Below are 72,089 nucleotides of genomic sequence, written 5' to 3'. Positions count from 1 at the left end.
AGGCGGATTAATGATCGTTGTTCTGGTACACCGGTTATTCCGAGTGTGCTTTTTTAGGTGGTTTCGCACGCTCGATGGGACAAATGCCGGGCTGGTTTAATATCTTTGCAAGACACACAAAAAGTTGAAATACGTTAACACACGGAACACGAAATACACACGATTGGCAGGAGAATATATGAGTACACGCGCCTGCTCTCCCCGCAGGTTAAACAACGGCTGGCTGCAGCAAGTGTATCCGGACATTAAGTTAAAATAAATTGGCAATTTATGAAATAGTGGACCCCACTGTCAGCTAACCAGTGACAATGAGACGACCGCGAGAAAGAATAAAAGAAATAAAGAAAGAAAGAAGAAGAAGACGGCTCAAGTCAATACGAGATCTACTAACGAACAATATGTTATGACAACACTAAGCGAACTGAACTATTTCATGACAGCATGGAAAAACGTGACATAAAGGCACTAAGAGGAGGCCGCATGCAACTTTTTGTGTGGGAGAAAATGTCGAATGTGGTAATTTTTGACTACGTGCTCAGTAAGTTTGATACGGTATCCTGTAAACTGCACCCAGTTAAACTTGGGCACAGAAAACTCCGTCACTTGCCCGGCAGGCTCAAGAGCAGAGGGCTCTACATGGTGTACTGATGGAGAGAAAGAACTATAGTGCCAAATTTTTTACAATCGGAAGTGATCATAATCGATTTTATATCGCATGAAATAACATTTTGAATTTGCTTACGACCGTATCTTCGGTAACAACAACGGAGACACAAAAACCGAATTACAAACACAGAGCATACTTTAAAATACATATAAAATAATATGTGTTCCATACCCATGGTTCAGCATATGGCACATGTAAGGCAGATAATATGGGTTGTCATACCAACTGAAAGGCCAGGGTTATGCACGTATACGTGAGCTGTACAGCAGAACTATCACTTCTGGCGCTACATGGGCGCGTCCTTTATATTTGACTTAAAAACATGAGAACAGTTTTCTTTATGATTACAATTCTAGATCTACATCTATACTGCGCAGCCCACTGGAGGGTATGATAGAGGGTACTTCCCACTGCACCAGTTATGAGGACTTCCTCCCGATCCATTCTCGTTTGGAACGCAGGGGGAATGATTGTTTAAGCGCCTCTGCGACCCCTGTAGTAAGTCTAATTTTGTCGCCACGATGACTACTAGAACGATACGATGGGGACTTGTAGTATATTTCTGGATTTATCATTTAAATCTAGTTCTACAAATTTTGTAAGTATGCTTCTTTGGGATGGTTTTACGCCTATCGCCGGCCGGGGTGGCCGTGCGGTTCTAGGGGCTACAGTCTGGAACCGCGCGACCTCTACGGTCGCAGATTCGAATCCTGCCTCGGGCATGGATGTGTGTGATGTCCTTCGGTTAGTTAAGTTTAAGTAGTTCTAAGTTCTAGGGGACTGATGACCTCAGCAGTTAAGTCCCATAGTGCTCAGAGTCATTTGAACCTTTCTTTTTTTCTTACGTCTGTCTTCAAGCATCTGCTAGATTAGTTTCTTCAGCATCTCTGTGACTGTCTGCTACAGTCGAACAAACATGTGACCATTCGTGATGACGTTCTCTGTCTAAGATAAATATCACCTAGCTGGTATGGTTCCCACACACTTCAGATATTATAAGCTGTGGATCCATATTTCAAGAAAGTAATTTTAAGTTGTGACTCACAAGTGATCTGTAAGCATCACCTTTGTAGACTTATTGCATTTCCCTACTATTCTACCAATAAACCAAAGAATGACATCTGCTTTACTATGTGATCGTTTCACTTCGTATTCCTACAAACTGTAAAACTTAGGTACTTTTTGGAATTGGTCGATACCAGTTGCAACTTTTTGATACAATAGTCATAGGATACTACGTTTTTTGTTTTGTGAAGTGCACAATTTACATATCTGTGCATTTAAAACGAGACGCCAATCTTTGCACCATCGCTAGATTCGAATGAATACTTTTGCAACTTCTCTCAGATGGTATTTCTTTATATATAAAGACATTATCTGCAAAAAATCGAAGATCTTTATTAACGTTGTGTGCAAGGTCATTAACATACCAAATTAACAACTAGGAATCCAACACACTTCACTGGTACACTCCTGAGATTAATTCCACACCTGTCGATGATAACACGGTGCATCTTCCCTATGAAGACATCCTTAACCTAACCACAAATTTCGCTCGACACCCCACACAACCGTACTTTCATAGTAATCTCAGGTGTAACATTGTGCTAAATACTTTTCGGAAATCAAAAAATATCCATGGCTTTGAGCACGTTATGTGAGAAAAGTGCGAGATGGGTTTCATATGATAGACGTGTTCGAATCAGTGCTGTTTGATATGGAGGTCTTCATTCTGTTCGAGACACCTCAACACGTTTGAGCTCAGAATATGTGCTAAGAATCTATAAAAAAAAAGCATGGCAGGGAAAGCTGATGGTAGTTCTGTGAACAGTTCTGCTACCGTTTTTTTAAATAGCTGTGGCCTGTGCTTTCTTCCAACCATACAGTTGTTTTGCTCGATATATCTACGGCACGTTACACTTAAGAGGGGCTAGCACAACTGCTAATACTGTACCGAATCTGACAGTGATTCCACCAGCCCTGGAGCGTTGTTCAATTTTAGCGATTCCAGCTCTTTCTCAACACAACTGACACTAATATCCACACCATTCATCTAAGCAATGTTACTAGAATTAAATATGAGCAATGATCCTCGATAATTCCGCATATTATTGTCATTATTGCCATGTGAAAGATTTATGAGCACTGTAATATTGTGTATTAAGTAAGATGTATTGTAAAAAGACAGACTGTGCATTACAGTATAACTTACGAAGAAACAAGCGAAAAATATTAAGACAGTGCAAAACGATTTTCATGTTAGAACAGAGTACACTGAGGTGACAAAAATCGTGGGATAGCGATATGGCCGGCCACTGTGGCCGAGCGGTTCTAGGCGCTTCAGTCCGGAGCCGCGCTGCTGCTACGGTCGCAAGTTCGAATCCTGCATCGGGCATGGATGTATGTCATGTCCTTAGGTTAGTTGGGTTTAAGTAGTTCTAAGTTCTAGGGGGCTGATGACCTCAGATGTGGAGTCCCATAGTGCTCAGAGCCTTTTTGAACCATTTTTGACAGCGATATGCATATATACAGACGACGGTAGTATCGCATATACGTGGTATGAAAGGACAGTGCACACGCGCAACTGTCATTTGCACTTAGGTGATTCATATGATAAGGTCTCCTACTTGATTATCGTCGCAAGATGGGAACTAACAGACATTGAACGCAGAATGGTAGTCAGTATTCTGCGATCCATAGTGTCGAGAGTCTGTCGAGAATACTCAGGTATTATCTCTCACCACGGACAACACAGTGGCCAACGACCTTCACTTAACGACCAAGAGCAGCGGTGTTTGCGTAGAGTCGTCAGTGCTAACAGACAAGCAACACTTGTGAAATAACCACAGAAATCAATCTGGGACGTACGACGAACGTATTCTTTAGGACAATGCGGCCAAAGTTGGCGTTAACGGAGTATGGCAGCAGACTACCGGCGCAACTGCTTTTGCTGACAGCACGACATCGCTTGCTGCGACTCTCGTGGGCTCGTGAACATATCGGTAAGACCCTACAATTAGAAAATGGTGCTCTTGTCAGTTAAGGCCCGATTTTATTTAGTAAGATCTGAGATCGGGTTAGAGTGTGGCGCAGACACAATGAAGTATGGACCCAAGTTGCCAACAAGGCGTTGTGCAAGCTGGTGGTGGTTCCATAATGGTACGGGCTGTGTTTACGTGGAGTTGAGTGGATCCTCTAGTGCAACCGAACGCATCATTGACTGGAATTGGATATGTTCGCCTTCATATTCCCAAAAAGCTATGGAATATTTATGAATTACAAAGCGCCATATTCCTGGCCACAGTTGTTCGCGATTGGTTTGAAGAACATTCTGGATAATTCGAGCGAATAGTTCGGCTATCCTGATCGCCCAACTTGAATCCCATCGAACATTTACGGGACATAGCCGGCCAGGGTGGCCTAGCGGTTAAAGGCGCTACAGTCTGGAACCGCGCGACCGCTACGGTCGCAGGTTCGAATCCTGCCTCGGGCATGGATGTGTGTGATGTCCTTAGGTTAGTTAGGTTTAAGTAGTTCTGAGTTCTAGGGGACTGATAACCTTAGAAGTTAAGTCCCATAGTGCTCAGAGCCAGTTTTTTACGGGACATAATCAAAAGATCACTTTATGGACTAAATCCTGCACCGGAAACACTTTCGAAGCTATAAAGGCAGCATGGATCAATATTTCTGGAGGGAGGTTCCAGCGACTTGATGAGGCTATGCGACGTCGATATGCTGCGCTACGCCGGGATAAAAGAGGTCCGATCTGATATTAAGAGGCATCCCCATGGCTCCTGTCACCTCAGTATATGCATAATAAAAGAAGGAAAATCTGGAATTTAACGTCAAAATACCTATAGCCACTGCAATATGCATACGTAAGAGAAAATGATCTCTCCACTGGCAAAATATTCCGGAATAGCCCCCATTCGGATCTCCGGGAGGGGACTGCCAAGGGGGAGGTTACCATGAGAAAAAGATTGAATAATCTACGAAAGGATAACGTTCTACGAGTCGGGGCGTGGAATGTCAGAAGCTTGAACGTGGTAGGGAAACTAGAAAATCTGAAAAGGGAAATGCAAAGGCTCAATCTAGATATAGTAGGGGTCAGTGAAGTGAAGTGGAAGGAAGACAAGGATTTCTGGTCAGATGAGTATCGGGTAATATCAACAGCAGCAGAAAATGGTATAACAGGTGTAGGATTCGTTATGAATAGGAAGGTAGGGCAGAGGGTGTGTTACTGTGAACAGTTCAGTGACCGGGTTGTTCTGATCAGAATCGACAGCAGACCAACACCGACAACGATAGTTCAGGTATACATGCCGACGTCGCAAGCTGAAGATGAACAGATAGAGAAAGTGTGTGAGGATATTGAAAGGGTAATGCAGTATGTAAAGGGGGACGAAAATCTACCGAGCGAGGTGGCGCAGTGGTTAGCACACTGGACTCGCCTTCGGGAGGACGACGGTTCGATCCCGTCTCTAGCCATCCTGATTTAGATTTTCCGTGATTTCTCTAAATCGTTTCAGGCAGATGCCGGGATGGTTCCTTTGAAAGGGCACGGCCGATTTCCTTCCCCATCCTTCCCTAACCCGAGCTTGCGCTCCGTCTCTAATGACCTCGTTGTCGAAGGGACGTTAAATAACACTAACCTAACCTAACCCTAACGAAAATCTAATAGTCATGGGCGACTGGAATACAGTTGTAGGGGAAGGAGTAGAAGAAAATGTTACAGGAGAATATGGGCTTGGGACAAGGAATGAAAGCGGAGAAAGACTAATTGAGTTCTGTAACAAGTTTCAACTAGTAATAGCGAATACCCTGTTCAAGAATCACAAGAGGAGGAGGTATACTTGGAGAAGGCCGGGAGATACGGGAAGATTTCAATTAGATTACATCATGCTCAGACAAAGATTCCGAAATCAGATACTGAATTGTAAGGCGTACCCAGGAGCAGATATAGACTCAGATCACAATATAGTAGTGATGAAGAGTAGGCTGAAGTTCAAGACATTAGTCAAGAAGAATCAATACGCAAAGAAGTGGGATACGGAAGTACTAAGGAATGACGAGATACGTTTGAAGTTCTCTAACGCTGTAGATACAGCAATAAGGAATAGCGCAGTAGGCAGTACAGTTGAAGAGGAATGGACATCTCCAAAAAGGGGCATCAAAGAAGTTGGGAAGGAAAACATAGGTACAAAGAAGGTAGCTGCGAAGAAACCATGGGTAACAGAAGAAATACTTCAGTTGATTGATGAAAGGAGGAAGTACAAACATGCTCCGGGAAAATCAGGAATACAGAAATACAAGTCGCTGAGTAATGAAACAAATAGGAAGTGCAGGGAAGCTAAGACGAAATGGCTACAGGAAAAATGTGAAGACATCGAAAAAGATATGATTGTCGGAAGGACAGACTCGGCATACAGGAAAGTCAAAACAACCTTTGGTGACATTAAAAGCAACGGTGGTAACATTAAGAGAGCAACGGGAATTCCACTGTTAAATGCAGAGGAGAGAGCAGATAGGTGGAAAGAATACATTGAAAGCCTCTATGAGGGTGAAGATTTGTCTGATGTGATAGAAGAAGAAACAGGATTTGATTTAGAAGAGATAGGGGATCCAGTATTAGAATCGGAATTTAAAAGAGCTCTGGAGGACTTACGGTCAAATAAGGCAGAAGGGATAGATAACATTCCATCAGAATTTCTAAAATCATTGGGGTAAGTGGCAACAAAACGATTATTCACGTTGGTGTGTAGAATATATGAGTCTAGCGACATTCCATCTGACTTTCGGAAAAGCATCATTCAAGACGGCAAGAGCTGACAAGTGCGAGAATTATCGCACAATCAGCTTAACAACTCATGCATCGAATTGAGAATGCGCTAGGTGACGAACAGTTTGGCTTTAGGAAAAGTAAAGGGACGAGAGAGGCAATTCTGACGTTACGGCTAACAATGGAAGCAAGGCTAAAGAAAAATCAAGACTCTTTCATAGGATTTGTCGACCTGGAAAAAGCGTTCGACAATATAAAATGGTGCAAGCTGTTCGAGATTCTGAAAAAAGTATGGGTAAGCTATAGGGAGAGACGGGTCATATACAATATGTACAACAACCAAGAGGGAATAATAAGAGTGGACGATCAAGAACGAAGTGCTCGTATTAAGAAGGGTGTAAGACAAGGCTGTAGCTTTTCGCCCTTACTCTTCAATCTGTACATCGAGGAAGCAATGATAGAAATAAAAGAAAGGTTCAGGAGTGGAATTAAAATACAAGGTGAAAGGATATCAATGATACGATTCGCTGATGACTTTGCTATCCTGAGTGAAAGTGAAGAAGAATTAAATGATCTGCTGAACGGAATGAACAGTCTAATGAGTACACAGTATGGTTTGAGAGTAAATCGGAGAATGACGAAGGTAATGAGAAGTAGTAGAAATGAGAACAGCGAGAAACATAACATCAGGATTGATGGTCACGAAGTCAATGAAGTTAAGGAATTCTGCTACCTTGGCAGTAAAATAACCAATGACGGACGGAGCAAGGAGGACATCAAAAGCAGACTCGCTATGGCAAAAAAGGCATTTCTGGCCAAGAGAAGTCTACTAATATCAAATACCGGCCCTAATTTGAGGAAGAAATTTCTGAGGATGTATGTCTGGAGTACAGCATTGTATGGTAGTGAAACATGGACTGTGGGAAAACCGGAACAGAAGAGAATCGAAGCATTTGAGATGTGGTGCTGTAGACGAATGTTGAAAATTAGGTGGACTGATAAGGTAAGGAATGAGGAGGTTCTACGCAGAATCGGAGAGGAAAGGAATATGTGGAAAACACTGATAAGGAGAAGGGACAGGATGATAGGACATCTGCTAAGACATGAGGAAATGACTTCCATGGTACTAGAGGGAGCTGTAGAGGGCAAAAACTGTAGAGGAAGACAGAGATTGGAATACGTCAAGCAAATAATTGAGGACGTAGGTTGCAAGTGCTACTCTGAGATGAAGAGGTTAGCACAGGAAAGGAATTCGTGGCGGGCCGTCAGTAGACTGACGAAAAAAAAAAAGGAAGCTAGAATGAGGCAGCTGGTACCCCACTTTTCAGTCAGTGTCTTTTAAATAAAAGCATATTCGCGTTTCTGTGCCCCGTTAAGAGCACTTTCTCGCTGATTACCTTCTTTTCCCTACTACAGCAGGCCTAATCACACACATGGAAAGAAATTTATGGAACAGTAAAATTTTGATAGTTTTCTTATGTGAAATTGAAATGACGCAAAACTAATTTTACCCCTCACTCCGGATTTTATGTGCCCAAAATTTTTGTATGTGCTTCAGTACCACAACATGGGGTTCTCAGATAAAAACGGAGACCCTTTACAGCGTATTTCCCCGTGCTACGTCACTTTATAAACTACGTCTTCACATGATACCGAATTTTAGGGACGTGTTTTACGTGTACAAGTAGGGAAATTTTGAACCTCTGTATCTAGGAAGCGGATAAAGATATCAAGAAAATTTTCGATCTTGAGATCGGGATCAGAGGAATATATCGTAAAAAAAGGAATTCGTGGTGGACCGCATCAAACCAGTCAGTAGACTGATGACAAAAAAAAAAAAAAAGAGAGAATATGGTTGAACGTTATGTCGATTATGCTCCTCTTCTGGCAGCTGGATGTTTTGTTTATGTTGCTGGTTATTTGCAAGGCGGTGTGAACGCTTCTCAGACAGACCGGCACCACAACTCTCTTGGGGGCACAGAGAGCGTTTCCAGTGGACGAGGATTTCGTGGTGCAGGTAGCACGTGACCTAGTGAGCAGGTAGTTTTCAGGAACGCTGGGCGTATATTTCACACATTTTTATATGTGAGCAGATTTCATTGGTCGCAGTTTGCATATATTTGTTTGAGATGCAGTATTTGTGTTGCAGCGAAGCAGCATGGCAGAGGAGGTATGTAAGGATAACATTACACGTCACCTGACCATTAGCAGGTGCAAATGCGGCAATTCTGAGCGTCAGATAGACCAGGAATTCAATCTGATAGTGTCATGTCTTAGCTAGGGACACGTCTTACTTACGGGAATTCCATATAGTGCTGTATTACTTCCCGCGGAACCCTATCTGCTTTAACCGACTGGTCCCTGGGATACACACTACTGGACTAAGTGTCGGCCATGTGTTCATTTTTCTGTGTATCCCTTTTTCCCACGCCCTGTTAGAGAGTGTAAAGTTAGAGAAATAGTCTGAATGTGCTTCGAAGAATCTTCTGCCAGGTACTTAAGTGTGAGTTGAGGATTAGTCCTCTGGATGTAGATTGTGAAAGCTGTTCCATATGTTCGGTAATCCGTTAGGTGCATATTTTTATCCCACATTAAGGAAATTTACAGGTTCACATTCGACGACAAGGTAATTAGAGACGAAAGGCAAGAACCGAACGAGGTGGCGCAGTGTTAATACACTGAAGTATTCCGGAGGATGGCAATTCAAATCTCCAAAGAGGTTAAAATTTTTTGTTAATCCCGTAAAACGCTTAGGTTAAAATGGTTCCTGCAAAAGGGCACAGCTCTTTTCCTTTCCTACAGTTCTCCTATCCGAATTTGCGCTCCGTTTCTAAGGACCTTGTCGTCTATGAGATGTAGGAACCTAATAATGGTTTTTTTTCTTATTTAGAAAGGATAAGGTTAGAATCTGCTGTATCCTCTTCCAACAAACCATTCCATCATTGGCCTTAAATGATTCAGAGAAACCAGGAATCTCGTAGTGATTGAATGGGGACATTCCTCCTGAATACGTGTCCAACAGACAGAGACACTGCATAGCATAAAGCCCCGGCTGCAGCTGGGTTTTCGACCTACCATCACTGTGTCATGTGGTAAAACATTGACGGAGACCCTATCAGTGCTAATGTTGTCTATTGTTTTGTATCTTGAAGATTCCGTAATGTATGAACGTTATCGTAGAACGTTGGTCAGAAATATGCACGTTTTGATTTCGCAGTTGCCTAATATGTCTTCCATTATCTCACTTAGAATTTTGGACGATTAAAAACATCGCTTTTAGCAATATTTTGAGCTGTGACATCGCTGATACCATCCTACAGAACATGAATGCTGGCCAACATTAATCAGTCACTAACAACACATTAAAATGAACTGAAAATGGCATACACGCAAAAATCATCATTGCAGGTTAAATAATTCCAGTATCAGTCCATGCGAGACACATTGTCATTTCCGTAATACCGTAAGACTGGCTCTCCAGCTAAACAGCGACTACTCGAAATAGTTGTGCGTAATATCGAAGTTTCTTACAAAACTAAAAAACTTAACTCCTCCCGAATAGGCTATGAAGGCCCAACGGTACCGACCGGCCGCCGCGACGTCCTCAGCCCACAGGCGTCACTGGATGCGGATATGGAGGGGCATGTGGTCACCACACCGCTCTCCCGGCCATATGTCAGTTTCCGAGACCGGAGCCGCCACTTCTCAATCAAGTAGCTCCTCAGTTTGCCTCGCAAGGGCTGAGTGCACCCCGCTTGCAAACAGGGCTCGGTAGACCGGATGGTCACCCATCCAAGTGCTAGCCCAGTCCGACAGCGCTTAACTTTAGTGATCTGACAGGAACCGGTGTTACCACTGCGGCAAGGCCGTTGGCATCTTACAAAACTAGTTAAAGTATTGAATAAGGTGTCTATAATCACGTTAGGTCTCACTTATCTGTTACGCTATCTGTGCTCATACGTGAAACAAAAACATTATCAACCTCTGTCTCCATTTCTGCTGCCCGCCTCTAGAACATGTTACATTGTTTTCTATGCATAATTAAGTACTCTTGCATGCAAGAAAAATAGCTTAAACACTGTCTTCTGCCAATTTCGTAATAATACATGCATTTCACTTTTTAAACAATCAAGCAGATGCTTACTTTCGCTTCGTTTTCATTCCATTTCTCTCAGTCTAATTTTTTTTCTTTTCTCTCTTTATTTTACGCTTTTGTACTTCCCTTTCTCTCCTCTCGTGTCCATCGCTGCCGCTGGTTACAATATAAATGTAACTGCCTGAAAATTATCTTCATTAATCTTTTTCTCACAAACAAAAACGAATTGTGGAGTTTTGATCCAGTATTTACTGTTTCTGACATAACTAATGCTAATTATTAAAAGATTTAAGAGAGAGCTCTATGGACTCATTTCTGCCACGATAAATCAAATTACGAAATCCAAACGAGATATAGACAGAAATTCTTGAATGTCACCAAAAATACTAAGCACGAAGAAATCGTAAGATAAGAACGTCGCCGTCACCCTAGCCAAATTGGAGACTCGCAGCCGGAGAGAGAGAGGATGGAGTTTACGGTGACCGTTCTGGACAAATCTTGGTAAACCCAAGTGTACGAGTATCCGAAACATTTTCGTCCAAAATACTTGGAACTAGTCACGTAAGTGTCACAGTTTTCGTTTGACTCTAATTATGCAAATACATCGATAGTGATAACAAGCTAACGAAATCAGGAAAAATTCGTGGAACATTACACTGTACCCAAAAGATGGAACTAAGATGATATATACGATTTATACTATGCATTTCGGTATCTCTTCCTGGTTACTACATAGCTGCAGAAACAGAGAGAAGAAAACAATTTGGAACTGTGGAATAAGATTTCCAGAAAAAGTGAGGATCTACATCTACATCGATACTCTGCAAATCACATTTAAGTGCCTGGCAGAGGGTTCATCGAACCACCTTCACAATTCTCTATTATTCCAATCCCGTATAGCGCGCGAAAAGAATGAACACCTATATCTTTCCGTACGAGCTCTGATTTCCCTTATTTTATTGTGGTGATCGTTCCTCCATATGCAGGTCGGTGTCAACAAAATATTTTCGCATTCGGAGGAGAAAGTTGGTGATTGGAATTTCGTGACAAGATTCTGTTGCAACGAAAAACACCTTTGTTTTAATGATGTTCAGCCCAAATCCTGTATCATTTCTGTGAAACTCTTTCCCGTATTTCGCGATAATACAAAACGTGATGCCTTTCTTTGAATTTTTTCGATATACTCCGTCAGTCCTATTTGGTAAGGATCCCACACCGCGCAGTATTCTGAAAGAGGACGGACAAGCGTAGGGTAGGCAGTCTCCTTAGTAGGTCTGATACATTTTCTAAGTGTCTTGCCAATAAAATGCAGTCTTTGGTTAGCCTTCCCCACAACATTTTCTGTGTGTTCCTTCCAATTTAATTTGTTCGTAATTGTAATACCTAGGTACTTAGTTGCATTTATGGCTTTTAGATTAGACTGATTTATCATGTAACCAAAGTTTGAGTTCCTTTTAGCATTCATATGGATGACCTCATTCTTTTCGTTATTTAGGGTCAACTGCCACTTTTGGCACCATTCAGATATTTTATCTAAGTCGTGTTGCAGTTTGTTTTGATCTTCTGACGACTTTATTAGTCGATAAGCGACAGCGTCATCTGCAAACAACCGAAGATGGATGCTCAGATTGTCTCCCAAATCGTTTATATGGATAAGGAACAGCGAAGAGCCTATAACACTACCTTGGCGAACGCCAGATATCACTTCTGTTTTACTCGATGAATTTCTGTCAATTACTACGAACGTGTGACCTCTCTGACAGGAAATCAGAAATCCAGTCACATAACTGAGACGATATTCCGTAAGCACTCAATTTCACTACAAGGGTATTTTTGGAAATGAGATCGGGAGAGGAAAGGATTGCTGTTGACAACAAAGAGCAGTAATATATCTCACAAATATTAACGTTACTTGGCTCCCAGAGACAAATTTCCGCTATACGTCACGTTAGCACACACGCGAAAACAAAGAAAGCAGAGAAAAGAACACTGCCTATAAGCCGGCCATAAACTAGTCTCAAGGCGAAAAAGCGACTGAGAAAGACAGTTAAATGGTAAACATATGTACCAAGAAAATAAGCACTACTGTTACCCTAGAGTCTGTCTCCTTCTAGGCTAATGTGCGCTTCCGTTACAACAGTGTCCACTGCGAGTAATGAGCTTAAATGGCAGACGCCTCATGTAAACCGTTCCATGAAGACAGTTCACGGCGTGGGCTGCGTCTGCTCGGATTTCACATTCTGAGAAACCCTACAGCTTATTCTACATCAGTACCAACTTCTCGTAGAATGGTAGGTGATACGGTGTTCTAATTTTGAAACAATTTCGTAACTAAATAATAACGTTAACTTTGTGTGTTGTTTAAATTCCTCAACATATCTACGAATTATTCCTTACACTACTGCCAGCCTTTATTTACATTTTTCTGCAGACATTTTGTACTTGTCATATATGCCTGTCCTGTTTCTCCTTGCCGGTCTACAAAACTTCACAGATTTATTTGTGTGTCTGTAGACATTGCCCTACGACGGCTGCCGCAATTTCTGCCCATGTAACGTTCACACTGTCATCACACAAATAATATTTACGAGTGTCCGATCCGTTACAACCAACGGGAGTGTTCTGTGATAATACACTCAGCCACTGGGTAATTATAATGTGCTGCAAAGGCAAATCGAAATTCACGTCAGGTCCAAAACTTCCTGAGATAAACACTGAACTCCAGAAAGTTCTTCTCGTTTCCGCTCAGCCCTAGTGTTCCACAAACATGAAACTCATTTTTGTACATTGAGGAGGAAACGACAGTATAATTTGCTTTTCTCCCGTTCAACATCTACAATGTCCTGGTAAATGTTGAAATTCAAACAGACCCACTGCGCGTGCAAAATGAATTTATAGTAGTTGCGAAATAGCTGCGAATGAGTGCACTCCTACGAACTGATTAACACGTTCTCGCTGGCACTGAAAATTGTGTTTCTCGTTGTGGGACGGCGCAACAATTCATGTTTTCCTGCATCTGCCGGCATTGATTTCCTGATTATCGCCGTTGGATGGTGATTGTATTCAAAGCCCAAAGGCTAAAATTTTAGTATATTGGCCTTTTATCTTGAAAGTCCATTCTTTTAAAACAACGAGAGATTACACGAAATAATTTTATTTTAAAATATAGATGTGGTGTCTGTTCTTTCGGACAACGATCCCTTCAGTGCAGATACACACCAAGCATGAACTCGTGCAGGAATCGGCGAGATGCCGCGAGTGATGAGGCTAATGAGCAGCGGCACTACATCAGCAGTGTGTTGTATAAGTTGACAGTATGAGCCTGGGGGGAAGCGTGCCAGGGTAGTCCGTGTGGTTGTGGTGACCACTGTGTGTCCGACACAAATTTTCAACTTGTCTCATTAATACATATCAACGCCCTTTGTCAGCTAATGTCATTAATTCCTCTCTGTCTTACCGAAAATTAATCACAAATTACGTAGTATTTCATTTCTTCAGAAAGTTCTCTCGTTGAGTGCCCACACATGATTGTATTCACAGCTGCTCGTTGCGCATGGCTGATACGTAATAGGTCATACGTTAGTGTATTGCTGGTACCGTAATTCTTAGAGTCGAGCGTGAACCACTGTAACACACGTCGCTCGATGGGAGATTCTAATGTGAGCCACCGATGGTACACGCCAGCGTGAACGTATTACGGGAACGGTCATGATGTTCCCCCTACAACGCTTCTGCAATAATGTGGTAGCTCTTGCGAAGCTGCAGTCTGCTTTAAAAATGACTGTTCTTTCTCCATCTCCTCCAACGAACAGACGACTCATCCATGGATTGGTGAACTATGAGGGGCGTTCAATAAGTAATGCGACATGGTTTTCTCAGCCAATATCAATTGAAAAAGAGCAAAATTTTTTGTCGGACATCAAGGAATATTCCCGCTTCATCTTCTATCTTTTCACGATGTACCGATTGGTGGCGGCGCTACACGTATCCTTAAGAATAGCGTCTGCAACGGAGGTGCGTTCCGAAGAAAGCGATGTCATTGTTTTGGCGGAAAACCAGAACATCGCAGATATTTATAGGCGTTTGCTTTTTACGGAGACGTGGCAGAGACAAAAGCACGGAAGTAGTGCTGTGAGGGCGGCTCGTGAGGGGTGCTTGGGTAGCTCAGTCAGTACACCACTTGCCCGCGATAGGCAAAGATCCCATGTTCGAATCCCTGTCCGCCGCACAGTTGTAATCTGCCAGGAAGTTTCAAATCAACGCACACTACACTGCAGAGTGAAAATTTATTTTGGAGATACAGTGTTATCAAACACTGCCGTGGAGTGAAGGAAGTAAAGTAAATTCGCATTATTGGCCGGAAGTCCCTCGAGAGGGGTGTTCTCTACAGCTTGTTTCCAAGTTCTTTCAACAGAACGCCAATTCAACGACCCTGCGCGCCCTGAATCTACCCCAGTACTGCTAGAGGGGAAAGGAGACCCACAGTTTAACGTGGAATCCGAACCATATGTTATTCCTTGTATACTCTCTTATCATTGAGAGGTGAAGGCTAGTGTAAAAACAGGATGAAAAATTTTCGGGTCCGACCGGGATTGGATCATGTGTCCTCTCGATTTCCAGTCACTCGCGTTGTCACCAGACCACCACGACCGATACGGAATAAAGGAAAGAGTGCATGAACACAGAAAACAGACAACTGGAAAATGATATGGATGTACGAAAAATTATAAATAAAGAACTATAAGTATTCAACTGTGGTACTAAACATGCAAGCGAATCGTTCACGTGTTTCATCAGTAGTGAACGAAGAGCTGTTAAACAGAACAGGTGCGGTCTAGTCTATGATAGGGAACTGATTATAAACTGTGTGCGTGGATTTTTATTTCCTCTGTATGCTCCGAGTTATCGAATTTAGGTTTATTTAGTTAAGGCAGAAAGAGTCTTTAAGCACAACAGTAAGTCAATAGAGCAAGACAAGCGTTAATTGGCTAACATCAAGTAGGTTTCTTTTTTAAAACAACAGATGTGTTTTGTTTTTTAAATATTACGGCGACAGGTCATTGTTCAATCAGGAATTTAGGAGTCAGCAAATAACTTAACCAATGTGATAAAAAATAAGAAAAATTATTAACTGACCATCGAGTGCTACATATTGTGGTTTTAAAAAGCTACTGAGGTGTTTCATAAAACGAATATACATGGCAGATCAATCAGTTATATCACAATAACAGCAAGGAGTTTCAAAACCAAGTTCGCTAAAACTCAGGTAATTTTTTCTCCCCAATAATACTAAAATGTGAATGCTGACTCTTGTATTTGATCCCAACGTGTCTAATCAGAAGCCGTGTTGAGAGATAGAATACATGGAACAGGGAACAAGCACCGTTGATAGAGGAAAAAAAATGGCTCTGAGCACTATGGGACTCAACTGCTGAGGTCATTAGTCCCCTAGAACCTAGAACTAGTTAAACCTAACTAACCTAAGGACATCACAAACATCCATGCCCGAGGCAGGATTCGAACCTGCGACCGTAGCGGTCTTGCGGTTCCAGACTGCAGCGCCTTTAACCGCACGCACGGCCACTTCGGCCGGCGTTGGTAGAGGACATGCTGCAGAATACTTCTAGTGGAGCCGCGCACCGTCCGTTCAAACAGTTGCTTTGTTCACTACAGTTACACACATTCGTTGAACCAAATTTAGTACATCTACAGCTTACTAAACGGCAAAAAATACTGTTGAAGCAAGACAACCCTATCATTTCTAGAAGTGAAGGTGAGAGTGGAAAACGGGTGACACACAAAAATAATCTAAACGGCTTTTGTTTGCGTTGAATACATCGTCGTATGAGAAGGTGAAGTCACTGGTGGCAGTGAAAAGGACATTTAACTGCAAGTTTTGTAGGATAGAACGCCTAGAACTCTGAAGAATCGTCCAGAATAAACTGATCGCTTCCCCATACGGGGAATTTAAGGATAATAAGTATACGGAACGTTAGTTGTAGTATGAGCTTTGGTTCCTTCTTGTTAGACACGCAGATGTGGCGTGGGACGGATACCTGCCTACTAGCCTCTGTGGGAGCTATTATTACTCTATTTTAATCTCACGGCGTCTGCGCGAGCAGAAGAATAGAAAATGAAGATTCCGCCCTGTACATGAAATCTGAGTTCCTGGAATTTTATAACTAGGCTTTCGTGAGATAATCGGCTTTCTTGGAATGTCAGTGCGTATGTTAGACTCTCTCCGGAAATTTAAACTGGCCTGCTTTGCTTTGTGTGCGTCTGATACCCGCAATTACGTAAATTTAGTATGAATCCCACACGATTGTGCAGTACGCTGATATGATAATCATCGGATGAAAAATACAGTGTGTTCATGAAGTACTGCTGCCATTTAAAAAAAAATCCAACTTGAAAACTATTAGAGAAGGAGTCTCGCAGTTTAATGTAAAATGATTAGCAGCTCCCATATTCGCAGTGCATCGAAATGCAGACATACCTGGAAAACGTACAGTGTGGCATGCGGTATGCAGAATCCAGATCGGTGACAATGAAACCCATAACGGGACATCCCCTACAACAGACCGAAGAGCTGCAGCCAGTCATCATCTTCCATGACCAGTTCGAACGTACAGGATGTAATGACTGACATTTTCTGGAATATGGATGAGCCGCGATGGTCCCATCGCATGGCACCCGCACTCTCCCCATGTCACGCCATTATAATTCTTTTTTAGGGCTACGTCAAGGATAGCGAGGGCGCAACGCCAGTCAGTGCCATGGCTACGCTTCGTGCACGAATTAATGATGCAATCTGAATGCTGTAATTCTGACCCGCAAATGGCCAGAACTCGTATATCGCTTTAAAAACAAAAAAAACAAAAAATTGAGAGCTGCTAAACGTTTGAAAACAAACCACGATGCTGTACCGCTAATAGTTTCCAAGCTTCGATTTTTTTCATATAATGTCGGTAATTTATGAACACCATAGTGTATATCGTCCCATGGACGGAGCGGTCGTTAGAGGTGGAGTACAGTATCGGACTGCAAAAAGGTGGGAAGTATATGAGCCACGGCCTATCCTAAAGAACTTTCTTGGTATCTGCCTCAATGACGAGACGGTTTGAAACTAGCTCTTTCCAAACACCAGTCTGCTGTCTTAATCAGTGCGGCATCTCGCTCACTCATATTGATTAATTACGGACTGTACAAGTGCCTCGTAAGCAGTCTCTGTCTTGGACAAATTACTGTCTCCCAGTACCTTGCCAATAGAAACAAACGTGCCATTTGCTTTAGCTCCAGCTAAGCTTTCGTGATTGTTCCACGTTGGCACTTCCAGTATAGCCAGTACAAAATTACGAAACGCACTTGTCGGGTGACGAAGCATATTATTTCGAAGTGAACAACGCTCTTTCGTTCGTCAAACTTAAGACTCATTCAAAGATCGCCGAAGCTCAGGTAATCTTGTTCGCCGGAGCAATACTTGAGTATGAGTCCTTAACGCGTGTAACATGCAGTCATATTTCAGTGCAATACCTCCCACAACGAGTTAAAGAAATGTGAATCACCAGCACAATGCAGATGGCTTTGGCTGAAGCCTATAAGGAGGGCATTGCCTGGTCTTCTGCTATACATAGCATGGCAACACGTTCGTTCTGCTTGGCGAGTGGGAGTACAGTTTTAGGCAGCCAAGGCCAGTCGAGAAACGAGCTGATATAGCTTGAACATTGAAGTTATAGACAACCGATTTTATTTGTAGAATATTCGTAAGTACGTCGAATTAATGAAGGTCGCAAGTTCCGTGAGTGAACGTAACAAGTTTATTTTCAAACTAAACAGAAAGCAAATACCATGAACATTTACACTGTTGTACAGATATTTATAGGACAATACAGAGATCCACGGGAGACTTCGAGTCCCTTACACTAAATTAATAGGTAAATATTACTGGACAACCTTACAACCTTCAAAGCACCATAACTAACAACAATGGTCCATAAAGAAACTCCCACCACCAATATCTGTCTTTTAAGATATTTCACAACTGTGTCACAGAATTGCAGCCTTTTCGCACCATCACTGATTCATTATAGATTGCACGAATACGACAACAAGTTAAGACAATCCACGGTTAAACCGTACATGAAAAGTACATGAGCACGCAATTGTTAAAGCTCTTTTTTCCTTTTGAGTTGATGAGAACATGCGCGCCGTCTCTACAGATATGACTCACATGTTTCAGATGGCATCAGCAGCGCATATTATGACGTGTAGACACGCCATAGTGGCCAATTCCACTTCCCTGCGGGAGCCTCAGTTCTTACACCGGAGCTCACAGCAACACTAGAAGGACTTGTATGTGTTGATGGCTCGGATAAAAATACAATAATTATTCTAATAAACTCGCGATAAACGTTGATTCCCATATCAGATCTTGTCAATAATGGCAATAGTTACCGTGTAAACCATATTGTAGACGAGACTGCATAGCTGTAGCTCCGTAACAAGAAGTACACAAAGCAGTGGGTAAAAAGTAAAGTTGTATGGCATCTTTGGCTGTGCATCCCCGAAGAGCTGATTCAGCCGCCTAATTGCAAATGTTTTTCGGTTCCTCACAAACACTGGCACCTTTCCTTTGCGAAGTGTGAGAGTTATACATTAAGGTTACCCGATAAGTATAAATGACTTCTGTGGGTGTGTGCTGTGTGGTGTCACATTTGCGTTGTATGATGGTAAGAGGAGGGAGAGGTTGATAGCCGGTGACGGCTACTCTTCTTGAATTGCACGAAGGTTACCGCTGAGTTTAACGTCCCCATCAAATGGATGCATCACCATCAACAAGGTCACATGCCCTCACTCCATGAGACACTGTGCAGAAGTTTGGAATTTAATCCAGGACATTGACGTAAAGTCTGGTGACGTGAAACACCACCCTACTCTCCTTTGCTGGCAAGGGAAAGGGAAAGCTCACCCAGCCAAGTGCCGACCATGCCCGACGTTCCTCTTATGGGAACCGGTGATTTCAACGAGACAAGGTCGTTGGCAGTACGCTGTGGGTAAAGGGGCACCGTGGTGCCAGTGGCAAAGAAATTGTCAACGCTATCGCTAAGAGTGCCAGTTGCAGTGGGACAAGTATATACAGACAAGTTCCTTAATCAGATCTTCTCTGAGATGTGCGGAGAAAGATTTCATGGAATAATAAGTGGCGTCTATTCCACCAACATGTTCCAGCACGACCTCGATATTCTATTGGCATACATCACAGAAAGTTGCTGCTATTATCATACTTTTCTGTTTCAGCCATGGGCGATTGGGACTGCTCCTCTACTGGATACAACTGAGTGCCTCACTACTACGTGATTGTGCGTTAGAGGATGACATCGACCACATGATTTTCGCCTTCCCACTGTGAAACCATGTGACAAGAAATTTATGACAGTGCTTAGTTCTTTGCAGACGACAACTTCCCGTCAGAATAAAGGCACTGCTGAGAACGAATAAGATGTCACTGTGTAAAATGCATACATAGCTTTTTAGTAGCTGGACAAATTGTGATTAAATTTATTGCTGTGTCTGCCAAAAGGACGCCACGAGGCAAGCCCAGCCTCCAGAGTGGCGGAACATTGTTATCGTGAAAAGTGTCAAGCCTATTGGCTAGTCTCTTTTCATTCTTATTTATCGAATACTTCGACTTTACACGATTTGATAAATAATTCAACTATAGACGAGTTGAGCTACACAGGGTCTAATAATATAAATTCTGATATGGATTAAGGCGAATATGGTGGGCCGGCCGCGGTGGTCTAGCGGTTCTAGGAGCGCAGTCCGGAACCGTGCGACTGCTACGGTCGCAGGTTCGAATCCTGCCTCGGGCATGGATGTGTGTGATGTCCTTAGGTTAGTTAGGTTTAAGTAGTTCTGAATTCTAGGGGACTGATGACCACAGATGACCACATAGTGCTCAGAGCCATTTGAACCATTTTGAATATGGTGGTTGTATACTCTGATTTGGTCCCCTCTTTTGAATATTCTGTAATTTGATCTGGTGCTGGCTATTTCAATTGCTTCTTTGGGTGAGCTTTAGAAATGAGATGCGCTGAGGTTACAGGACAAGGGAGTCGCTAGATTGGTAGGCCGAAACCGACCCCTAGTGGGCCGAAGGAACGGGTCGTTAGGGAACGGGTTCTTCGCAGAACTGCTAGAAGGCCCATGGACAGATAGAAACTGAGCTTATGTTGTCTTGGAGAAATTTACCTTAGCTGGCCCCATGCTGGCTCGGATCCTATTGTGCAATCTATTACCTAATTCCACTTTGTATGGCCGAGTTAAAGGCATTCGTTCCTGACAATAGAACCCTGCCCGGGAAGAGGTGGGCGTCCATGCCGTGATAAAGAATGTACATTCATTTACTTTATTTTTATTTTACTCGTCTAGTACCGTAGGACCAAATCGAGGAAGCAAATCTACAAGGTCGTGGAACGTGTCAGTACATAAAAGTAATAACAGACAAAATAAAATGTTTATGAACCCAAAAAGGACAAGCCATTTGTTTATGTAAACGCAATCAACAATACACCACAGAAATCAGTTTAATTTTTCAAGGAACTCCTCGACAGAATAGAAGGAGAGACCAATGAGAAAACTCTTCACCTTCGATCTGAAAGCACGTGGATTGCTGCTAAATTTTTTGGATTCTTGTGGTAGCTTACTGAAATGGATGCAGCAATATACTGCACACCCTTCTGCACACACTTCGGCAAGGTAGTGAAACCCAGTTGCAGATTGGATTCTGCCTAGTATTAACAGAGTGAAAGCTGCTTATTCTTGGAAATAAGCTGTTATTGTTAACCAGAGACGACTGTAAAGGACACATATATTGAGAGGCCGTCAGAATAACCAGACTAGTGAACAGCGGTCGACAAGAGGTTCGCGAACTTACACCACTTGTAAGTAGGCTGCTTAGGTTTTTACGTTGGTAACGCCACGTAGCGCTCTGTATGAAAATCACTGACTGTGCTGTGTGCAGTCTGTGGCTGGTTGGACTCATTGTTGGAATATTCGCTTGTGTAGTGTTGGGCAGTTGGATGTGAACAGCGCGTAGCGTTGTGCAGTTGGAGGTGAGCCGCCAGCAGTGGTGGATGTGGAGAGAGAGAGATGCCAGAGTTTTGAGAGGTTACTATAAGCGGATTATCTGCACGTGTCCGCCAAAAAAAGGAAATTTGTAAAAATAGAGTCCATGAACTGATATGACTTTTCAACATTATTAAGGTAAATACATTGTTTCTTCTCTATCAAAATCTTTCATTTGCTAACTACGCCCATCAGTAGTTAGTGCCTTCAGTAGTTAGAATCTTTTATTTAGCTGGCAGTATTGGCGCTCGCTGCATTGCAGTAGTTCGAGTAACGAATTTTTTTGTGAGGTAAGTGATTCATGAAAGGTACAGGTTATTGTTAGTCAGGGCCAATCTTTTGTAGGGATTATTGAAAGTCAGATTGCGGTGCGCTAAAAAAATATTGTGTTAGTTTAGTGTTGATCAGAATAAGTAAAGAGAGAACTGTCTGTGCCGGCCGTGGTGGTCGTGCGGTTCTAGGCGCTCCAGTCCGGAGCCGCGCTGCTGCTACGGTCGCAGGTTCGAATCCTGCCTCGGGCATGGATGTGTGTGATGTCCTTAGGTTAGTTAGGTTTAATTAGTTCTAAGTTCTAGGGGACTGATGACCACAGCAGTTGAGTCCCATAGTGCTCAGAGCCATTTGAACCAAGAACTGTCTGTGTACGTTCAGTTTTACTCAGCTGTCTTTTATATCAAATAATGTAGAAAATTACAAGCACAGTCATTAATAACTTTTATAAGGGGCGTTTCATACACTTATTGCCGAACAGCCCGTTTCTGAGACAAAAATATCGTTTGAGAAAGGAAGAATTACTCCAAAACATAATACCTGCCGGCCAGAGTGGCCGAGCGGTTCTAAGCGCTACAGTCTGGAACCACGCGACTGCTACGGTCGCAGGTTCGAATCCTGCCTGGGGCATGGGTGTGTGTGATGTCCTTAGGTTAGTTAGGTTTAAGTAGTTCTGAGTTCTAGGGGACTGATGACCTCAGAAGTTAAGTTCCATAGTGCTCAGAGCCATTTCGAATAATAATGTACATCATAAGCGAATTAAAATAAGCAAAGGAGACTACTTTCCGTGGCGAACGATCACTTACTTAAGATTTCGAGTAGTAGAAATGGCAGCATTTAGACTTTGAACAAGATTCTGAACGTGGGCATTCCACGACAGTTTAGTGCCTATCTGAACACCTAGGAATTTGAATTGTTCAGTTCAACTAATCATATGCCAATTACGTGAAATTAAAACGTCGCGTTTTGTTGAATTGTGTGCCATAATATGTAAAGACTGGGTCTTACTATGATTCAGCGTTAATTTATTTTCTACAAACCATTAACTTATCATATCATTAACTGCACTATTTCAAACAGTGCCAATGTTGCACATAACATCATTTACTACCAAGCTAGCGTCATCTGCTAACAGAAATATTTTAGAATTACCTGAAATACTAGATGGCATTCTTCTTATAAATATCTCCTGGCAGTCCATAAAACATACTAAAACAGCTCTTCCATGTCATAGATTGAGAAGATACCGCAGAATTGACGGAATTCCTGGATTACAATTTCTTAGCTTTCCCCAGGCCCTTTGATGTGAGGCTAGCTGCTACTTGAGAGGACACTGATTGGTGAAATCGATGGCACGTCAGGAGGACGTAACAAGTAGTATGAAGTTATTAACAAAAGTGAGGAGGAAACTGACATTATTGCCTTTAAAGTTTCGCCTCAGCTGGCGGAAGATTTTGTTAACAGAAGATGGAAGGAATAAGTGAGCAGTCAGTTCTTTACTAACTAGAAATTAAGGACTTCATGTCGGAACTCGGCGCTGAGAGCATCGGTACTCAGAAAACTTCATTATCTGACGGGGTCCAATGGTCGAATCTTCGACAGCGCGGTTCTAGCGACTTACCTGAAGGCAGCCAGACCCCATGTCACCAACCTACTCCTCTAGGACCCAGTGATGAGCATTACTTGCTGCTTTGGCACGTTAGGACGATCGCAAAACAGAGATTCAGATTCAAGTTAGGATTCACTTTCTCGCGTTTTTCAGCGCTTTCTCAGTTGCATGAACTGCTTCGTTTCTCTAGTCAGACAATCACTGAAATTGAAATATAGGCAGGCCAAGTTAAATTTCACAAACTAAGGTGAATGACTATAATCCCACCAAGTAACTTTATCAACCGTTAGTTCACTTATCTACTTTGTAAGTAGGATGTTTAGGTTGATGACGCCACGTAGCGCTCTGTATTAAAATCGCTGACTGCGCTGTGTGCAGTCTGTGGCTTGTTGGACTCATTGTTGGACGTCTTTCGCCAGTGTAGTGTTGGTCAGTTGGTCAGTTAGATGTGAACAGTCCGTAGCGTTGGGCAGTTGGAGGTGAGACGCCAGCAGTGGTGGATGTGGGGAGAGAGATGCCAGAGTTCTGAGGTGTTAATATGAGCGGATGATCTGGACGTGTGTCCGCCAGAAATTTGTTAAACTGGATGTCACGAATTTATATATTGAACACTATTAAGGTAAATACATTATTTGTTCTCTGCCAAAATCTTTCATTTGCTACCTATATGCCTATCAGTAGTTAAAATCTTTTATTTAGCTGGCAGTAGTTCGAGTAACGAAGATTTTTGTGAGGTAAGTGATTCATGAAGGGTATAGGCTATTTTTAGTCAGGGCTATTCTTTTTTAGGGTTATTGAAAGTCACATTGCGTTGCGCTGAAATATTATGTGTCAGTTTAGTGATGACCAGAATAATTAAAGAGAAAACTGTATGAGCACTTTCAGTTTCACTCTGGAGTTTGAAAATCAAGTAACTTAGAAGTTTTACCAGTCAGTCATTCTTTTCATTCAAAGGGGAAGTTTCAACTTCTCTTACTTAGTATTCTATGTTTAGATTTTTAGGGATTTCATGACTTATTTAGATGCTTATTCCTGCTAGGGCCACAATCTTTCTTAGCGTTAATCATTCGGTTGCGTACATTTGTTACAGCATAAAGTCTCAAGTGGACATCCACGCGTCAAACACACGGCGCCATCCACACAGCGTACCGACAGTTAGCTCGACAGGATTAATACCGTGCCTCAAGACATCAGCCGACGCACAGAAGAGTGTAAATACACATTCCACTGTTATATTAGTCTTGGTATACTGGTTTCAAGACTAGACCAGTATTCAAAGAATGATCACTGCGGGCGAACATTTAACTTCAGTGCCACGCATCAACTTCATACTCGAGCTACGTAACGTATAAATTCTGTTATTAGATGACTGTAAATTATTGCTCACCTCTGCTGCCATAATTTTTGACATACTTTGCGCAAATCTGTGACGAGATTGTCTAGTTTCTGTGTGCAAGAAAGGTACTTCAATAACGTTAACTCTCTTTTGTGGTAGAAGGTTCTCTACCTACCACAATTATGTCTGATGCCAAGGAGCATTTGGTAAATACAACATGACCGTGTTTACAGCCTAATATAAATAGTATATCATATTCTTGCCATAAAGAGTCGTCAGTTATGTATGTGTATATGATGGAATATGTCTTTTAGTTAGTAACATCTGTACGAGGGCGTGCTGAAAAGCAAGTCCTTCGACTCAAGTAAAAACTCTTAAAGCTTTATCAACATTCTACATCTTCAGTCTTCATGTCTGCATATTTACAGCCCTCTGCCGCTAGAGACTTCGAATTGCAGAGTGTTAATGGCGGTGTGTAGCGTAACTATGTCTGTGCGTGAGAAACAGCGTGGCGTAATCGAATTTCGTTGAAGAGTTGGTCCACACGTGGATCAGCCTCTCTTGCAGCATGACAGTGTCACATCACATACGAGCGTCGCATCTGCATAATTTCATCGCCTTGGGTTCACTGTCATCGATCATCCTCCATACATTACAATTTTTATCTATTTCCAGAATTTGAAGAACAACTTCAAAGACAACATTTAGATAGCGATGAAGCGGTGCAAGCAGAGGTACGGCTACTACTACGTCAACGAAGTCAAACATTCTACAGAGGCGGTCCCAACAAACTTGTCTATCCTTGGGAAGAATGTGTTCGCCTCCAGGATGACTGCTGCTGCTGTTGTTGTTGTTGTTGGTATTGTGGTCTTCAGTCCAAAGACTGGTCTGATGCAGCTCTCCAGGCTACTCTATCTTGTGCAAACCTCTTCACCTCCCAGTAACTACTGCGACTTTCATCCGTCTGAATCTGCTTGTTCTATTCACATCTTGGTCTCCCGCTACGGATTTACTCCCCCCCCCCCCCCCACCATCACCCTCCAAGCTTCCCTCCAGTACCAAACTGGTGAACCCTCGATGCCTCAGAACGTGTCCTACCAACAGATACCTTCTTTTAGTCAGATTTTTAGTCGGATTGTACCACAAATTTCTGCTCTCCCCAATTCTATTTAGTACCTCCTCATTAGTTATGGGATCTACTCATCTAATCTTCAGCTTTTTTCTGTAGTACCACGTTTCAAAAGCTTCTATTCTCTTCCGGTCCAAACCATTTATAGTCCATGTTTCACTTCCATACACGGTTACACTCAACACAAATACTTTCAGAAAGAACTTCCTGACACTTAAATCTATACTCGATATTAACAAATTTCGCTTCTTCAGAAATGCTTGTCTTGCTATCGCCAGTCCACATGTTATATCCTCTCAACTTCCACAATCATCAGTTATTTTGCTGCCCAAATAGCAAAACTCATCTACTACTTAAAGTGTCTCATTTCCTAATCTAATTCACTCAGTGTCACCACATTGAATTCGACTACATTCCATTATCCTCGTTTTGCTTTTGTTGATGTTCACCTTATATCCTCCTTTCAAGATACTGTCCTTTCTGTGTAACTGCTCTTCTAAATCCTTTGCTGTCTCTGACAAAATTACAGTGTCATCTGCAAATCTCAAAGTTTTTATTTCTTCTCCGTGGATTTTAATTCCTACTCCAAATTTTTCTTTTGTTTCCTTTACTGCTTACTCAATATACAGACTGAATAACCTCGGGTCTATGCTACAACCCTGTATCACTCCCTTCCCAACCACTGCTTCCCTTTCGTGCCCCTCGAATCTTGTAACTGCGATTTGGTTTTCGTACGAATTGCAAATAACCTTTCGCTCCCTGTATTTACCTCTGCCACCTTCAGAATTTGGAAGAGAGTATTCCACTTAACATTGTCAAAAGCTTTCTCTAAGTACTCAAATGCTAGAAACGTACGTTTCGCTTCCCTTAACCTATCTTCTATGAGAAGACGTAGGGTCAGAAATGTCTCGCGTGTTTTCTCCGGAATACAAACTGATCTTCACCGAGGTAGACTTCTCCCAGTTTTTCCATTCTTCTGTAAGGAATTCGTGTTAGTATTTTGCAACCGACACTTATTAAACTGATAGTTCGACAATTTCCACTCGTGTCAGCCCCTGTTTTCTTTGTAACTGGGCTTATTATATTCTTCTTGAAGTCTGAGGTTATTTCGCCTGTCTCATAGGTATTGATCACCAGATGGAAGATTTTTGTCATGGCTGGCTCTCCCAAGGCTACTAATAGCTCTAACGGAATGTTGTCTACTCCCAGGGCCTTGTTTCGACTTAAGTTCAAAAAAATGGTTCAAATGGCTCTGAGCACTATGGGAATTAACTTCTAAGGTCATCAGTCCCCTAGAACTTAGAACTACTTAAACCTAAGTAACCAAAGGACAGCACATGCATCCATGCCTGAGGCAGGATTCGAACCTGCGACCGAAGCGGTCACGCGGTTCCAGACTGTAGCGCCTAGTACCGCTCCGCCATCCCGGCCGGCTCGACTTAAGTCTTTTAGTGTTTTGTGAAATTCTTTATGGAGTATCATGTCTGCTGGCCGATGTGGCTGAGCGGTTCTAGGTGCTTCAGTCCGGAACCGCGCTGCTGCTACGGTCACAGGTTCGAATCCTGCCCATGGTGCTCAGACCCATTTGAACCAAGTGTCATGTCTCCCTTCTCGTCTTTTTCTACGTCCTCTTCCATTTCTTCGAGTACATCTTCCTTGTGTATAGCCTCTACATACTCCTCCATTTTTCTGCTTTCTCTTCTTTGCTTAGGAGGACTGGTTTTCCATTTAAGATCTAGGTATTCATACAGGTGGTTCTCTTTTCCAAAGGTCTCTCGAATTCTCCTCTAAGCAATTTCTGTCTTACTCCTACTGATATATGCTTTCACATTGTTACATTTTTTCTCTAGCCATTGCTGCTTAGCCATTTTGAACTTCCTGTCGATCTCATTTTTTATACGTTTGTATTCCCTTTCACATGCTTCATTTATTGCATTGTGTTGTTTACCACATGGCATGTATCGAATACTGGCTGCATGGATGGTGCCAAAGGCTACGTAAAAACCTCCGAATGTTTGTACATTTATAGGACACTTATGACTTACAGCCGCACAGGGCATTGTGATAATGCGGTGGTGGAAGTTTAAAACGTATGCTGGGCTAGGACTCGAACCTGGATTAAACGCTTCTCCTTTTTTTTTCATATTCATTATAAATCTGTTGTTGTAGTTACGTGGGAATAAAAAATGAGTACCAGAAACGAGGATTGATCTTGAGACCTCACGCTTGTGGAGTGAAGCGCTTACTCACCTTTTCTTATTAGGACAAGATGAACACTTAGTAATCTACCGAAGCAAATTTCCCATCCGGCTATAATAGAACGCGGGACCCCGCAGTCTAGCGCAGTGATGCTAACCACTGTTTTTTTTTTCCTTATTTTTTCTTCGTTCGGACATCCGGATGCGGTCCCCGAGCTGCTCAAATATCCAATTCTCTCTCACGCTGCAATACAGTGTCCACCGTACGTTAATACCCTACTTGCAAATTATTGATTCCCGTAGAAGTTCGGACGATATTAGTGCATCCGCACTGAAACAAACGTCAAGGAAATGCATATATTTCAGTGATGTCGGACATGTCCGACGAAACTGTCACCGCTCACATACTGTGCATACCGTTGTCTGTACAGTTTGGGTTCGCCCGGTACAGCGGTTTGCCTACGGTACGATACTTAAGGAAGCACGTAGAGGAATACTATAAGGTAATTTCCGTGTCTTAAGCAGTAAGTCTGGTCTGCAGTATACTAGGCCATTACAGGGAGACGCCATCTTCGTATCACTTCTTTCGCCTCCCGCCCCCCCTCCTCCCCCCGTTCTCTCTCTCTCTCTCTCTCTCTCTCTCTCTCTCTCTCTCACACACACACACACACACACACACACACACAAAGTAAGACGACAGCGAGAGAGACCACCGGTTGGGTGGCGTCGCGGGCGAGGAGCAACGGAGCCGTGTACAGGCCGGGGAGCGCAGGGCGCTGGCGGAAGCGGTTCGATAAGCGGAGCAGCGCAGCGCAGGGCAGAGCAGAGCGGCGGATTGCGGGGTGCGGAACAAAGGCGCGCAAAGGTCACGGCACTCGTCAGCGCCGCGCACAATGGGCCGGACGCGGCCGAGCATTATTCAACACTGATGGGCTGCGCCGGCCGCCGGCCGCCGCGGTAACTGGGGCGCCGCCGCGCCGTTAACGTAATTCCCGCGCCTTCAGCTCCGCGACACCCGCGCACTGCGACGCATCCTGTGCCAACGCTTCCGACGTTGGCGTCGTCGGCGTCGTTCGCTGTCCGTACCCCACTACTGCTGGTCTCTCACGTTTTTCGCGGATAACATGATTATGCCACGAGTAGTCATCAAGTTTTAATCGTCACCTCGAAAAGCAAAGTTACGTGCTTTTTCTTTCTCTGCTTGTAGGTACCTATCTGCAGCCCTGCTATATACTGGAATACTCGCGCCACAGTACTGTAGCAAGCTGCTAGAGGAGATAAAATAAAACGGCACATTCCATTGATAAAGTACAGTAAAGTACGCACATAATATAAAACTATCACATGAACCTCCTTGGTTTCCGAATGCAGTATTATGTAGTTCTAAATTTATTGTGTAGATTATTTTTTTCTGAACGATACATTTCGTTTTCTTTCAGATGTCAAACAAATACTAGAAATGACTACACGTCAAGAGAGCGCAACTGTGGGGGTTTTCCAAACCCGAGATACGAAAGTATATGTATCAGACATAAGCAGCAAGTTATAGCTATCGAGTATAAAATTATCATATTAACAGGTTATTTCAATATGACCAACATTTCGACAAATAGAGTCGTTGAAACTCAATAGTTTCTCACTAGACTACCGAAAAAGATATAGTCACATAAACAAATGACAAACCAAAGCAAAATACGATCGACCACGCACTGCCACAAGGAAATCTCAGAAAACAAAAAAGGGCTAAAATATGTAGCATAGCAAACAAAGTCACTTATTCCTATACTGACATGTAAAATAAAGGACATGTATACACAGAAGTTGTGTGTCAGTCCTCTGTAACTTATGTGCCCATATAAATTAAAAATAAAATTTTCTTCTCCTTCTTCCGCGTCTCTCCGGAACAGTGAAGCCGTGTAAAATACCTGTAGCTGAGTTTTCCCCCTTCTTTGCCCTTTGGTTCGAACGACTGGAATAGTTTCTTTCAATCCTCTCAAGTACAATTTTCCACGAGAGTTTGCTGCTTCCGATAAAAATTTAAAGGCACTGCATGTAATCGCAAGTTCCTGATACGAAGAACTTTATATATACAGGGTGATCAAAAAGTCAGTATAAATTTGAAAACTTAATAAATCACGGAATAATGTAGATAGAGAGGTACAAATTGACACACATGCTTGGAATGACATGGGGTTTTATTGTAACCAAAAAAATACAAACGTTCAAAAAATGTCCGACAGATGGCGCTTCATCTGATCAGAATAGCAGCAATTAGCATAACAAAGTAAGACAAAGCCAAGATGATGTTCTTTGCAGGAAACACTCAATATGTCCACCATCATTCCTCAACAATAGCTGTAGTCGAGGAATAATGTTGTGAACAGCACTGTAAAGTATGTCCGGAGTTATGGTGAGGCATTGGCGTCGGATGTTGTCTTTCAGCATCCCTAGAGATGTCGGTCGATCACGATACATTTGCGACTTCAGGCAACCCCAAAGCCAATAATCGCACGGACCTGGGAGGCCAAGAATGACGAAAGTGGCGGCTGAGCACACGATCACCACCAAACGACGCGCACAAGAGATCTTTCACGCGTCTAGCAATACTTCAAGCATGTCTGCCAATTTTTACTTCTTTATCTACATTACTCCTTGGTTTGTTAACTTTTCAAATTTATACTGACTTTTTGATCACCCGGTATATATGAAGATGGTATCTGTTCTTTCGGACATGTCCGAAAGAACAGATACCATCTTCATATATATATGTCTATATAGTTAAAGGTCACCTGCCAGTTGACCATCTTCTTCTGTGCGGATGCACAAACAGTGCCCGAACTCTTACGGGAATCGGCAACATGCCGCGAGTAATGAGTATAATTGGCAGGGGCTCTATGAATATAGTGCGGGACAATAAGTTGGTAATGTGAGTCTCATGGGAGGCGTGGCACAGATAAGTCCCTGCAGTCGCACTATCCTCTGTGTCCTCGGTGGCTCAGAACGAGGTTAGTGTATGTATTCGGTCAGAGAGCTGGTTGGCCTCTGTAATAAAAAACTGAGTGGCAGGATCAACATACGAACTTGACCGGATGTCATGTGACGTCCACAACGACCAAACACAACGATCAAAAACGAACAAAATAAAGATGGATAGAGCGTCTGCCATGTAAGCAGGAGATCCTAGGTTCGAGTCCCGGTCGGGACTCACATTTTCAACTGTCCCCGTTGACTTCTATCAACGCCTGTATGCAGCTAGGGGTATTCATTTCATTCTAACGAAGAACTTTCTCTGCCCTTGTGGCACAAAGATTTTGGTGCTATACTATCTAGTAGAGAGAACGCAACGAGACTGCTCTAGATGTGCAGTTATTGATGTGGCTGCCCCTTCGGTAAGCAGGATTTAATCAGACAACGTTTGTGTGTTTATGCGCTGCTGCTACGCTATTTCGTAGGAGCGTTACATTTAAGCGGAAAAAGTCATGGGATACCCACCAACATCGTGTCGGACCTCCTTATGCCCGGCGTAGTGCAGCAAATTGACGTGGCGCGGACTCAATAAGTCGCTGGAAGTCCCCTGGAAAAATATTGAGGCATGCTACCCCTAAAGACGCCCATAATTGCGAAAGTGTTGCCGGTGCAGGACTTTGTGCAGGAACTGATCTCTCGATTATGTCCCATAAATGTTCGATGGGATTAATGTCTAGCGATTCGGGTGGACATGTCATTCGCTCGAACTGTACAGAATGTTTTTCAAATCAATCGCATACAACTGTGGCCCGGCGACATGGCGCATCGCCATCCATAAAAATTATATCGTTACTTGGGAACAAGAACTCCATGAATGCTTGCAGTGGTCTCCAAGTAGTCGAACATAGCCATTTTCCAGTCAATTATCGGTTCCGTTGGACCACAGGACCCAGTACATTCCGTGTGAACACAGCCCACGCCATTATGGAACCACTACCAGCTTGCACAGTGCATTCTTAACAACCTGGGTCCATGGCTTCGTCAGCGCCACACTCTAACCATACCATCAACTCTTGTCAACTGAAATCGGGATTCATCTGACCAGGCTACAGTTTTCCAGTCGTCTAACGTCCAACCGATATCGTTACGAGCCCAGGAGAGGCGCTATAGGCAATGCCGTGCTGTTAGCAAAGGCACTCCTGACGATCGTCTGCTGCCGTAGCCCATTAACGCCAGATTTCGCCGCACTGTTCTAACGGTTACGTACCATATTCATTTCTGCGTCTATTCCACGCAGTGTTGCTTGTCTGTGAACACTAACGACTCTACTCAAAAGCCGCTGCTCTCGGTTGTTAAGTGAACGCCGTCGGCCACTGCTTTGACCATGGAGAGAAGTAACGCCCGGAATTTGGTACTTCTGGCAATCTCTTGACACTGTATCTCGGAATATTGAGTTACCGAACGATTTTCCAAATGGAATGTCCCATGCCTCTAGCTCCAACTACACATGTCTATTAATTGCCGTCGTGCGGCCCCCGTCGGAAACCTTTTCACATGAAAAACCTTAGTAGAATTGATAACTCCGCCCTTTTACACCTTGTGTATGCGACACTACCGTTATCAGTATATGAGCAGATCGCTATACCACAACTTTTGTCACTTCAGTGTAGGTACGAAAACAATAGGAGGTCGTGTCATTGTAGAATGCAGGAAGGCCTGAAGATGACCAAAATTTGCATACGTATTGGTAGTTGACTCCCAAATTACACTGCCGCAAATCGCACAGCTAACATGGAACTACAAAATTATTCTAGATTTTTCAACGTACCCCAAAAATCGTTAAAAGAACGTGGAAGATGTAGCTCGTGTAATCCTCGTCAGTTTGGTTAACATACAGCACAGGAGAAAGAGCAAAAACATGCATTCGAAATGGGCTTGTTTAGTAACCATGCCACCATCACAGAAATACTAAGCTACCAATGGAAGACGATATAATGAAGAACGCCCGTAACGAATCGTGTACTCTCGAAATTCTGATCGCATGCGTTTTAAGACGAGTCAGTAACGACGCTACTTTCTCCTACACCCATCTCGTGTAATAAGCGTGCTGGTAAAATTACAGAATTCAAGCCTTCGGTGAGAGGGGGCGGGTGTGGGTCTATCGAGAGTCGTTCTTCCCGCACACCATCCACGAAAGCAACACGATGAGGGTGAAATGATACTAGCACAGGTTACTGTGTACCGTACCACAAATGGCTTATGCAGTAAACACTTAACTATTATTAATACAGGTGCCTTACTAGAATAAAACAGTCCATATACCATGTGCACATTTTTTACTGATTACAGAAATACAGCTGTTAAAAGGTAGCCCAAACAAATGCTCAAAGAAGGTGTCAAGCAACGGTAAAATAACTATTGCACGCATACACTCATATAAAATGTGTCTAAGCCAACAAATAAGAGGAACACTGAAACTAAAACCAAAAATGCAAATGAGGAACATAAAATTGTTTGCCCGCAGTAAAGTGTTTTCCAACGAAGCAGAAGGGCATATTCTTACATTTGAAGATATGATGTTTCAGTTAAGGATGTCAGACGTAAGAAAACTTGCGTTCGAAATTGCAGAACGAAACGGATTGCCCAATAATTTCAATGGCAAAAAAAAGTGGGCTGAAAGTGTACATCCAAGGAATGTCACCCGATCCGAGGGAAATGATAAGAGCTCGAAGCAAAACTTCAAGGTCACGCCAAAGAGTCGGTGAGCTGACTAGCAGCCCATTGACAAAAAAAAAAAACAATGTAAAGGAGGAGAAATCTAGAACTATAGCTCCAGCTTTGAAAGAAAGTGTTGTGGAAGCTCTGCGGAAGAGGAATTGTAAACACGGGAACGGTATAGCGAGTTGTGCGAGGAAGATTAAATGAAAGAAATGTGGATTGATGCAAAGCGTGCAGGGGTGGGGAAAGGACTGAAAAAGTTATGTTTCAATGCACACCGATAGCGATATAACAACTAAAATGTGGAACATTGCCTTAAACTCAGACTAATACATACCTTTAAAGTGAGGCACATAGTTTATAACGGTGGTTCAGTTTATGCACCCACTGGTGCAAATTTGGAAACCAGATTCCTAATTGGTATCACTTGGAGACGTTCAGTAAATTAACTGTAGCGTATTTATTTTTTCCAGAATTTCCATTCTTTAAAACAGATACCAAGAGCAATACCCTACGATTGAGGATGACATTGTTTGAATAATTTTTTAACTTAGTAGTTAGGCTACAGTAAATAAACTTTCAAAAATGATGTGATTTAGGCATCTCACCCCAATAATAGCGAAACAACTTTTTAAAAAAGGAAGAAATTCGGTATAATTAATTTACTATTCGAGAAGAAAAGGTAAATGTAAATAAACATAAAGAAAGCATGAATTTGTGCTGCTTCTTGTGTCAATGATTTTTGCAAAAAAAAAAAAAAAAAAAAAGTGTACCCGAAACTCTGCAATTTGAGATGAGTTTGATGAACGTGAAACTATTCCGCAAAAACAGAAGTAGAAGTAAGTATTGAACCCGCTACCTTTACAGGCGAAGCTTCTGCTTACCACATAGGCATTTAATACGTTACATAGAAACTTGGAACCATCAACAGCACTTTAGTTTCGGCTTCTTCCTGTCTCTCTAACTTCCACTCTGTGTTGTCGAAACGCTTATCTAAGAGGCAAGCTGTGAATATCTTTAGACAAAGCACTGCCCTCAAACCGTGGCGCTGAGAAAGAGAAAATCCGATAGCAGCGGCAGGGCGCCCTGTTCCCTGCCTCGGAACAGAAATATCTCGGTGATTGACACGTCACAGCTGCGCGCAGGGCTACAAAGGGCCTCGCAACACTGGCTCAGAGAGAAGGCATCAGGTGTGAAGTGAGTTGTGCGCCCGCCACAAAGGACGCACAGTGAATTGTTGGCGCCGCCAACAGCGTGGCTCTCTCCCCTGCCGAAGCTGATCCCACGTTATGAATAAATTCGTTACGCTACTGCCGTACCCAGCGTACTAAAGGCAGTGACGTGATACACTATGGGTAACAGGCTGCGTCTATAGCCGTTACTACGTGAGGTTAATTAGCTGTCTGGAGGCTCTGTAAATGTTGCAGCCGAGTTGTCATAGTAACTACACCTCTGTCAAATGGTTCAATGGTTCAAATGGCTCGGAGCACTATGGGACTTAACATCTATGGTCATCAGTCCCCTAGAACTTAGAACTACTTAAACCTAACTAACCTAAGGACAGCACACAACACCCAGCCATCACGAGACCTCTGTCAATGTCAATAACTTGCGAATTTGATAACAGCAGGGAAACATGCTTGCCCAAAACATAAACTTGAAGAAAAAGGGTCTAAACTGCGTGCTGCGCAATCCAGAGTGATGAAAGGCGGGAGGAGAGGGAGTTCTGAAAAATTCAGGACTGCCATTCCCCTGCACGCTTTCATAAAAAAATTTATATAAAACTACGATGGTTCTCCAAATACTAGCAGATAATGAGGTGACATGAGTTTTAAGATTAAAAATATTTTAGCCACAAAGATAGTCTCCGAATTGTGTGATTTTAGCGCTTATAACAGCGGTAGGGCGACTTCCATATCCAAAAAAGAACATAGCTCCAAAGGTTTGCGAACCTGCGTAAAATCGCATCAGTCCTAGATAAAGGCATTAGTTTGCCGAAGAAGGAAGTCGAAAAGTTTCTTTCGGTATTACATTTCCTACTGAAGCTGCTCGTTGATTTATTAGATCCTGTACAGCTACCAACTTGCGGGCATGTTGACTGCTACGTTTCATACGCTGTCACACTTTGTCATTGGAATTAAGGCTGGATGATTTAGCGGGCCGTTCGAGGTTCTATAGAGCGCCTGACTGTTCGTAAATCCAGGAGTGTATAAGCGCAGCACTGGAAAGACGGCTTCTGTGCATGTTAGATGACGGTTGTCTTCGAAAGCATACTTATCTTAAATATGCAGAACAAAGGACAACACTTGGCCACCGAGAGTGTTGAAATAAACGTCCTGATCCATGGCTAGTATAACCTGAATGTTTAGGGCCAAGCTGTGTTACGAAAAACAATCCAGAAACACACACGACCTCGAGTGGCCCGAACAATACTCTTCACACGCTGAGGGTACTATCCATGCACTCGATGCTTTTCGTCTTTTCATAACAGGATAAACCACTACTCGTCAGACTACACTACACGCCTCGAATCAGCTTCTGCCCATTTTCTATGTTGTTGGTCTTTGTGAGGACATACAGCCTTAAGCCTGGTTTACGCCAGAGCGAGTACAAGCGATACGCCAGAGCGAATACAAGCAAACGAGCTACAGCAAATTATAGTATTATCTTTGCCGTAAACTGTTTGAGAGCGCCAGTGGACTTCATTCGATCGTTTCCGGTTCGAATTCGTTCATGTTCTGCTGGTTGTCGGTTTTTTTTTTTTTTTTTAGCAAACCACGAAAGGCAGGGGAGAGAGAGAGAGAGAGAGAGAGAGAGAGAGAGAGAGAGAGAGAGAGAGAGAGAGAGAGAGAGAGTCCAGGCCGATCGGTTGAGTGCTCAGGACGTCATGTTTTTCTCCAGTTTGTGTTTGATGTTGCCGTGGCACCCTAGACATCAGACGCCAACGACGCCATGCACAGATTATTGGCCTTGCAGGTTTCAGTGCGCTCAGCCTCCGGGGTTGCAGAGTTCCATGGCCAGACCAGCAGAGGGCGTCAACATCACTCTAGCCAGCTCACCAGATGCGTACACAACGATGGTAGAGGTCACTGGCAAACCACACCTCTTCATATATCCGCCACCTCTCATATGAAAAATAGGCCTGCAAGTATCCGTCTGTGAGGCGACTATTTAGGTCGGTGCAGTTTTGTCATAGCCAGCAACCTGAAGATCTCCACTATGCCGTGTCAAGGACTGGACCATCAACTTCTGGACGACACGCTCCCTCTTCAGCTTTGACTAAGTGATCAGCGACTGCTCACTGAATCTTGGTATAACTGTACTCTTGTCCTTGTAACTGACAGGGTATTGTCAGATTGGAAGTATGTTTTCTTGTACGATTTCAACATCCCATTCCAAATGGTCCAAATGGCTCTGAGCACTATGGGACTCAAATTCTGAGGTTATCAGTCCCCTAGAACTTAGAACTACTTAAACCTAAGGACATCACACATATCCATGCCCGAGACAGCGGTCGCGCGGTTCCAGACTGTAGCGCCTAGAACCGCTCGGTCACGCAGGCCGGCCAACATCCCATTACTATGGGATCTCAATACTTCTTAAGTGAAGTACACTATAAGAACTTGTTAAGTGTTTACTCTTCATTACTGAAGCTTAGATTTGGACTTCGATTTTAAACCTGAAGGGAGAAACTTAATTAACCTGAAGTTATTAGGACTTTAAGACTCTTCTCATTCAGGAGCGCGTGACTACAGAAACGTAATTGATGGTTTTTAACGTCTTATGAGTATAAGATTGTCTCTTTCAAGTTTCACAGAACTTTGTGATTCTAAAAGTCTAAGTGGCTCCATTATTTAGGAACCGTCATTCATTTTGTTTCACGTACTGACGGACTAGCATACATTTCGTTTCACTTACTGGAGAACCCTCCCTTCTTTTGTTACATTGTGGAAAATATTTTTGTGGAAAATATTTTTGTGGAAATTTTTGTCCATAAACTTTTGTTTGTTCCCTATATCTGGGCTATTTACTTGTGCCCACGAGCGGTGGGTACATCAGCTGTTGTTATTATAGAAAGCAAAATGGAATTGCAACAGATTTTTAACATTCCCTACGCTTAAGGCCACCTGAACCAGCGTCGATTAAAAAGCAAGATAACCGATTGTCCTGTGATCACGGTTAAAGCTTAATCACTATAAGTCGTCTCCGCACTGCACCAGTATTAAACGACAAACAAAATACGTACAGCTAACCAGGAATTTGACTGCACTTAATTTCTTGTGTTATAAAGGAAAGTGCCCATTATACATGGAAAGATAATGACAACCGCTGTCTATGGTACTTATGGCACTTTTCAATTTCTTATCATAATGTGTTGACAGTAAATTAAAAACATGATTTTCTATTGAGGAAAAGTTCTGCATTACATCCATCAGGAAATGGAACCCTATGTAATACAATTCATTGTGCCAATGACTGCAGGAAATCCACCCAGTATGTTGACACCATCCATCCATCCATCACGGAGTGTGATTCTGCTCAAGAAGGAAACTTGATGTATTGTGGAGACACTGCTGGTATGATCCCTGATATATCATTGATAATACTTTGCGCTGGTGTCCTATATACATTAGCATTGTCAACAATAATTATTTTAAATGCACCAGCTGGATATCTCCTTAATGTCATTAGAAGTCTGTTTGTGGAAGTTGTGTATACACTACTGCTGTGATCCCCACTACATCACTGATAATTCTTTGCGCTGTTGTACTATGTACATTAGCACTGTCACCAATAATTATATTAAACGCACCGGATCGTTAAAAGTCTGTTCGTGGAAGAGACATGGTCATTCCGATGGATATGAAATTCCTCTTCTCGTGTATTTGACCTAATAACCAACACACGGTGAATTTTGAAAGACGAAATCTGTCTTCACATTATGTGACCCTGTAATCTTCGAAAGGGCTTCCCCGTTCCCTACGAACATCAATACGATTGCAGCGACGATTTACATGGTCTAGATGTAACATTTTTCAGCTCCTGTGCCATATAAAACATCAAAGCGCTCCACCACTTGAATACGGTACGTGTTTACTTTATCCGCGATCAGTTCAAGACGAACCGGCTTCCGAGTTTGGTGAACTTCACTTGGGATCAACTCCTCGTTTAAATTTGATGCAGTCGAATTTTGCGTTGGCCACAGTTAAATTCTAACTTAACTCTGATTAACTTTTAGTCGCATTTGGTGCAGCCAGCCCTTATCCAGTTTTTGTAGACTACATGTTGATTCGAGAGGATTTACTGACTGGAACCAATGGCTTACATACTTATGAAGGATGGTCAAGAGCAATGCCATGATGTGCCACGATTGATTGTAAAAATCGAAGTGAAGATGGCTTCAGGATGCTGGCATTTCCAAGAAATGAATAAATATGAAAACAGTGGTCACTGAAAGTGAACCGGGAAGATGGGAATCATAAAGGCGACTTGTGGAAGTCGATAAATTATTCGTTTCTGTGTTAAGTAAGTATTTCGTGCTCTGATATGCGAACAGTAATGTCTAACCATTAATATTTTTTTCGTAGTATCGACTTCTCTTCAAAGGATTGTCTGCGTTTGCAGTCTTAAGTTTGTATGTTGTTACCAAAACAGCAAAAGGAAAACCGACATATTTAGTACCAAACAGTCGTCATGCTGTGGTTTTAGTTGTAGAGGCTACCCGCACCATCAAGTGTTCCCTGTTTACAGCCTATATTTATGAACAACTAGCGTTCTTTTGCGTGTGTGTTGGTGGCTTAAAAGGATTTCCAGTTAACTGAAAGGCGAAAGCGGTGCATGAAGTACATTTAAAGCCTCAAAACTCACTTTCTCGCATTTTATTGAGAGAAAAACTCTGTAGTGTGCAGCTGGAGTTGCTCATGCACTACTACATTAGAAATAACTGGAACGGCAGTTTAATTTGTATTAGGGTCTTCATAATGAGATTCAGTATTGCTCCACTGTTTGTCTTGTGAGAATGTAACGTTACAGAATTTGTAATACTTATTGATATGATGTGCAGTTTATTTTCCTTCTGTATACTGAAAAACATTGGAGATTTTAGAGGGTTACAGGAGAAAAATAAACTGCGGATGGAAACCTGTAACCAAAACTGTCATCGACTTAGGTAAAAAAGAATCGTTTTCATCAGAGACGAGACCTTTCTACGCAGCAGATAGCTTCATCTTCTCCACTGCCGATCGTGGAATAAGTCGCGATCATTGAATATATATATATATAACATTGTGAGACGCTCTGCCTATGGTCCGTCAGCATTCGAAGTCATGTTTGCTGCCGAGGGGGTGGCCTAATGGCAGGCGCCGGCGCCTATTACTTCGACGCTCTGTAGCGTCGTTAGGAGATGTCTCCTCGAATTGTTCCTCAAGATACCCTCTGCAACTCCACCAAGTTTGTCGCAAAATTTCTCAGACACGTTGAGTGGATTAAGAAAAACAGATGTCCTACTACTTCCTTGGGGAAATATAAATATCACTTTGGTTTCATTTAATAACTACCTGTCAGTTATAATGAATTGTGACATTTCTGACACGAAATCACAAATCAAGTCGCACACTCGAGACGATAGTCCATAAGCGGGTCAATTGTACTGCAATTCGCTTTTGAGGAACGTTTTCAACAGCCTTTTGTAAATCAAGAAGATTAGAATCAACTTGAGATCCCTTGTCGATAGCAGTCATTATTTTGTGTAAATTAAAAAAAAAATTATGTTTCGAAGATTCGATATTCTCTGAATCCGTGCTGGTTATGTGTCAATAGATCTTTATCTTCGATGTATTTACTGAAAAACATTATATGGTGCAAAATGCTGCTACAAACCGATGTCAAATTATGGGTGTATAATTCAACGGATTGGCCGGCCGGTGTGGCCGAGCGGTTCTAGGCGCTTCAGTCTGGAACCGCGCGACCGCTACGGTCGCAGGTTCGAATCCTGCCTCGGGCATGGATGTGTGTGATGTCCTTAGGTTAGTTAGGTTTAAGTAGTTCTAAGTTCTAGGGGACTGATGACCTCAGCTGTTAAGTCCCATTGTGCTCAGAGCCATTTTAGCCAATTCAACGGATTACTTCATTTCCTTTGTACTGATACGACCTGCGCCTTTGTCCAGACGAAGCACGTCTCATTACGGAAATCTGACGTAACCATCCCCTCAAGTGATATAAGGGACTTCATTACCACTTCTGAGGGTCTCTTCGTAAGTAGGCGGTTCCTGCGATCGAGCACATATCTCGACAGGTAAAGAGGACACTCCAATAGTGCCAGTACCGGTGTCTTGGCGTATAGAAACTTCTGCCTCGGGAGACGGCTACGCGAGCGCAGTCCGTCAGAGCCCGTAATCGAATAAGGGAGCGGCGGGACAAACTGTACGCGTCCAGACGCAGGCACGCGGGCCGCTGGCCTGGCCGCTTTAATTAACGCCGCTAATACGTCTCACTTAGCGGCGCCCCCGCCGCCGCCGCCGCCGACTGCGGCGATACATATCTGCGGCGTTCATTAAGTCGAAACGCACACTGAAATTACCAACTAAATTACTGGCTGCCCCCGCCTGCCATCCCGCGAGTGCTGTCACCGCCACCGGCAGCGCACGCGAGGGCCGCCGTCCATTGCAGACGCGCCATTCCGCCCGCCGCCGCCTCTGCGTGCGTCCACTGCCGAGTAGGTAGCAGGGACTGACGTCTGCAAGCACGGCTACTGTAACAATGCAAGCTGCTGCACTGACAAGTGGTGAAGCTCCTCCAGACAAAAAGAGGCCATTCGTCGTAAAATTATTCTGTTATTGTGTGCTGTTACAATCAGCCATCGTCAGTGTGAACTAGCGAGCATTGTTGCAACCGTTTCGCTATGCTCTAGTGGTTTACACGTGACGTTCGTTGTGTCCAACGCTGGCAAAAGTTTATTGAACACAGTTTCCATAAAAACATTCTCCACAATGAAACTAAAGAGAGGATGGTTCTTCACGGCCACGGATCTACGGTATTTCCTAACCGGGGCAAAAACTTGATAGTGCCCTACATGCACGTGCGGGAAGAAGATTCCCCAGAATACACTGTCTTCTTCTGCTGGCAATACGCGAACAGTAGACACTTAGACTACACAGATACAGACATAGATATATACACAGCAATAAAAGACGAAGATCAATTGGCACAATTAAACGCCCTGACAAACTGTATTTAAAAAACAATACATGAAGAGTACTTGTGGACACGACATAACAGATATGCTTACGTGCTACGTAACAACAATCTCCAGAGGGTGGACAGCGATACCCACAGTGACAGCGAAAATAGTGATAATGAAGAGGAACAAGAGGAAGAAGCTGAGATGTGACAGTAAATAAGCATAAGGTGCTGGCGATCTAGCCAAGAAATCACCAAATGCTGTGCATGGATGGGCACCTAAAGTAGCTAATACATAGGATTAGTAACAAATAGGAAAAGCAATATTATTTCTCTACTAAATAACCATTCGGGAGCGCGCGCGCGCGCGCGTGTGTGTGTGTGTGTGTGTGTGTGTGTGTGTGTGTGTGTGTGTGTGTGTGTCGGTCAACTGCTCGAAGAAATCATTCGAGGTATTCATCGTCATTCACATTCGGCGATGGTACTAACAAATCTATCCTCTATCCTATCATCTTATACTTACTTTAATACTTTAAAAGAATTATTTATATTTCAACCTCAAATTATTGTTATTTTCACAAGTATCATTTTTTGTAAATGTTGTAGATAAAACAAAAGAAAAGAAAACTGTAAAAAGATGAAAAACGAAAATTGTAAGATGTATGACCTGTTTTAAACATCAGGTAACAGGCCTATAATTTGGCAATAAATAAATATTAAACGTAAAGCCGGCCGGAGTGGCCGTGCGGTTCTAGGCGCTACAGTCTGGAACCGCGAGACCGCTACGGTCGCAGGTTCGAATCCTGCCTCGGGCATGGATGTGTGTGATGTCCTTAGGTTAGTTAGGTTTAAATAGTTCTAAGTTCTAGGGGACTGATGACCACAGCAGTAAAGTCCCATAGTGCTCAGAGCCATTTGAAGCATTAAACGTAAAATATTACCTCTTATTCCTGTTAGTTGTTCATTTCCACTCTATTAGTCTGAATCCATGGATTTCGCTAATGATTATAATAACGCTTATCAATTGCACATCCAATCAACTTCATAAACAGCGATTGTTATTCACTTTTTCGGGTTTATTCGGCTCAGATCATATAGCCCTCGTCCCGTTTTGTCTGCGGGAAAGTTTTTTGCTTCTAGAATCAACAGGGGTTCCCTTGGCAGACACATCACATGAACTATTCACGTATTCAAAAATTAACTTATGATTCGTTCAGGAATCAACTCAGAGTATGTTCAAAAATGTTCAAAACCCAACAGGGATGCTTTTCAAAATCATTTGAATAATCGATAGACCAACATGCGCTGGATGCTAAGCACTTTGTAAAACAAGGTTTTTTTCTTCAAGAATATGAATTTGGCGCACTTTGAAATTGCCGCCCGCGGCATATACCTCAGTTTGCCCCTTCCCAGGTCCGAGCCTGGTTATTCAATACGTGAAATAAAATGGATGCTAGTCCATCAGTAAGTGAAACCAAATAAATGCTCAGTAGTAGATAACGGAGCTATTTAGTCTCCTAGGGTTGTAAACTAAGTATGTAAGTTTCCTGAGACATGAGTTACACACATTTCAGCGAACTCAGTTTTAAAGTGTTAAGAGAGTTACGTTAAAAACAATGTAGTCACACGCTCTTTAATGAGGCACGTTGAATTGGAAAAATAAGCCAAATTCCACATCCAAGCTTGAGTTAAGAAGAATAAACATTTAACAATTCTTAAAGTGCACTTCGCTGAAGAAGTTTTTAGAGTCAAAAGTAATGGAATATCTTAAGTCCGGAAAGGATAGAAACTTCCAGTTTGACACTATCTTGTCGGCTAGAAAAGCGACAGTACACTTACACCAATTCTCAGTTTGAGAGTCACTGATTACTTAAGAGTCCCAGCTAAGGATGGCGGTATGCTGTCCAGAAGCCAATGGCCCAGTCCTTGGCGCAACGTAGTGCACATCTTCAGGTTTCTGGCTGCGACGGAACAGCTATCTGGAGCTCGGGCGCCGGCCTAAAAAGCCGCCTCGCAGATGGATACGTGACATGGTGAATGTCTGAAGAGGTGCTGTTTGTCAACGAAATGTACCGTCGCCGTGTGCGCCACCTGGTGACTTGGCCGGAGTATTGTTGAAACCCTCTGCAGATCTGACCACAGAGTTTATGGGTTGCGAAGTTCCATGTCGTCTGCATTGTAGGGACTCAGCTCGCTACAACCCGCACGATGAGTAGCTTGTGCTTGGTGCCGTTGGCGCCTGATGTCTAAGACGCCACAGCAATGTCGATGGTGATGACGTGCTTTGCCCGTTAGACAGACGCATGACCACAAGCTCAGCTTTCTTCAGGCCTTCTGGTTTTTCGCCACCCTTTCCGAGATTGTCCTGCTCTGTAGCCCAATAGTCAGCATGTTTGCCTACTATGCAGAGGATTCGTGTTTAATTTCTGGAACAGCCAGGAATTTTTCCTTCGTTGCAGGATTGGAGCAGGGTATAATCAGCCTCGTGATGCCAAACGAGGAGTTACTTCAGTGAGAGGTAGCGACTCCAAGGTCAAGAAAGGTGACAAAGGCTGGATGAATGATGTGCTGATCCCTCCATATAGCATCCGACAACGCCATTCGGAGAGGATGACACGTCGATTGTACGGGCACGATTTCACCAGCATGGCCACGATTCGGACGTTTGATTGCTGCGTATGATGCATTCATCTTCATGTTGTCAGTTAACTGCCACCTTCTTCAGCCTCTCGTCCTCTTTCCAGGAACCAATTCTTTTCGTTCATTCCTTACTGTAGAATCTCTTCTGATCCATTGTCCTAAGCCAGTTTCTTTTCCTCCTTTTAACTGTTTCCGATATTTATTTTTTCTCATTTGGCCTTTGTAATACAACATTATTCCTTATTTTATCTGTCCAGTTGACGCCTTTCATTCGTCTTTATATCTACACCTGAAAAGTCAATACGCATTTCTCTTCTCTTCGCTACAGTGTATGCAAATCGCTTCACTAACCTTTTCCATTATATTTTGTTTATTGCACCACACAAAAGACTCATCCTTCTGTAAAACATTTCTTTTGCAATACCTATATTCTTTTACTTCTTGATTGCACGACATGTTACTGGTAACTTTGCCTCCTAGGTACCTGAACTAATTAAGTTGCTCCACTATCTCATCACAAATTTTGGCTTTTATCTTCCTTGATTGTCCCATAAAAATCATTGCCTTAGTCTTCTTCCAGTTTATCTTCATTCTACATTCCTTGCAGCTCGTGTTTGGTTCTATTAATACTGTCACTATCTACCGTTACACATTATATTTTCTTTCTTCCTATCATCACACCACACTTTTGTTGGAAGCAGTTTTAATTTAAATCATCTACACAGGTATTAGACAGAGAAGGTGAAAGAAAACAGCCTTGTCTACCTTCTCACCCAGTTTTAATTCCTCATGCCATGTCTTCTCCTGTTCTTATTTCTGCTCTTTGCGTGATGTATGAATTGATTATTAGCCTCCTTCAGTCCCAGTGTATGACAGAATTCTTCTCGTTAAGATAACAGCGTCGCAAGATATTCGTTTGAATCTACATGGAGATTTTCTATGTTTCAGGAGACAAACGAAGGTTCCCTTTCGACTACTTCGTTTGGCCAGAGTTTAGTTAATAATTACCATCACAGTACTGTGTTTATAGAAACGACCTCCAGAAACTGCCAGTGGATGGAGCAGGGAGCGACGCACAAATGTTGGAACAAACAGCCGTGCGGGACACTTCCTGGTCTGCGTTGACAGTATGCAGACGATACGGGCGGTGAACCGTATGCCACATTCGCTCGACAATATTCTCAAGGGCGTTTTTTTTAATTTTTTGGCGTGAGTGGACTGCACTCAAATTGCAATAGGCGTCCTCGAAAAGAATCACATTATTTTGCTGTAAACAACGGCATCAACGTCTAAATGATTACTCTGCAATTCCCAATTAAGTGCATGGCAGAGGATTCATCAATCCACCTTCAAGCTACTTCTCTACCGTCTCTACCGTTCCCCGGGAAAAACGAACGCTGAATTCTTTCCTTGCGAGCTCTGATTTCTCTTATTTTCTTATGATGATCATTTCTCCCTGCGTAGGTCGGTGTCTAAAATATAATTAAAAATATTTCCTCAGAAGTAGCTGAAAATGAGAAATTAATTAATTTCTAAACACACCACTACTAAAACAAATCTTATCATACATCTAAGAACTGCTATATAATTCTCTATTATAAGACAATAATGCCTGTAGAAATGGTGTCTTAAGCTTTCCCAACTAACGAGTTGTTCTCTAGGTTGCTTTGAAAAAGTAAAGGTTACATGATGACGTCTGAATTCCTTAGTTTTGACCGACACAAATGAGCAGAGTAGCTAGATAGCTCTGTGGTGGAATGATATGTCATGAAAACAAGGAAAACGAGACACGTGCGGCTGAACCTTCGCATGATACGTTCCCTTATTTACGTTATATATTTAGCATTCCTCTTTCCGCTGGTACCTGAATTCCATTATCACCTGGTGTAAGAAGACTGTGAAAGGTATCAGGATATCCTGGTAAGCTTCGAATACCGCAGCTATCTTGGCCAACTATTTTGCTGTTTCATTCACCGAGTGTTCTGCCTTCCAAGCGTGTAGGAAGTACACTGTTTCAATGGTTATGACCACCATACGCTTGGTTCACTGCTGAAAAGTGTCGTCCATTTTACGACCTGCTTCATTCGTCTAGACGAAGCAGCTAGATCAAATATTTAAAACAGGGTCATTTTACGTAAGAATAAGTTAGTTTTATTTCTTACAGGTTTGCAGTTTGTGACCTGCAGAAAAGTACCGATAAGCTCGTAAATGTTGGTTTGTGTGAAAAATAATATACAATTCTCCTGTTTTTTTTTTTTTAGTGGCAACTGTACATCATTTGGGTGCCGGTACACATGAAACAGTCGCCCTGCACATCTGTAGTCCACAGACCACCTCATGATGTGTGCTAGAAGGTGTTGATGGTACCAGTATCATTTAATACATTTTTTGTTGGAAAGGCGAAGAACCATTGACAATAATCCTCCATATGATTTAGGATTTCTCATATGTTACTGTCATGATAACATCACAAGATGTGTGTGTGTGTGTGTGTGTGTGTGTGTGTGTGTGTGTGTGTGTGTCTGCGCGCGCGCAAAATGGAACAAAAGGCAGTATGCTGCCTGTCTATTCCTAGACTGGGAAGTACGTTCTTGGAATTTTGAAAAATTAACAACATCGTGATCCAAAACATCTCTCTCTTAACATCTTCCATTGGAAGCTCGATGAGTACCTCCGTCATGCTGTCTTAATTACTAGACGAATCTGCCAGAAGGCACGCTGCGGATCATTGGATGTTCTGTATCTCGGCTCTAAATGCTGTCTGGTGAGGATCCCAGACTGACGAGTAATATTTGAAGAAATGGCCGAAAGAGGATTCTCCAAACAACCTCGATCGCGGGTGTACTACATGTTACAGAATTCTTACAGTCCATCTTATTCTGACATCTGCCTCTCATACAAATTGCTTTATGCGGTCACACACCTTTCGCTCGTTCCGGACACATATCTCACATTTTTAAGGTTGTTTCTCTTTTTGCGATGATTGATCAGCAATAGTAAAAGCAGACAAAAATTGGTCTTTCCACCTATTTAAAGAATGCTTTACATTTATTTATTTTAAGAATAAAATGCAGTCCGCCGTTGTTGGCTTCCTATAGTTAAAATTTAACAGTGCCTACAATAAGCACCGTATCATCCAGTTATCGCGTGAAATATCTAGACACTCTTATCATATGACACCTTGTAGGAAACATACAGTTATAATAATATCTCAGTCTTGATGAAAGCTGCCCATAGCAGTAGCTGAAATGTTGGGAGTTCGATTGTATCATGGTGCAGGCACTCACTAAAGGATATTTATTGAAATGGACTCCAGTCACGAAAACCTGCACTTTTATGTAAGTCCATGTAACTGCCCGACTATATAAAATGCCTTAGTTACTTAAATACGCCATTTGCCCAAATGTATCTGCGTACCCACTGAAGGCTGAAACGAAATGGAGAAGAATACAGGGAATGACGAAGTCGTACCATGTTCGGCGCCAAAATGAAGTAAAACAGGAAACTGTTATGCAAGTCTTGGAAATTCATATCCAAATCAGATCACAACAAAAGCAAACGATTAATGTGTTAAGTTTAAGTAGTTCTAAGTTCTAGGGGACTGATGACCTCAGATGTTAAGTCCCATAGTGCTCAGAGCCATTTGAACCATTATTATTATACATAAATAGAAGTACAATTCCCAGGGCCACTTGAACTCGGGATACACAAGTCACAGTAATTGTGCCGGTAAGAAGGGGGGAGGAGTGGATGGACTATCTCATCTCATCAATTGACGCAGTCAGCTTTGTGTAAGGGCATGTGTCACAGATGCGAGGTTGCCTTGACACGACGATCACTCCTCTCTGTTTGCGTAGCGGCGGGTTGACAGCCAGAAGCTTTAATCTCCCTTGTTCCTTGACTTTGCGGTGGCGCTCTCTGTGGCTTAACTCGATTTTTCTTCCACACAGGCTGACTTAATCCGCTACAGTATAGCGTACTCAGCAGCCGACGCGGAGTTCGTGTGTTGGAGCTCACAGGTACTATTGTCCAAAGTAATTTTCACACAGATGTGGTGTCAGCGTAATACGTGCAGGCAGAGATCATACAATGAAGTGCAGTCAGATGCTTAAAGATTCAAGTACTGGACCGCAAGAAAGTCCATTCGACATTGCATAGAAAGTTAATACGTCACAATGTGATAACATTGCCATTTGACTCAAAGTCCAAAGACGTAGTCGGCAATAGACTGGCATACCTCCAGAAGACAAATTCACAGTCTCTTCTGATCCCTTTGATCGCCTGCTCGCCCTCTCACAAATGTCTGCTCGCACTCTTCTCCTCTACTCGCTGACTATTGATCATCTTATTAACCGTCCACCCCGTCACATTGCCCACTGGGTGATCGATTTATCGTCTGATTGACTAACTGACTGACTATTCACTGCCTGATTGTTTGCTGACCGAGAGTATACACTAGCTGCTTCTGCATGGAAACTTTGTCCATGATCTCCCACAATTTCTCCTTCATGCCGCCAAATTTTGCGTCATATCGTGGCTGTCAGTGGCGGTGGTAGGTGTGTGTGTGTGTGTGTGTGTGTGTGTGTGTGTGTGTGTGTGTGCGTGTGGGGCGGGGGGAGGAAGGGTTCAGGCTGCATCCCCATCGAACGACCGACTGACTCTGTATAACAGCGCCTCCCTGTCATCATGTATCTACATCTACTCCTACGTGACTACTCTGGAATTCACACTTAAGTACCTGGCAGAGGGTTCATCGAATCACTTTCACTCTTATTTCTCTATCGTTTCACTCTCGAACAGCGGTGGGTTGGACGTTACTGATCCCTCGGCGGTTGACTTGTAACCCGGTAACCCCAGTCTCGTTCTCACACTAACCATCGTTGTGGTAGTTCCTAGTACCAGCTGCAACCTCCCCAGCGAACTGTACATCACTAGGCATTGCTTCAAGTGTTTGTCTTTATTCCTGAATTGTCAAGAAAGTAGCCACCAACAACGGTCCCACTTGTTTTCAATGGGAATGCCTGCTCTTCGCTCAAATCTCTCCAGACCCTCGTGACTTGGCAGTCTCCCTTTATCTGTCTCTCAGACTTTACACGTGGCAACCACTCCCGAGCAAGGCAAACACTTCGGTCAAACCATCCCTGTCTGCCTACTGGGAAAGTCTCACGCATTGTTTGCGGAATAAGCGTCTCTCTTGTCCTCACTGCCTTGCGGCGAATTATTGTAATACACACACTGTGCGACTTCAGTTTATGCACCCGAAGTTACACTTGTACAGGCGTTTCCAATTTCACAGATATATTTTCTGTCTGAATAAATGTTATACATAAATTCCCATAATTTGGAGATTTATTGCTAGTAATTTCTTATTTTTTGCATGTCTTTAGCACTCAAATAAAGGTCTGTTACTAGCTTTTTAACTGTCAATACGTCACTGTAGAGTATTCAACGAGAATATATGTCATTTTGACCTCTAGATGTGTGTAATAGTTTACCAGAGAAAGTGATCTGTGCCATGGAAGCCGTCCTGAACAGTGCATCACTCTCCAATGTACAGCAGAATTTTAATTTTCGTGTCGAAACTTCGTATTCTCTGTTCATAAACAAAATATTTTAATATTCTAAGTCCTCAGGCTAATAGCAGTTCCTAAATAAAAACAGTACATTTGTTTTAAAAGTTAAATACAAGCCAACTGACATCTTTAAGCTGTATTGCAGTTTGGATGTCCGCATTCAGTAGCACGAAACGTTCCCCAGGCAGCTGCAAAAATTCACTACTAAATGAACCACGATGAACACTAATTTATTCCTTCTTCCTGCTCACTGAGTCATAAGCCTACAAATAAGTATGTCCCAAAGCAAGAGCAGAAAGGTATTTTTATTGGCACTGTAATACAGGTTTCATGCACAGACTCCAGTGCAATATGCTCTTAATAGCTCCATTATGAAACTCTGTCTCAAAAACTGACAGGAAAACAAAACTGATTCTGGTTGTACTTAAAGTACACCAGCTGCAAGACATAATGAAGTAGCTTCGCTGCGCGATACCAATGGTCGTATCATGATCACCGCGCTACTAAAGCAGTGTTATTAAACACAATTTTCTGAAATTCCTTCACAAAAGACGACGATGTAAATGTTCCAGAACTCGAATCAAGAAAATCAGCCAACATGAGTAACTTGGCAGTAGATATCCATGGTGTAAAAATGGTTCAAATGGCTCTGAGCGCAATGGGACTCAACTGCTGAGGTCATTAGTCCCCTAGAACTTAGAACTAGTTAAAACTAACTAACCTCAGGACATCACAAACATCCATGCCCGAGGCAGGATTCGAACCTGCGACCGTAGCGGTCTTGCGGTTCCAGACTGCAGCGCCTTTAACCGCACGGCCACTTCGGCCGGCTCCATGGTGTAAAGCAGCAGCTTAAACCACTTAGTAAAGGTAAGTCTTCTGGTCCAGATATATCAATGAGGTTCCTTTCGGAGCACGCTTACACAATAGCCCAATATTTAGTACTCATATAAAACGCTCGATCGAGGAAAAATCCGTACCAAATGACTGGAAAGTTGCACAGGTCACTCCAATCCTGAAGAAAGGAAATATGAGTTAATCCACTGATTACAGACCATATCACTGACGTCGATTTACAATAGGATTTTGAAACATATACTGTTGCGAACCTCATGAATTACCTCGATTTATCGACAAACAACCATCACGGATTCAGAAAATATCGTTCTTGTGAAACTACTAGCTCGTAATTTGCACGAAGTAATGAGTGCTATCGACATGGAATATCAAATTCATTTCGGATTTTTAGATATCCAAAAGGCTTTTGACACCGTTCCTCACAAGAGACTTGTAATTAAATCGTTTCAATTGTGCAACAGAGAGGTCATCGGTTCCATCGGATTAGGGGAAGGAAGTCGGCGGTGCGCAGTGAACCGTCGTCCTCCAAAGAACGGCAGCTCGTTTTGTATCACCGTGAAACAGAGGAAAGATTTTCACGGTAAGATGAGCGAGCTTGGGCAGTAACCAATAAACCAACGGCATTTTTCGTTGCGGCAATACCTTTACACGAAATTTAAAAAAACAACTTTCTCCTCTGAATATGAAAACATTTCACTGTCGCCAACCTATGCAGAGAGAAATGATCATCATAATGAGAGACATAAGAGCTCGCTGAGGAATATTTTAGTGTTCATTTTTCTCACGCGCTGTTGCAGAGTGGAATGGTAGAGAAATAGTGTGAATGTGGTTCGAAGAACCCTCTGTTAGGCACCTAAGTTTGAATTGCTGAGTAGTCATGTCGATGTAGATGAATACACGTAGGTGTATTGTCATTCTCGCTGTCTGAGCAGATAGCGCAGTAGTTACGACTCGACATTTGAACTCACATCCAAACTCCTAGAGGTCAGACAATCAGCTCGGTACCTAACGTTGTATGTCGATAGAATATCAACCGAAACTCCGATTTAGTTCGTACTATGTGCTGGCGTCCAGAAGAACGTGCGTAAACGTTAATTAAAATTAACACCAGATCTATGGAGCACAGAAAAAGCATAACTGTGAGTAACCAATACGTATTCCTTCCGTGGGATAGTGGTTAGAGTGCTAGCTTGTCGTACCAAGGATCCTGGGTTCATACCCCAACGACAATATTTTTTTACTGTTTTATGCGTGAAAGTGTCATACGGGAGACGGCCGGAGTGGCCGAGCGGTTCTAGGCGCTACAGTCTGGAACCGCGCGACCGCTACGGTCGCAAGTTCGAATCCTGCCTCGAGCATGAATGTGTGTAATGTCCTTAGGTTAGTTAGGTTTAAGTAGTTCTCAGTTCTAGGGGACTGATGGCCTCAGAAGTTAAGTCCCATAGTGCTCAGAGCCATTTGAACCATTTTTGTCATACGGGACTATGCAACCGTTTCTTTATTCTATTCTTCCGATTGCTTATATTTATTCTGTGAAACTACAAATGCACTAGTTGCTTCATTACGAGTGGTGTCCGTCTGTTCTGTTGCACAGGTCCGACAGAACACCACATCTGTCTATGCAAAAGTACTCTACAGATCTGGTACTTCAATCTAATGAACCGAAACCAGACTGCCAAAAGAATATTGCTACAAACTCCGAAAAGCCGTTTTAGATGTCAGGAAAATGTTCTGCCACATAACAGTTTCACGATTAACAATTAAAACAAATTGTAATCAGTGCAGTTTAAACGCGAGACCTTTGGCTCAGCGACCTCACGTTCTACCAAGTCACGCTTAACGTACGAAACCAAACCTCACAGATACGCCTTTCCTGTGTTCCGATATTTCTGGAGTTACTTTTAATTACCGTTTATGCATGTTTCACTGGACGACAGCACATAGCACGAACAAAATCAGTGTTTTGGTTGATGCTTTATGCACAAAGTTTGGTAACGATCTGAGTGTCTGACATCTGGGGGTTTGGGTATTAGAAGAACCGTTCAAATGCTGTCCAGTCATCCATATTTTTCTCTACTGTGATGTAATAAAATCAATTAAGTCGAATAGCAGGATGGTTTCTTTGTAAATGACATGACCTATTTAATGTCCACACGTTGTCCACCCATCCTTAATTATCTCAACAACTACGGGACAAAACATCATGACATTCATTCTTAAGTAATAATAATAATAATAATAATAAAACCCCACTGACCATTCATTCCCCGACTCAGTAGACTAACAATATCATAATGTCGACGGAATATTGAAGTGCTACCTCAGTTTATTTTTTCCTTAATGTTAGGGTTCCTTACCTCAATTGGTAAATATTATTGTCCATCTGCCTGTCCGACTGTTGAAAGCTTTTTCTCGGGAACGGGTGGACATATCAAGTTGAAACTTATGTGACATACTAAGATCTACGCTCCCTTGTTTGGGTAAAAGATTCAAGTTTATAAGTCAATGTGATCAAGAGTTAACAAAACCTATGGGCTACTTCCCATTGGTTTAGAATCATAAATTTTCCAAGCAAGGTTTCACGGTACAAGTAAAGAAAAAAAAATCAGAAAATTGTTAATTTGTTATTATATCACACCAGAAAATATTTCTGATGTAACCAACATCGATCTTGAAATCGAAAGCCTTGGAATCCCTGGGACCGATATCTCATATCAGCATCGATCTTAGTGTGAACAACAGGCAAGAATTATCGAGATTCTCGATTCCCGGGATGGATGAATAGCCTATATGCATAATTATGTCCATAGGAAATCCTCAGTGACGAGTCCATCGCGCACCTGGCCAATTTTTATAATTTTGTTCCCACACCGCTTATTCAATTATTATTACATTCCGGTCGGAGCGGCCGGTGGAAGCGGTCATGTGTGCATGAGGTGTTCTTCCTTGTGTGAATGTGTGGTGTTTTCTCCGCTGAAGAAGGCTTTGACGGAAAGTTATAATGTGTGACAGCGTTTTCGTTGTTCCTGTCCGCAACTTAAAGGGTCATCTTTACAGTGAGCAGCTATCTATCCCCCTTCTAATATTGTTAGTTTTTCACCTTAAGTTTCCAATATCCTATTATTAATGTTTCTTTGTTTCCACCAGTCAGCTGCAGACGAAAAATTGAAGACCCAGTAACAAAACAGGTATGTAGATGATACTATAACCGACTACCGCAGCAAGTCTACACAAATAAACTCCACCAGTTTCTGCAGAGACTTCTCTATAGTCATGTGACGGCTGTTGAGCTCCCGTGTTCGTTCATTTCGTATTCATAATTAAATTGCTTTTTGTTTTCTGTTCCGAATAACCTGGAATAAATCATTCCATTAAATTTGCATTACGCCTACTGAGCATTTTCACATTTGCAATATTAACTCACAGAAAAAATTCATTTAAAATGCATGTTCCTATAAATCGAGCAATGAAATTTGCAGGTGATAATCATCATTTGTAGGATAATCATCACGCTGTCTGTCCGTTGGCGCCACTCCTAGTTCTCAAAGAAGGGAACAGAGTTTAGATTTACAAAGAGTGCAGGATCATTTGGGTCAGGATGTGAAAGGCGTTTCTGAAGGAACCTTCTCGGGTGAAATGGCTTAGGTAAACTTTGTAAAATCTGAATTGGGATGATTGTGCGTAATTTGAACAACACTGCTCTCAAATACGCTCCTGTGTCTTAACTAGGCCGCCACCTCACACGAACCAAATTTCTAGCGATAGTAGAATTCCATCCATCACCCATGTCAGACTTAAATATTAATTCTATGTAGCATTAACACGTAATTAACTACATTATATTGTGGAAGTATACTGCTTGCTTCGAAAGAGTCAAGGAGAACAGAAGTAATCTAACAATTTATCTCAGTTAACTCTTTCCGTGCTCTCCGAGACAAGGATCTACGCAGATAATTACTGCCCCAAATGCGCTGCGAGTTCTGTGTCTGCATCATTAACGACGACTCCCTGACCGGGAAATAATTAATGGTTGTGGTCGAACACAGAGCGCTCGCTTCGTAGCCAACCTGCAATTCTTTCGTTCGTGATTGCTTTCTTCGTTGACTGCCCGCTGGTTTTTTTTTTTTTTTGTGTTTGCAGTTTATCGCCCGTCGTCACAGAGGTCATTAGCAACGCGTTAGCTTTATTCCGTGTAACTTCTGGAAACAGGGGTAAATATGTGCCGTAAGGTAAGTAGAGAGCAGTTTAAATTTATTTTATACATTTCTTCGAATCGCTTGGCGAGTACTGCATATTTCATTTTATCTGTGGTGACTTTTCATCTTTTCACACTTCAGTTTAACAATCAGACGTTTCTGTGAATAAAAAGTTCTCGGATTTCTAACCGAGAACTTTTTATTCAATGTTACCGCCGCGAGACTCTGCAACCATGCAGTACGTTTCTGTGTCTCTTTCTGCGTCTCCTACGCCTTGTCGTACTTCGGGAAGTCGTTTATCCCGGGCACCACAACACATTCCCCTTTATTCTGTCACGCCTTCTGGTAGATGTACCAGCACAAGTTTCTATGTGCTGCTACTCTATATCATAGGTCTCCAGTCTGTACTGGCCCGATTCCATCGCCAAGGCCGTTAAGGCATTCAATTTTCGGTTGATCGCGACTCTGAGCTGATCTGGTAAAATCTCTATGGTAGAAAATACTTTAAACGTCTGGCAAGAGGAGGATTACGTTCTTAATCATAACACATTGAATCAAATTCGTGAGTTACATTTTAAAACTCTCCGCAATGTTACACGGAGTGAAGATATGTGATCAGGCTGATGGCGACACATGTAGGCTTCAGGAATGCCCCGCCCAGTTACGTGTTTCGAGAAAAATACCGGATGTACGAGCACACAGGATTTTAGCGTATCTCATGATGATTCTCAACAGAAACAACGACGACGACGACACAAACACATGACACATGCTGACGATACTCCAGGCAGTCACTGACACTATTTACCCAGTCCAGTCACATTAATGTAACCACCTGTAAAATACCTTAACAACGACTTTCTACAGCGCGAGATGTGCAGGAAGAGACACATAAGGTTCTGGAAGGAATCGACGGGGGTGTGGAGCCATGCAGACTCCAGGGCCGTGGCCAGCTAGCTATATTTCTCGACCGAGGATCCATGGTGCGAACAGCCCAATCGAGTTGATCCCCAGATTTTCGGTTGGGTTTAAATCCGGGGAGTTCGTTCGCCAGGGCAGTACAGTAAGCTTATCCTGTTGCTCTTCGTGCCACGCACGTAAACTGCGAGTTGCGTGACAGGTTCCACTACCCAGCTGATAGATGCCAGCTTGACGAAGAAAAACACACTGCATGTAGTGGTGGACACGGTCTCCAAAGATAGACGCATACTTGTATTGATCCACTGTGCCTTCCAGAATGACAAGATCACCCAGGGAATACCACGAAAACATTCCCCAGTCCACAACGCTCCTTCCTCTTGCCTGGACCCTTCCGACGATCCAACGGCGGCTTGACCGGTGGGGCATAAAACTTGATTCACCTGTCAAAACTCATTTGACGTCAAGTTGCGGTACTGGCTTACAAATACCAGACTTCGTTGCCGGTGAAAAGCGTTCAGCACGGGTGCATGAATCAGGCGTCTGCTGCGGAGGGCCGTATGCGGCAACTTACGCTGAACGATCGTTGAGAAGACACTATTGGTAGCCCTTTGTTTCATCTGGGTGGTGAGCTGCTCAACAGTTGCACTTCTGCTTGCCCGTACATGTCTCCGTAGCTGTCGTTCACCCCCGTCATCTAAGGTACTTCGGGCACCACAGCTGACTGCCCTGGTCATGGTTTTAGACAGTGCCATTTTGCCAAACACACGAACAGTTTACAAACTTTGACATTTTGAAAATGTTCTACCCTTGGCCCGCAAACAAATGATCATGCCTTTCTGGACGTCAGATATATCGCTCCTTTTCTGCATTGCGACGACTGCACTGTTTTCGCCAGCGTCCGAAACTCTTTATACACCCTCCACTGCTAGTGCTGCCACCTGCCGTCTGTGAGTGGTTGCAGAACGTTGACGTCGAACACTGGCGATGGTTACATTAATGTGATTTGACCCTGTAGATTGTAAAAACTTACGCTACTTTCAAACTAAACTCTTCTGAAACTAAGAAAAGTAATTTTACTATGAACTAAACTAAATCAAAGCTCAAATAAAGACAGTTTGTTCGAAAATGGATATCTGTGAAATATGAATCTCATTCTGGGCAAAATTCAATACCATGTTCTCACCCCGTGAATTTCGAGATGGTTGGATCCTCCCTGGCAAGCTGCGCACATGGTGGTCAAGACATTCTCGCTCAAGCCTATCCCATTTTCGATCGCTTCCACCTTCCCTCCATCCCTCCTTCCTTCCTGACGTCATCAAATATGAGAGGTGCGTTTCTATGTGAAAATAAAGCTAATTCTGCTTGATGTCAAACATGCTCAATCGAGATCACATCTGCAGATTTGGAAGGTCATCCTTCATTACTGAATCTTGCGTCAGGGAAAGGTTCATGAGTTGGGTGCAGTGTATTCGTGCATTATCCTCTTAAAAGAGGCACCCATCGCCGAAATACTGAACAAAAGGTTGAAGCATGCTCTCTCGATGGTGCACAGTCATCAAAAGGCGAAGTGAGGCGTGCGACATCGTTTCCGGAGACGAGTTTACCTCCTGCCTGCTTAACTACTGGGAAAGCGTACTAGATACGAATATTGGTTGCTGGCCACTTCCTCATTCTTCTACGATGATCAACAGGCGTCAGACAAATGCAGCACTTACTGCTGAACAGCATCCGACGCTGCTGATAAACAGGGTGAGTCACTAACTATTGCCACCAAGAATAATTCCGAAGGTATGATAGGAGGTGAAAAGTTTGTGGGGCAAAAGTTGCATGAGACAACGGGGGCCATAATATGACATTGGTTTTTTGTTGCTAGGTGGAATCGCTTCAGAGATGTGCAGGTCAACGTTGTTTTTTTTAAATGGGATGCTTCAGTTTGGTACTTATTTTCTGATAGCGGCTATCGAGACGAATACAATGATGTCCAACAGTAAGTTCTTTGAAGGCCAACGAAGGTCACAAAGGTGGCATGAACGTCCATTTACATAAGGTTTCCGAAGTGATGACCACTGGTATCAATGCAGAGCTGCAATCTACTTATCATGGATTGAGTGGCATTCCTTATCGCATCGGCACTTACCGAAGCACATGCTCTGACAATTCTCTCTCGCATATCTCCAGGTGTTGTTGTAGCGTCTCTATAAACAATGTCTTTTACGAATCCGCAGAAGAAAAAAATCCGGAGGCGTCAAGTCTGGCGAACGAGTCGCCACGACACATCTCCTCCGCGTCCAATCCAACGATTTGGGCATTGTCTCTGGAACTCATTTCTAGCCATCAGCGAAAAATGTGCCGGACACCCATCGTGTTGATTCTGTTCCTTTAACCTAAAGCAATTTCTTCCAATAACATGCCTACTGTTTCTTGCAGAAATGTGCTGTACTTCCTACCATTAAGATTTACTTCGATGAAATAGTGGCCTATAATTCTGTCCTCCAGAATCCTACACCATGCATTCACCGACCACGGTTTTTGGTGCGCAACTTTCCGCAGCCAACATGGATTTTCAGTTGCCCAATAATGCATGTTATGCAAATTATCATTTCCATGGTTCGTTAGTAAATAAAATCAAATTAATAAATGTGTCATCCCTTTGAATCTGAAGTTGAGACCATCGGCAGAATTCAATGCGACGCATACAATCCGTACCAGTTAATTCTTGGTGGAGACTGATATGGTAAGGATGATATTTATGGCGATACAGAACACGAACAACACTAGTCTTGCTCATGCCAGATTCCCTTGCAATTTGACGCAAACTAGCACAAGGATCTCGAAACACAGTGGCAAGAGTACCAATTCCGTTTCCTCGTTAGTAACTTTCCTTGGCCGGATATGTTTCCGATGCGTTAAAGATCCAGTTGTTCTCAATTTATTATACACATAATTAAATGTACGACGTGTAGGTTGAGTACGTTGAGAATATCTTTCAGCGTAAAACCTCTAGCTCTCACTGAATTTCGTTGGCATTCTCCGTAAATGAGAAGCATATCTACTTGTTCTTCGAAGGAATACATCATTCACATTCGCTTGATTCGACGATACTAGTCTTACCGTTCCTATTAGTGTTGTATTGCGAAACCGTCGAATGGTGGTTACATGTCAATGGCACGTTAGATGGATACGTCGTATTATTTACTATTTGCACGATATACGAGAGAGAATTGTCAGAGCAGGTGCTTCGATAAGGGTCGAAGTGATAAGGAATACCACTCAATCCATGATAAGTAGATTGCAGCTCTGCACTGATTCCAATGGTCATCACTTCGGAAACCTTCTGTAAATGGACGTTCATGCCACCTTTGTGACCTTCGTTGATCTTCAAAGGCCTTACTGTTACACATCACTGGATTCGTCTCGATAGCCGTTACCAGAAAATAAGTACCGAACTATAGCATCCATTTCAAAAAGAAAATTGACCTTCATATCTCTGACGCAATACCACCTATCAACAAAAAACCAACGTCACATTGTGGTCCCCGTTGTGCCATGCAACATTCGTCCCACAAACTTTACAGCTACTATCATACTTTCGGAGTTACTCTAGCAATAGTTAGTGACTCACCCTGTATAGTCCATTTTAGATTATACGTTGCCTCCCTTTCCGATGAGGGATTTATACCGCTGGTCATAATCGATACCAAAGAGGTAACGGTTGTGTACTGTCGGAATTGACACAGCTTTACCCGTTTCCTCCAAAAACACAGCGCATAGTTGTGTGCTGGTACTGTTGACAGCGTGTGAGCACTGCGAGGTAGATAATCGCTCCCTATCACACGACAGCAGTTGAATGCGCATGTTCAAACGACGGTTCTGTGGAATACGCCAGAGGCAACTTCCCGTGTTGACAATCCGCCTTGCCGTAAAGTAACAATGCACGCGCGGTCTACGTTTGAGCTGATCCGTCGACGCGTGTTGACAGACTACTGGACGGTGCACACAAGCTGCATTGTGCCGTTAACGACTGGAGCCAAAGCGCGCTCTGCCCTGCAGTACACTACACTGAAATGCAGTTCTAGCTAACTCTATATGCATTACTATCTTAGAATTTAAAATAACAACAGATTTGTCTGTATGACTTACATAGCAATATCCAAGATAATGTACACCGTCCGCTCAAAAAGTTCCGAGACAGATTTTGTTCTTTGCGTATAAACATCGTCGCCTCTGTGACAGCGTGAACAAGTCTAAACAGCCATATTTTTCAGCATGATCTGCTTTAAAATGCAACGGCCTTACGTAACCTTAATGGGAGGGGCTGTATACCCGCATGGTAGCACTCTATTGGAAGACGTCGGAGCCACCGTCTCGCTGCATCAATAACCTCCCCACCATCCACGCACTGCCTCCTGCAGAATGCTTCCTTCATTGGGGCAAGCGGATGGAAGTAAGTAGGTGAGAAACCAGGGCTGTATGGCGGGCACACACCTTTGATTACCCCAACTGCTGGGCGAGCGTGTCAGCGCTGTCAACAGAGTCGTCCACTTGAGCAGCGAGGTGAGTGTGTCCGCACGTTTCACTATTGTAGTTAGTCACAGCTGTTTGCGACCGGCCAGCACGTGGGACGTCCGACAGGTTGTGACGATGACAGGACACCTCGCCCACTCATCATGGTTCTGTTCACCGACAGGTCTCCGCAGACATTCTGCAAGCGCCTACGAATATCTAAGTGTAGTGGCTGAAGCGAGAATATTTCAAGACGTCCCTCAACATATTCCGCATTTTTTTTCAACTGAAATTGGCCGAGAAAAAAATGCGTTGCATTACTTATGGAATGGTTCAAAAAAGGTTCAAATGGCTCTGAGCACTATGTGACTTAACATCTGAGGTCATCAGTCCCATAGAACTTAGAACTACTTAAACCCTACTAACTATGTGAATGCCGTGAAGTGGTATATTTGAAAGTAATTCCATTTTCAAACTTACTTTAGATCGAAACGATATATTTCCGGACATGAATTCCGTATAATAGTTCTGTCTCTCAAATACCGTGTACAACCCGCGTAAGCCTATAATAGGAATCGTGGAACAGACTGAGCACTAGCTCTGATTGTACAAATATGGAGTTAAGAATCGCCTGTGGCCTCTTTAAAGGAACAATCCAATATTTCAACGAATTGTTTTAGGAAAATTAATGGCTAGGCGAGAATATGAGCCGCACTCCAGAGGAATGTGAATCTATTGCCTTAACCTTTGAGTCATTTTCGCGGAGTATGGTATGCAAGCCGAAAGAAAATAAATTTAAAGTCCTAGAAAACAGTAATGCTCTCCATATTACAGAGTCTGTCCCTTAGGTGTTTGCTATACGTAGAGAAAGTAAAGGTGCGAACTCCACAAATTCTGCAGATTTTCTACCATCTATACATGTCTTTGGACTGCACACCAGCATTTGAATCGTCATGACTTTCCTGTACGTAAAATGATACGTGCTGTTCTGGTATGAAGTAATTTCCCGTAGATGCTTTTCGGGTGCACTAATTCCCAACACGTGATATTTCAAAAGTAATGCCACTCATAAATTTCTAGTGTATTTTTTTGCTTGTAAGGGTCTTAATCAACGCGATGCAATGTTTCCTAGTACTTTAATTTCATTTCCATGCCATCCATAAATAACATCAATGCACACAGTGGCAGCAGTACTTCATCTGAATGAAGAACTATGGTTTCCCTGCAAGGGACACACAGTTGCCTGAGCGAAGCATTGCTAGCGTAAATGTACTGTCTAAGCAAATTGTATTTAGAGTGGTAAATCATTCTTTTTAATTTTTAATTTGGCTTCTAACTGCCCGGCGCTGTGCATCTGAAATAGTTAAGAATCGGTAAATAGCATAGAGTCGTTATTTTGTTGATCAGTGTCACCGCTTTTTTATATTTTTTAAAGATGAAATTGTCCAATTTATATGTATTGTCAGTAACGCACTTTTCGACAGCACTTCCATAAATTCACCCCCGCTCGTTACTGAACGACATATCGCAGTGGTTAGCACAGTGGACTCTATATCCAAAATCGAGAATTTCCACGGTTTCCCTAAGTCGATTAAGAGGGACGGTCGGTTGGTTAGCCTGAAAAGCGCACGCCTGGTTCCGCACCCATCGCTGCAACTTGCGACCCGGTTTTAATGGCCTAGTCTTCGACGGGACGTTAAATCCTAATTTTCCCTTCGATTCTGTTTCAACTTTATAGGACGCGCAATGTAAAACTTATTCGTGAAGAGTATCTTGATTTCGATTTCACTGTGGCTTTAGGAAAATCATTTTATGTGAATGTTGGGATGGTTCCTTAAACGAGAGCACTACCGAAGTCCTTTCCCTTTCTCTTACGACTTTTTCTATGACGACATCTACGTGCGTCGAACATTAAATTCCAATCTTCGGTATCTCGCGACCTCTTTTCCACTATTAAAGTGCCTCGGGCGAAGGAAGTTAGAATGAGTACATGACGAAATATATGTTCCAAAAAACACCGAACTCTTTTGTTTTCTTTCTTCGGAAAGGGGAAGACCGACAGAATTTGCTGTATTCTTCACAGAACAATGGCTACATAGAGTCCATGCGTCGCAGAATTGCCTCCTTTCAGATTTTCGAACATTTACTGTCGCTGTTAGCATTGACATGGATAGCTATTACACTGTCTGGTTGCTGAGCAAATGAATTACTTCTCTATTTACCATTTACCCTATTGTTTGAGTCTAACGTTAATCCGACGCGCAAACAAAACTTTCCAAACAACCAAGCGTCACGGTGCCGCGGTATTTCAACGAATACGACACCAGGCACGAGTGCGGGCGCAAAACATTACTACACATAAGCTAACAACAACTTACTGTAAAAAGTGATTCAAACTAGGTAAATACGATTTAAAATACTGTTCCAAAAAGAGAGAAATCCACATATTTGTCAACGGTCAATTCAAGAACGAAAATACTTCAAATTATTAACGTACAATAATTAAATAAATTGATGAAAACCGTGAGAAACAAAGTACTTTTTTGTGTCAGACATCGAAAAGTATGACCTCGCTTCCCAGTTAAACACAAAATTCTGTTATGTGTGGTCCACGTGCTGCATCCGACCGCTTCATGCTCTGTTAACGGCGTCAATATACGGGGTAGTTATACTTATTATACTTAAACTTTCGCCACTTGAGCCAATGCTCGCAGGAAACTATTTGCCGTATGGGTACCCAACTTTATAGGTGTAATGTTCAGACTGCGTGCTGCAGGGTTTGCGTTGTTATTTGCGTTAGTTTCATGACTTGCCGTTAGGCGCCGGTACTGGTGTAGCGACGCAGGGTTGAAACAAGCATTAGTTTGCATTAGGGTTGCAGACACTCAAGAGAATCCGGACAAGTTAAGCAGCGCTTTTCTTGCAAAGCTGCTGCATGTCCCTCTGTACTGGGGTTGAAGAACTTCATTCGGAAATTAGACTTAATTGGCGATTTGGGAACTGCTTCGTGGAGAGGCCAACGGCCAAATGCGTCACAAATTGTGCAATAAGTTACCGTCGCCATAGCTGAGAATAATGGACGCAATGTTCAGTATTCAGGCAGAACATGAGCTGTGTCACGACAGGTGAAGATTCCATGGTCCACCGTTGGTTTGAGGAGCAGTAGAGCAACCTATACTGCTGTTCCTGGCATTCGTGGATGGAGATGGCCATCATACTGAGCAACGTTTGTAACCTGGAACGTAAATACGGTAAGCGATAAGAAGACGTTACCCTCTCATGTAGAAATTAAAGTGTGTTTCCTTCAACGGTTTATTCGTTATTTCGCTTCCGCATTTCGTCACAAATGTTTCCACAAAGTTTCATTCTCGTACTGTCACTCGTTTCTCATGGGAACCCATTCAAGTAGATCAACTTTAGCTATAACCATCCTTCATGCCAGCAAGGAGCAGTATGCGCTAGCACATCGGTCTTTCACCTGTTAATATCGGCTTTCGCAAACCAGGGGCACTTCTTCTCCTTGAGAATAAATTATAAAGTTTATTTCAGTCCATGCTCACACAGCATGTTTAATGAATATATCCATTTCGACTGTCTAATCATCATCAATAGACGTATAAAAATAATAAAACATATGCAATTGCATATGTGACACTACGTTAACAAACTATCTAGATTGCAGTAGTTTGAAAGAAAACCGGCTTCGGCATGCTGCACATTATTTATTTATTTCATTTAACTTACGCATCTAGAAGCGTTTCGCCTCAGTTACAAGGCATCTTCAGTGACTATCCTGAAATATTACGCGGGTTTTTCCTTTGCACATACAGGTTATCGTTTGAACATACAAATTATAGATTGAAAACAATTCATTGAAGTTTTTATAAGGGAATGGAAGAGTACTTACAGACCAGTGTCTAATTCATTAGTTGTAAGCCAGATAGCTTTATCTCATTTGGGAAACCGGTTGAAAGTTATCAGTTTCTCTTGTGGTCACTGTTTGCGAAATCAGCACTGTAATTGCGAGAGAGAGAGAGAGAGAGAGAGAGAGAGAGAGAGAGTATACCTTCTAATTTTTTATTTTATTATTTATAAGAAATGAAAAAGTTAAGCGCACACACCCACACACGCACGCACAGACTTATATTAACACACTTAAGAAAAAAACAAGTGAAAACAAATCCTGGAAACGCTGGCAACACTTACAGAAATGAATGACAGCCGAGACACAACAATGGCAGTTCAGTTACAGCGCTGTGTTTCCGAAACAGTGACCACGAAAAGAAAAAACTGCCAATTTTCAACCAGCTTGCCACAAAAGAGAAATCTATATGGCTTAGAAACAATGTATTAGACGCTGCTCTGTAAGTACTTTCCCATTTCCTTATAAATACTTCAACGAACTGTTTTAAATCTATAACCTATACTCGTCCATCACGGCGCTCGGAGTCACACCACAAAGTTCTCACACCTGATAATGGGCATGTAAGAGCCCGAAACTAGTCGTGCTGTAAGTATTGAAAAATAAAACATACCTTGCAACTGAAGCGGTATCTTCAACCTCTGTTAAATAAAAAAAAACTTGTGTAACATGCAAAATGCGTCTTTTTTTGTTTTGGAACTACTATAATTTATATACAACTGCTGCAAAAAGACCACCACAAGAAACTTATTAATAACCAACTACCCACTTTACAAGATTTTAAAAGAAATATCAGAAATATTTTTTGGCCACCAGCTACGTCAGTGCCTGGTAGGAGTCAAAATTTCCATGAGATTCCTATTAGAATATTGACTGGGGCAAGCTATAAGTCCATACACACCCAGACGTGGCTGTGAATGCTATTATTGTTTGGTTTGTATACATGATTCAAAATCAGCGCTAAATAATACAAACAGTGCGTTACATGAGCATAGAACAGTCGAGAGTCAATTTCTAATGATTAAAAAGTATTTTTTTTAAAATTACACACTGTCGTAACATGTACGGTGTTCCCAGGCTATGTGCATATTCGTGTTTCCGCGGCGCAATGACTATGCCATTAAGTTTCGGGTATGCATCCGTATAAATCCAGCTTCTTTTTGTAATATTTTGGCTGTATATCGTTCAGCCACCTTCAGTGTGAGCTGCAAGACTGACAAAAAACGGCTGAAAAATGATGGCAGCTTGCGACACGGTACATCGGAGAACGACGCATAAAGATCTATACGAGGTGCAAATGGGTGCCACCACCATTCGCAGAGACGAGCGTTCTCAGAAGTTTAGTTCACAGAGCACACGTCATTGCTGGCGACAGCAATCTGCGGAACGAACCTACGCTTAAAGAGAATTTTTGAAGCCAACGGGTATTCTCCAAAACAGATACGTCATGGACTACGAATGACATCAAAGGTGACCATAAGCAATGCAGAAGATGACTTAGAAAGATGTAAGTCCATGGCTTTCCTGCCGTGTGTGGGAAGCCCATCGTCGAAAACAGAAAGGATCTTCAGCAAGCACAAAGTAGAAGTGATTTTGCGTCCTCCACCGAAGACTGCAGCACTCTTGGGTTCCGCTGAAGATGACTGGGTGCTCCGGAAGGCTGGGACTTACAAGGTCTCGTGCGAGTGTCGCCTCTCATACATCGGACAGATGATTAGTACACTCCATGAACAGCCAGTCTCGGTTGCAAATTTGTTTTCTTGTTATTTGTGACGCGTTTCACTCTCAGAAGAGCATCATCAGACCGGGGAAAACCATTCCTCAGCACAAATTTATGAGCCAGGAATCAGCTATAGAGCTACATCGTCAGTTAAGTAAAGACACTGGGAAACTCGGACCTGAGTTGGGAAAAGAGAGTAACAAAAGACACCCACCGTGTTAAAACATTCGAGGACTACTGGCAAGCGCACAGGAAGTTCTGCAATCACAAAAACCGGCACGTCATCCAATAAAACTTACAGGACACATCCACCGGGTAAAAACTCGCGAGGACTACTGGAAGAGTACAGATCGTCATGCAGTCACCAAAAATGGCACGTCATCCAATAAAACATATAGGACACGTACAACGGAAATAAATACGTTTAAGGCGAAGACCGGTAAGCGGAACAAACATAAGAAGCCACGTAAATAAGGTTGGAGATAAAGGAACAAATACTGAGGGCTAGGAGACCTTGGCTCGCAGAGTATGTGAGTAATCGGATACGTGTAGCACGGGTAACGTATGACTCTTGTACGATTTTATTTTTTATATTACTTACAAATTTGCACTGAGGAAATTTGTTTCTTTCCCCAGCTGTTTGATTATGCTCCTGTGAGAGTGAAACGCACCAGAAATTTAACAAAGAGAAATCTATTTTGCAACCGAGCCTGCCTGTACTTCCTTGTCCATGAATGATGTACGGATCACTGCAGTTACACTCGCCTCTAAGGCTACAGCGAAATAAATCGGCTATGTCAAGACACTGTTCTGATACTGGTCACTATTTTGCACGAAAACGTCGAAAGTTTAGAGTCTACGCCATCTTTCTGGGACTCATTGATGAAAGAAACAATTGAAATTCGCTTGGCGACAAATTTAATTAATAGAGATAGCAGCTTCAGGTCGGATAAGTCATGGAGTCCGCCACTTTCTGTATTAACTTACAAAGACGTCGCGACAGTGCAGCTCAGAGTGATACATCGACGCCGGCCGGTGTGGCCGAGCGGTTCTAGGCGCTTCAGTCTGGAACCGCGCGACCGCTACGGTCACAGGTTCGAATCCTGCCTCGGGCATGGATTTGTGTGATGTCCTTAGGTTACTTAGGTTTAAGTAGTTCTAAGTTCAAGGGGACTGACGACCTCAGATGTTAAGTCCCATAGTGCTCAGAGCCATTTGAACCATTTGATACATCGATAGTGCGGATCGACTGCGCAGCTACAGATATAATTCGTGCCCAGTGTACTTCTTAGGCGCTCATCAACATCCCTGGCGCGTGTGTATCTGTGGCCGCATGTGCACTGGGGCGGTCCGCAAGCTTAAAAGGACAGAGCGAATGCTGGAGCGTTAGTCTTTCGGCTCATTCTGAAGGTGGCTGAACGGTGTACGATCGAAATATTAGAAGAAGCTGAATTTGTGTGGCTGCACACCCGATATTTATTGGAGCACACGGATCGTATGTTTCAAAGGTAAAATAATTTATTAAGTCTTGCGTCGTACGGTCAGGTCTGATCGAGCACCATCAGTCCTCTAGCAGGAGCCTCATGGAAATATTGTCTCCTATCATGCTTCAACACGGCCGCTGACCAAGAAAAATTCATGCTATTACTTTTAGAATTTAGTCTGATTAAATAACTTGTTAGTGTACTGTCACATACACTGATGAGGAAAAACGCTATGACCTTGTCCATACGATTTCTTTGACCCACCTTTGGAACGCAGTACATCAGTGATTCTGGTTGTTATGGATTGAACAAGTATCTCGCAGGTTTCTGGATGTGTGTGCCACCGGACGTATAGACTCAGGTCGCGCAATTCTCATAGATTACGAGTCAGAGGTTTGCGGGCGCCCGAATAACGTCCCAGATGTGTTCCGCTGGTATCACAGCAGGTGAATTTGAGTGCTCAAGACAACAACGTGCGTTCACTGTCGTGCTCCTCACACCAGTGTAACACGATTCTGGCCTTGTGACGCGGACCATGATCCTGCTAGAAGATTCCATCGCCGTTGTGGTAAACATCAAGCATGAAAGAATGTATGCGATCCGCAGTAAAGTACACGTTGTCAACAGGTGTGACGGTGCCGTCCCGTCGATTAGTAGTACTACAGATCGCATAGACAACCAGGTGAGTGACCTTCACAGTATAAACTGCTCGAAGCAGTCTGCGTCCGCGACACGGAATATGGAGCAGCTGTCCGCGTGGAATGCGTAAGAGTCGTCTGCTGTGTGGCCCAGTGTTCAGTAGTGTACGTTGAACGGTGCGCACCGGAAGGCTTGTGCCTGCACCAGCACAGAACTTTGAAGTCAGATCTGCCACGTATCGCTACCGATCCTGTTTTCCTGCCTTCTATATCCACGTTCTGTAACGGGCCGTGCACGCCCAGCATCTTGCCTACCCGTGGTGTTGCCGTCCTTCAACCACTTGATGCTCGTGACAGTCAGAGGCGAGCAGACGACCATGGTCGCCGATTCCTAGATGCTCGTTCCCACTCGCCAGGCCATAGCATTTTGACGTTAGTTAAAGCCGAGTATCTCATTGGATATCCCCGTGTGCGGGCCGCATCATAACCAGAATTATGGCCTATGTGTCTCTTCTCCGATTACATACGTTTATTGCCACGTGGGGTGCAACTATACGAAGCGGTATTCGATTTCCCGATTCTCTCTAAGAATGCCAGCTTGTTACACTATACTAGACACAAATATAAATGCACCAAAAAGCAAAAAGTGATGGTTACTACTGTCATTAGCATTCGTCCATAGCTTGATTCGATTCCTAGAGAGTGCGTTCGAGAGAATTTACATTAAAACAAAACAAATCCGTTAACGCAAGGTTATCACTTCTCCATTATCTCCCAATAAAGTACGTTTGTTTGACGGCGTTGAAAAAGCAAATACAGACGCACAAGATACACGATTCCAAAATAAATTATTCCTAACAATGTGTGCTAATCCCTTTTACTTTGACGTCCTTTGCCACCAGAATTTCTTTATTCATAATTAGGTGCAATTATTCCACGAGTTTTAATCTTTCTGTGTGCAAAGAACCTACTCCGGAAGTGGAGTTCGAGTACAAATAGACTTGATTATTTCCACTGTTGTAAACACTGTTTCGACAGAACTACCCTTAGTACTAGCGTGCTTGTCCCGGTTACGGTAAGACGTGCCATTAATTATGACTTCCCAATCACAGTAGCACTGACGAAGCAATTTATAGTGACCTGGTACGGAAACAAAGACTAGCAATTTTTAACGAATTAATTACACGCCACTTTGGGAACAAAGTATAAACAATGTAGAACTTAATGACAAACGGAAGGTATAGAGGTAAGTGAAACCAGATTCAGACATTTGCGTGTTTAAACTGATTTCCGAGGCGTAGTATTTAAAGTTACTCAAAGACCATTCGAACTTCTTTCAGCTAGACAGCAACAGAATAACAACCCAGCAATACGGAAAAAGTAATGATCTGCTCTGATCGTGGAATAAAGAAATATTTTTGATTTGTGCGGTTTTGTGGCACAGCCGTCTTAAGAGAAATCACATATCCTTACTTTCCTCCAATGTGTAATATTGCATGAAACTCATTACTTTCTAATCGACGTAACGGAATGTATACGTATTTTCTTCCTTTATGATCTTCCCCTATTGTCTTTAAGCGGTAAAAAAACTAATACAACAATAAATTACTGCCTCACAAAGCAACGATGTCAGTAATTTCTGCATTGCATTCGTATTATTAAGTTTCCTCATTCGATTTTGGAAAATTTTTTGCAAAACCACAATTCTAGTAATTTCCTTTGAGCATATGTGTGAGATTCGATCTGAGACTGAAAGAATGGTGTCATTAAAACTGTGAACTTTTGAAATGTTCCTATCGTCGTTGGTGAAGTGTCACAATTCGCGGGGCTTCCGAGTGTTATAAATATAGCACATGTACCTAATAGTTGATGACTTTATTTTATATAAACCACGTAACACTTAGATAGTACAACTATTTACATATCACCAAGAGCCAAGGACAACATTTATTCGCGTAGAAATCTAAAATGGACATCCTGGTTCATGTTCACTATAATCTCACTGAGTGGGTCCAAGCCATGAAACGAAAACCACACCGGAACATCACCGCACCAACTCTGGCCTGAAGTGCACTCTCCACATTCTGAGAGTTAAACGCCTCGTGGACCCGTCGCTGCACTCGACGCCTTGCCTCATTTCATACGTGGCAAATCGCTACTCTTCTGACCACACTACAGGTCCCCAGTCAGTAACTGTGCAACGTCTGTGTTGTTTGGCGCACTATAGATTCACCTCCTAAAAAACGGAGGTGCTGACTGTAGACTTGCAACCTAAGTGCCACTGTGAGCAATGGCCTATTGTCAGGTACCCCACACCAAGTGTCTATTCCACACTGTTACTTTCGCAACAAATCTTTCGGAAACGTTTAGATTGAACGGCGTTCATTGAAGGAAGCAGTTACGGTCGGACGTGTAACCAATTGTCACTAATAAGATGTGACACTCGTCTCCGGTCCCTGTTGGCTAGGGTCTTTGTACGATCACTGTTCTTACGCCTTACTACGCGGCTGCGAGTAGCATACCATTAGTTGTGCACACTTCGGACAGCCCTCATTGATACACCTACCAACACTCTTGAGATGGAGGTGCCGCACCGAAGTCAGCAAGGCATACCGTTAAAACAAATGTTGGCAAGGGCGAATGAGAGACACACAGAAGACACGTCCTCCCTCTCGCTCTAGCAGCGCCATCGAGCTGAGGTCAGTATAGTCTCAAGCACGCAAGAGCTCTGCCCAGCTCGTGTCCTCATCGGGAGAAGTCAACATCGTGGTGCAGGACCAACGAGTTGTTCAAGTTTCTGATGACGTGTACTTTAGTAAATGTCAAACAATGTACCTAAAGAGAACAGTTTGTTAATTAGTGCATCAAGTGATGCATTGCTAGTCAATGACAGCTGTAAATTATCCAGTACTCCAGTGGCAAAGAAGTGTGTCAAAGTCAAGTAAATGTTTTATTCATTTATGTAATAAAGTGAACTAATATTTCATGTGTTTTAGTTTGATGAGCCTACTCCCGTAGTAATCAAAGAACGCACAGTTATGGCTAGGCGAAAGCATTTATGTCTGATCCCAGCACCAACAAAGTGGGCAACTCCATTCATGAAATTGTCATGGTCAAGTCCAAACACAATGGCTTCTTTCTGCCATTCTGTCGAGTCTCCAAGACGACCATCTCACTACACTGCTTCAATAGAACTGTCTAGAACATACCCGCCGCTTCACTGCCATGACTTAGTCAGCATTGGGAGATCATATGACCACCTGGTACCAGTTCTACCCCATATCAAGCGCTCTCAATCAGCCACTATATTCTTTTAAGGGTGTGACTAACACTTTGTCCAGTGACATTATTGTGACTGATTTTTAGGTCTACTTTCAAACTTGCCTCCTTAAGCTGCTGAAAGCTACTTAAACCTGATATAAATAATGCAATGACAGTATCTAAATATATGGTTCCGTTGTATTGAATCGAAAAGTCATCTTCCTCCCCTTTTGTCGGTCATATACCCAGGAGAATTTCAGTGTCTGTCTGGTGACTGTACTGCAGTAACCTTCGTGCTG

The sequence above is a fragment of the Schistocerca piceifrons genome, chromosome 2, assembly GCF_021461385.2.
Source record: "Schistocerca piceifrons isolate TAMUIC-IGC-003096 chromosome 2, iqSchPice1.1, whole genome shotgun sequence".
Lineage (NCBI taxonomy): Eukaryota > Metazoa > Arthropoda > Insecta > Orthoptera > Acrididae > Schistocerca > Schistocerca piceifrons.
The sequence above is the reverse complement of the archived record's forward strand: the minus strand, read 5'-3'. Positions refer to the sequence as shown.